This window comes from Bidens hawaiensis, unplaced genomic scaffold, assembly GCF_021521415.1.
Source record: "Bidens hawaiensis isolate Kalapana, Puna unplaced genomic scaffold, B.hawaiensis_p1.1 tig00011271_1, whole genome shotgun sequence".
In the NCBI taxonomy this organism is placed as follows: Eukaryota; Viridiplantae; Streptophyta; class Magnoliopsida; order Asterales; family Asteraceae; genus Bidens; species Bidens hawaiensis.
This window is the reverse complement of record NW_027491878.1, coordinates 203,448-275,536: the sequence shown is the minus strand read 5'-3', so window position 1 is coordinate 275,536 and position 72,089 is coordinate 203,448. Positions and strand designations below refer to the sequence as shown.

The window sequence follows — 72,089 nt, the reverse complement described above, 5'->3', positions numbered from 1 at the left end:
AGCTGCGCAGACAACCTTAGGCGGGAAGGAACAAAGGACAAGCAAAGAGTTAGAAGAAAAAGAGGGAAACAAGGCTTAAGGGCGGGACGGCGACAAGAGGGAAAAGAAGGCGGAAAGAGAGAAGGAGAGGGACGGGACGGCGGAAAGAAAGAGAGAGAAAGAGGCGGGAAGAAAAACATTATTATTAAAAATAAAGTATAAGTATAAATAAATATTAAATCACAAAAGAAAGAGATCGGATAAGGGAAACGGGTACCTGGGTCGGGTCGGATCGGGGCAGATGTTACAGTCTCCCCTACTTTAAGAAATTTCGTCCCGAAATTTATCTCGAAGTAGGTTGCGCAGAGAACAGGTGCGGGTACTTGATCTTCATTTGATCTTCCCTTTCCCATGTAAACTCGGCTCCGCGCTTGGACTCCCAGCGAACTTTCACGATAGGGATACGACTGCGCTTGGTTTGCTTAACCTCGCGATCCATAATCTCAACAGGCTTCTCAACGAAATGCATAGTTTCATCAACTTGAACTCCATCAAGTGGAATGTGAAGGTTCTCGTCAGCTAAACACTTCTTGAGATTGGATACATGGAACGTTGGATGCACATTACTGAGCGCGGGCGGCAGGTCAAGTCTGTAGGCAACTTTTCCCACACGCGCGAGAATCTTGAATGGACCAACATAACGAGGAGCAAGCTTACCTTTCTTCCCAAAGCGGACAACACCTTTCCAGGGCGACACTTTGAGGAGAACAAGATCACCAACTTGAAATTCGAGAGGCTTCCGCCTACGATCTGCGTAACTCTTCTGTCGGCTTCGGGCAGTCAGCAGATGATCACGGATCTTGGCGATTTTATCGGTTGTCTCTTGAACCAGTTCGGGTCCTGTGATTTGAGTTTCACCCACTTCGCTCCAACAGATCGGGGAGCGGCACTTACGACCGTAAAGTGCTTCAAATGGGGCCATACCGATACTGGAATGATAGCTGTTATTATAAGAGAACTCGATCAAAGGCAGGTGCGAATCCCAATTACCTCCAAAATCAAGAACACAAGATCGGAGCATATCCTCAAGAGTTTGAATAGTTCGCTCAGACTGACCGTCAGTCTGGGGATGATATGCCGTACTCATGTCCAAGCGAGTTCCTAGCGCAGATTGGAGAGATTTCCAAAAGCGGGATATAAAACGGCCATCGCGATCGGATATGATGCTCAAAGGAGTACCATGGCGGCAGACAATTTCCTTGACATAAAGCTGCGCGAGTTGCTCAACACGGTAGTTTTCACGAATGGGCAGAAAGTGAGCAGACTTAGTCAAACGATCCACTATTACCCAAATGCTATCATGTTTGCTTGCTGTCAAAGGTAACTTGGTAATAAAGTCCATCGCTATACCTTCCCATTTCCACGTAGGAATTTCTGGTTGTTCGAGCAAACCAGATGGGCGTTGATGTTCAGCTTTCACTTTAGAACAAGTCAGACATTTAGCTACGAACACAGCAATGTCCTTTTTCATACCGGGCCACCAATAAGTAATGCGCAAATCCTTGTACATCTTATCAGCGCCGGGATGAATAGAATACCGAGATTTGTGCGCCTCACTCAGGATATCAGCGCGAAGATTCTCATCAAAGGGAATCCAGATGCGATTAAGATAGCAGAGAATTCCACTCAGATTAGGGACAAAGTGCGCTTCCGCGCCACACGCTAACTCGGCGCGAAGATTACCATTACTGATGGATGCGCGCTGCGCGTCACGAATGCGCGATTCAAGGTTGCTTTGGATCGGCGCGAAGTGAAGCTGGGTGCGCGGCAAGATACAGTTAAGCTGGCAGGGTTTTCGGCTGAGCGCATCGGCTACCACATTAGCCTTACCAGGATGATACCGGATCTCACAATCGTAATCGCTGATGAGTTCGTTCCATCGGCGTTGCCTCATGTTGAGTTCCTTCTGATCAAAGATATGCTGAAGGCTTTTATGGTCAGTGTAAAGGATACACTTAGTACCATAAAGGTAGTGTCTCCAGATCTTCAAGGCAAAAACAACTGCACCAAGTTCGAGGTCGTGAGTTGTATAATTCTTTTCATGAACCTTAAGTTGCCTTGATGCGTAAGCGATAACCTTGCCTCATTGCATAAGAACACAACCGAGACCTTGGTTGGATGCATCGCAATACACGACAAAATCTTCATTACCCTCAGGTAGCGCAAGGACAGGAGCTTCACACAACAAACGCTTGAGCGTCAGAAAGGCTTCTTCTTGCTTCGAGCCCCAAATATACGGTTTACCTTTGTGCGTTAGAGCTGTTAAAGGCAAAGCGATCTTCGAGAAGTTCGAAATGAAGCGCCGGTAATAACCAGCTAAGCCCAGAAAGGAACGGATCTCAGAAGGAGAGGATGGCGTAATCCAGTTCTTGATTGCTTCAATTTTGGATGGGTCGACATGAATGCCCATCTTGTTTACAACATGACCAAGAAACTGTACTTCATCAGACCAAAATTCACACTTGGAAAGCTTAGCATAGAGTTGCTCAGTTCTAAGCTTTTGCAACACCAATCGGAGATGTTGCTCATGCTCGGCCTTGGTCTTAGAATACACCAGAACATCATCGATAAACACAATCACGAATTTATCCAAGAAAGGCCTACACACCCGATTCATTAGATCCATGAAAACGGCGGGTGCGTTGGTTAAACCGAAGGACATGACCAAGAATTCAAAATGGCCATAACGAGTTCGAAAAGCAGTCTTCGGAACGTCTTCATCGCGGATGCGCAACTGGTGATAGCCAGAGCGGAGATCAATCTTGGAGAAACAAGAGGCACCTTGGAGTTGATCAAAGAGGTCGTCAATACGCGGTAAGGGATACCGGTTCTTAATGGTGAGTTTGTTCAACTCGCGGTAATCAATACACATGCGAAACGATCCATCTTTCTTTTTAACGAACAACACCGGAGCACCCCAGGGCGAAGAGCTAGGGCGAATGAATCCATTGGCAGTCAACTCTTGAAGTTGGCTTGCCAATTCTTGCATCTCAGCGGGTGCAAGACGGTAAGGAGATTTAGCTACGGGGGAAGCACCAGGGACAAGATCAATACGGAACTCGACTTCACGAGCGGGAGGGATACCAGGAAGATCATCAGGAAAAACTTCAGGAAAATCACGCACAACAGGGATATCGCGAAGCTTCTTCTCTTTAGCAGGTTTAACCACATAGGCTAAGAATGCAATACACTTCTTCCGCATGAGTCTTCGGGCTTCGGCGCAAGACATAAGCTTAAGACCGCGGGAGGGTTTTTCGCCGTAGATGTGAAGATCACCATTTTCTCGAGGTATGCGAATCATCTTCTTGGCGCAAATAACTTCGGCGCGATTATGCGTAAGCCAGTCCATACCAATGATAACATCAAAGCTTCCAAGAGGCATGGGGATGAGGTCGATCAGAAAATCGTTTTCGTTAAGGTTAAGCGTGCAATCTTTAATCACTGAGTTTATTAAAATAATTTCACCATTAGCCAATTCAACTGAAAAATCTTCTTTTAAGTTATCGCGCGGTCGCGCAGGCTTCTGCTCGAGGGCGCGAGAGATAAAACTTCGATCGGCGCCAGTATCAAAAAGTACAGAAGCATAAAATCCGTTAAGCAAAAATGTACCATTAACTACGTCATTATTTGCTTGCGCTTGGTGCGCGGTTATATTAAAAGCTCGTCCACGCGTCACTTGGTTTGAAATCTGGTTCACCGGATTCGCTTGTGTGATTTGCACTTGTAGTCTCGGGCACGCGTTCCGGAAATGACTGGGATCGCCGCAGTTAAAGCACGATCTGGGTCGTGGGTTTTGGTAGGTTGGTTGTGGGTTCTGCGGGTAGACTGGTGGTGTTGGCGCAATTTGATTGGCGGGAAGGACTCTACAGTTCTCAGCAGTGTGACCAGCGCGGCCACATCGGTTACAAAGTCGACATGGGACTTGAGGTGGGTGGTGGAGTCTACAGGTTGGGCAAAAGGGGTGGTTTCCTGTGTAAGGTTTCTTAGTTGGCGGGGCAGGGAGTGCTGGATTGGTTAAGGCATAGTTGTGGGCTACAGGAGGTGTTGGGTAAGCTGACAGAGGGTTAGGCGCGTAAACTGGGGGTTGGTAGATGGGTTGCTGGACAATGGGCGGGTTGGTAAGCGCATAGGCCTTGCGCCTGCGCTTGAGGTTGTTACGGTTTGAGGGTTCAGGTTTGGTTTCTGTTGGTTCAGGGGCAGTCTTGGTGAGTTTGGTCTTCTCAGTTCCCCGCAGGAATAGGGTTCCTGCTCTGACATGGTTGTCGCTGAGCACAGCGGCCAACTCGATGGCGTCAGAGAGGGTAACTGGGTTTCTGGCCCATACAGAATCTTGAATTTCCATGGGGAGACCCCCAAGGAATTTCTCTATGGCTCGGCGGGAAGGGGTAACAAGGTGAGGGACAAGCAGGCTTAGTTCATGGAAGCGCGTCGCGTACTCGCGCGCTTCACCGCTGTATTGCTTCAAGTTCCAGAATTCTTCCTCCAGGCGCTTAACTTCGTTGGGAGGGCAGAATTCTCGCGTCAGAATTTCCTTAAATTCCTCCCAGAGCATGCTGGAAGCAGCTTCTGCGCCACGCGCATGAGCTACTCCATTCCACCATGTAAGCGCTCTAGATTCCAGGACACTGGAAGCATATAGGGTTCGTCTGTCTGAGGGGCATTGGGTGTGGAGGAAAGCGTTTTCTATTTTCTCAAGCCATTGGAGCATCACGGTGGCTCCTTCAAGACCTGTGAACTTTGGAGGGTTACCCGCGTTAAAGGACTTAATGTTGTAACCAGAGGTGTTGGTATTGTTTTGGCTCAAAGCTTGGGCTATTGCGGCGGCCATTTCCTGGGAACGTTGCTGTCTACGCATGCGCGAGGCTTCTCTTCTCTGAAATCGGCGAGATAGCGGAGGCATTCTATAAAATTTTTAATTTTAGTTAATATCTTGGTTTTATCGCAAAGTATAACTTTATAAAGCTTGGTTTCGCAGAGTTAGATACTATCAAAAGTTAAAGTAGATTAAATGACTTTAAATGCAGACTTAATAAAGGTAACAAATTCGAATCAAGAATCGACAATTCATGTATCACCATGACTATCCGAATTCCCAATTTAAAATATACGAGCAAACGAGTGTTGGAGATTGACGATTCATGTATCACCATGACTTTTCAATCTTCAATATAAAACATACAAGAAAATGAGTATTGGAGGTTGACAATTCATGTATCACCATGACTTTTCAAGTCTCCAACCTCAGAACATAATCGTAAATGGAAATTGAAAATCAACTAGTCATGTATCACCATGACTTTTCGGATTTTCAAACCCAACAAACGAATATGTAAGAAAAATCAATAAAAATCGAAATTCAACAAAAATCGAAATATCGCGAAATAAAACATAAAATCATATACTGCGCAAGCGCGAGCATATTCATAAATAACGAGTAATTAACAATAAGCGCGCAAACATGAGATTCCTCTCATGCGCGAGAAGGGACTCTTAGGTATTCTAGGCCGTTACGTCTAACCACCTATCCTAAAGTCAACGAGCTCTGATACCAATCTGTAACACCCCGACCAAAGGCGGATTATACATCGGGGCGCCACATATTGTTTCATTACTCGTGACACTATTGGGTGTCAATATTTAATAAATACATTCATTCGCGCACGCGCAAAGTAGACATAAGATAACATAAATCATCATAAATCAATATATTAAAAATCATAATATTCGAACAGCAAAAACTTGTCTTGATACATTTTAATCTAGGTCCAAAATAAAGAAAACTTCCTATGTGTCCACAAGCTCCAAAAACAGCTACTGCAAACCTGAACATGTGTTAAAATAAACGTCAAACACTTGCGTGTTGGTGAGAAATCAAGTTTAATACAATACATAGATAACCATAAATCTGCGCGCAACATGTGTATGTCTGGTTTTCAACAAGGGTGTAATCTGATCGGGACCAACTCTAAGATTCATAAGACTGCCAGTGCTCACAATTGAGCTCACAAACAAGACAAACTGTGCATGTGTAATCAAAAGAGAAAATCATAAACGATAGTTCTCCCGTGTTCATCTAATGGTACCATGAGAACTGCGGAATAGACCGACAAGACGGTTAATGATCCACACATACAAATAAACAGCCAAGTCTACGTCCTCAACACATGGGATACTGCGCGACTAAAGTTCATAAACAAGTTTAAGACTCTAAGTTTGTATGAACACATGAACATCCCAAAACATTAAAAGCAAAAAGGGATTAGGTACGAGATTACTCACTTGATAAACGATGCGGTGTAAGATAAAGCAAGAACCAACTTTAAACAAGCACAAGTTAACCTATAAATAAGATTATTGTTTTAATGATTTGTTTTAAGTCTTGATTATAAGTTAGCATAATTAATAAGTAAATTATTATATATAATATATATATATATTACCGGAAAAGCAGGGCAGAACAGGGAGGAAGACGGAAGCAGAGAGGAAGACGGCAGAGAGAGCAAGGAGCAAGAGAACAGGAGAGATTAAGTGTTTTGTGTGTGTAGTGTTAAAACATTATTATTATTTATAGGAAAACCCTAGGAGACATAATCCCTAGAAAAGGGGAAAAGATCTTTAACAGGATCAAGCAAAAGATATCAAAAAGCATAAGAATCCAAAAGCAAAAGATATGGAAAGATATGGCAGCTGCAGAGGCAAGATAAAGCTGACAGGGAACAGTAAAAAGCATGGGCGGGTCAGATAAAGGTACTGTTCAAGCATGGAAAAAGCAGATCTCCAAAGATAATGTCAGTCACTTTTTCTGCCAACCAATGGGGTTGGTGCGCATGCTGCGCCGAAAGTAACTTTTCAGACATAAAGCAGATTAGGTCAACAGCACAAAAGATAAGACAACACAAAAGCAAACGGCTAGATTAGACAGAAGAAAACTCAAAGGGTTTAGCGCGAGAAGGCTGACACAAAAGGTCAAGAGAGCGCGAGCGCGAAGGCAGACAGAACTAACCTTAACGCGTCGCGGAAAGAACTATATTTCTAAGCGCGCCGCGGGAAGAATCACATTTCTTAGCGCGCCGCGGGAGGAACTAAAATTCCTAGCGCGCCGCGGGAAGAACTATAATTCTTCGCGCGTCGAGGGATGAACTACGATTCTTAGCGCGCTGCGAGAAGAACTACAATCCTTAGCGCGTCGCGGGGAGAGCTACCGTTCTTAGCGCGCTGCGAGAAGAATTAAAATTCTTAGCGCGCTGCGAGAAGAGTTCGTCTCGCGTATCGCTGAAACAGGTGGTCTTCACGCAGGATTCCTTGTAAGGGGTCTGGCGCGTGGAGCTGCGCAGACAACCTTAGGCGGGAAGGAACAAAGGACAAGCAAAGAGTTAGAAGAAAAAGAGGGAAACAAGGCTTAAGGGCGGGACGGCGACAAGAGGGAAAAGAAGGCGGAAAGAGAGAAGGAGAGGGACGGGACGGCGGAAAGAAAGAGAGAGAAAGAGGCGGGAAGAAAAACATTATTATTAAAAATAAAGTATAAGTATAAATAAATATTAAATCACAAAAGAAAGAGATCGGATAAGGGAAACGGGTACCTGGGTCGGGTCGGATCGGGGCAGATGTTACAGCAAATGCGGGAACATCCAAATTTGCAAGGGACATTGCGGAAGCAATCGCCCCAAAAAGTGCCAAACAAATGTCAAGCATAGGCACATATGATGGTATCTCTGACCCCGATGATCATTTGAACAGATTCATAGCGGGGGCAACCGTCAGTAGTTGGACGGAACCTACGTGGTGTTACATGTTCCAAATGACGCTTGTGGGGGCTGCTAGAGCATGGTTCGATCGTCTACCGGTCAACCACATCTACGACTGGGCTGACTTCCAACAGAAGTTTAGCCAACACTTCAGCCAGCAAAGAAAGTATACTGAGGAGCAATGGACAATCCTCAAGTGCATTCGAGAAAAAGACGAATCTTTGCTAGACTTCATCACTCGCTTCAACTCGAAGAAGCTAAGTCTGGGTAACATTAGCGAAGATCTTGTTCGCGCTGCCTTTATCCAGGGCGCGAACGACCCAGAGCTCATCCGCACCTTAACAGGTAAAGATGGCATGCCATCCACATGGGATGCCATCATGACAGCAGCTAAACGCTTTGCGGAAACGGAGAAGCAACTGGGTAGAGATCTCCCACAGAGCACAAACCTCTACACCCAGAAAACAAGAGAAGACAACGTTCTCACCGCCCGATTAAACAAAAAGCGGAAGCTAGGCATTTGGCAGTCAAGGGTAAACTTTGACACCTCGTCCGGCTTGCAGCATCGGTTAGGCGGAAGGGATAATGTACATACAAACAAGAACTCCAGATGGACGCCGCTCACCAAAAGCGTCACCGATATATTCGCCACCGAGGAGCTCCCATGGCCAAAGCCTCAAATAATCCGACATCGCCACAATGCTGATCGGAGCAAATACTGTGACTTTCACAGGACAAAAGGCCACAACACCGAAGAATGCATAGACGTAAAGGACATGGTCGAAGCATTCGTCAGAGATGGGACGCTCGCGCACCTCGTGGCGCAATGAACGCTGAGCAGGCTGATGCGTGTAGAACCCCAGCTGGGGAAAACACGAATAAAAGTCCAGCTTCAATATGGAGACTACATGCTGCGTAATCCCGAACCAGGTGCGTATCGGCTCGATGGCACTCCCATCCCAACAACATGGAAGGGAGCTCATTTACACAGTTTGCATGTAAATCAATTCCAAATTTGTAAAGAAAAGGCCAAGAGCCACTTCTAATGGAAACGATTCTCCTTAAGACATTGACGCTGATGATTTTACATTTTTATGAACTATCAACACGGATATGCCGGCTTTCACCGCATAATCACGTGAAGTCGTTGCGTGGGGAAGGCGGCAAAACCCGCATAAACCCAAAAAACGACAAACCTTCACGCAGGTCAGTTGAAGGGGAAAAGTTCAGTTATCCCATTAAATGAAAGTGCCGGTCTATCCGCATGAATCATGAGAGGAAACTGAACACTAACCTATCAACAACCGCGCGTCGAACGGTTAATTTATTCAACACTAATATGCCGGTTTTCACCGCATAATTACGTGAAAAGACGTTGGCTGGGGAAGGCGGCAAAACCCGCATAAACCCAAAAAAACGACAAACCTTCACGCAGGTCAGTTGAAGGGGAAAAGTTCAGTTATCCCATTAAATGAAAGTGCCGGTCTATCCGCATGAATCATGAAAGGGAACTGAACACTAACCTATCGACAACCGCGCGTCGAACGGTCCAAAACAAAATTTCTAACAAAAAGATGAGGAAAACCTACACGCAGGTCAGATGGTAAAGTTTAGCCATCCTACTACGTGCAAGTGACGGTCCTACCCGCACAATCACGGAAGAGGAAGCAACTTCACACCTATCTACCACGTTCAAAGGTTAACTTATTCTAAACACTTGGAAAATTGCTAATTTAAACTGAAGTATGCAAGTCATACAACGTTTACAAAGCAAGGAATCCAATAAAAGAAGCGGTCTTACCCGCACAAAGATTTATATTTCACAATGATTCATTACAAGAATGGCCGGGTAACTACCCGCCTACAAGAAAGTAAATCTATACAAACTAAATCTATCCTAGCAGCGGGAAGGGATCTTCAGGATCAGGCTTCAGGGCCACTTCCACTTGGACCAGCCCCATCAGTAGAGCGTGGCAATTCAAGGAAAGCCTTAAGGATAGCAAGCCCATCATCAGCAGCAGCAACTTCATTCACCTTCTCCACCACCGGATGCGGGAAGGCAGCATACTGGTTCACTGCTTGGTCGTAAATAGCTTCAGTATCCACATTGTACAAAGGGAAGTTGGAAGGCGGGACGCCTTTCTCAACGAACCCTAGACCAAGCAGGAAGCCGGCCCGTTCCCCATCCTCGTGAGAAGCGTTGAGGGCTGCGCTCATAGCATCGTCGTAAGATGTCTCTGAGAAGACCCGATGCACAACCTACAAAAGAAAATATACAAGTGTCAACACCTTTTCTATTTGCAAAGAAAAGCGTAAAGACATGAAAACATACCTGAGACAACGCTTCTCGAAGAAGCCATTCCTTGGCAACCAGAGCTTCTTGGAGGGCAGCTTGAGCTTCGTTACGGGCGCGTTCGGCTTCATTCTTGTTGAGGTTGGCAAGCAACACTTCTTTAGCCGCAGCCTCTTCGACGCCCTTTAGCTTCCGCTCAGTATGGTCAAGCACCCCCCTCTGGTCCAAGATCTCCTGGAGCTTTTTGGCGTCTTCCATCGCCAAGGCATCATGAGCCTGCTGGAGAGCCTCTAATTTGGCTTTAAGTTCTTCATTCTCCACGCGCAGAGGCTCAGCAACAGCTTCAGCCTTGGTGGCCCTCTCGGTTGCGTTCCTCGCAGTCTCCTTAGCCAGCCGAAGCTGTTCATTAACAGCTTGGGCAGCCTTGGAACGGGCCTCGAGTCGAGCTTGAACTTCAACCTCGAGGGCCTTGAAGGCCTTCTCCTTCTCCGCAGCCACTGCGGTAAGTTTTTGGTTCTCCTCCCGGACAGCCCGCGCCTGAGCTTGTTCTTTAGCGCGAGCTGCTTTTAACTTGTCGTTTTCACAACAAAGCAGCTCGACGCGCGGCTGCATCCGGGCCAGGAGAACCCGAAGCTCATTGCTTAGCCTACCCTCCTGGTAGCTAGCCATGGCTTCCCCCAACGCACCACTGGGAGCAGCGTGACGAGCCCATTCCACGCACTCCACAGGGGTGCGAAGGGTTGTTCCTCGGCGAATGTTCCATCGTGGAACATACACTTCATTGGAATCCGACACTGCAAAAAAAAAAAAAACACAAAGCAGTTAGGAAAAGATGATAAAATATATATATAATGGGCCAGAAGAACCCTACGCACCTGTAGGGTCAATAACAGGCCGATAGCCGCCGAACCCATCACCTGAACCCAAAAGAAATCCATCCAAGAGGTCAGGCAGATGGGAAGGTGGCAAAGATTGGCGGGAAGCCCCATGCGTACCTGATGGACCGGCCGCCGTTGCCGATGGCGGGGGCATGGTAGCAGCCGCCGTGGTCGCCGCCGCGGTCGCTGCCGCGGAATCCGCAGCAATAGTAACCGCCGGCTCGGTGAAGGATGCTGTAAAAATCGCACTCACAGCCGGCGGTGACGTCATCTCGGCTGGAACAGTCGGCTCAAAGGAGTGAGCAACTGAACCAGCGGAAGCAGGCGCAGGCGCCTGGGTCGACGCCTCAGGTAGGCTGACCAAGCCTACCGTCATTGGCGGAGAGGTCCTACTCGGCGCCTCACCCTGGAATGCGTCAACATCCACGCCTGCGTGAAGAAGAAAAGTGTTAAAAGGATTAAACTATGAAGATAAAAGCTAAAGGAAATTTGTACTTACGGGTTTTCTTGAGCCTGAAAGTACGGACGGGCGCGGATGAACCCGATGGAGCCGGCCTCTTCACGCCGGTCACCGTTGTCATCCTGGGCTCTTCGGTGACAGTTGTCACAGCCTCCGGAATGGTGATCTTGTCACCACCGGGATTCCCCGCCACCTCTTCGCTCTCGGTCTCCGAGTCAGACCGAGGCGCTGGATCGGCTGTGGATGCCACCTTCTCCTTCCCCTTCCCGCCGGCAGCCTTCTTCTTCCGCACCAACGGAGGACCATCTGCGGATTCCTCATCAGAACATACGATTAGAGGAATTCCAGCAGAGGTTTCAACATTGAGGGGTCGAGGGTCGAAGAGCGCCTTACCTGGCCGACGGGCGCTAAGGATTTCATGGCCTAGCGGATAGACCTCCACGAACCGATCCGCAGTTTGTTCGAGGATGGGCAACTCGTTCTCGTCTAAAGCGCGAGTACCCATCCGAGCAGGACCGTCAGCCTCCCGCGGGTTAAGGAGCGACTGCAGGTCGTTCCCCTCTGAAATAAACAGGAAAAAAGTTAGAAGAAATCCAAAATCAACAAAAGGGAAAAAGGCATACCGTAAGGAACAGAGTTCGAACCGTATTCGAGGACGATCGGAATCTTGCGCGCATCAGCCTCCTTCCACACTCGGCTCATTCCCAGCATCACCATCCCGGACTCCGCAAACCGGTAAACCGGAGATTGGACCCGAGATATCTTCGCAAACCATTCCGCCTCCTGGTAGCTGGAGGCGTGAAGGCTGGGAAGTGCTTGCCCGTTCTTGAATTTCATGGCAATGGGGATGGCGCGAGCGGATATGAAAAAGAACTCCCGCTTCCACGAGCGAAGACTGCGCTCGGTCGCGCAGATCTTTAAACCCTTGATTCGGGTTGTCAGGGTATACCACCCCTGGATGCACCTCCAAGTGTAGAAGGTCATCAGGCGGTCAACATAGGGCTCAACGCCCAAAATCCGGCACACCCACTCGAAATGGCGAATATTGGCGATCGCCATGGGGTGCAACTCGGTCAAATGAACACCGTGCCTCTCAAGGACACGGTAAACAAACTTTGTCAATGGGAACCTAAGATTCCCATAAACAAAGAATGCTGCATAAACCCCGATCTTGCCTCTGGGGGCATCGTACACGGTCTGATGGGGTTCAGGAAACTCAGGCTCGAGAGACTCGAGCATGAACTTCCTGACAACATACCGGTACAGATCGCCGGGCAGAGCACACTGGCACTCGCCAGCAGTACTCTTGTCATCGGCTGTGGATTCAACATCACGAGACATCTTGTGAAGGAAAGAAGAAAACGATTTCGGGAGAATGCTTGCCTGAAAAGGGGAGTATTCGCCAGAAATCGCTTAAAAGATGAAGAGAAGAGTGAAAGTGTGGATTACAAAGAACCCTCTCCCCCTTTATATACTAATCGCAATTAATGCGATGAATTTAATGCGGAGGAGAGAGAAATCGAAGGTGCAATGAAACTATGACACGTGGCAAAAAGAAAGCTGGCAACAGCTGTTGACAGGACGCGTACCATTAATTTCGCGGCCACGCGCCCGAAAAATAGCGCCCACGCGCCTGAAAAAGCGTCTGGAATGACCATGTACTGTCACGTCACCATAACTTCCTGCACGTCCTGACACAGTCAGAAGAAACCGTCGCACGACGTTTCAGAGTTTTGGACTGTTCTTATCTTTCCACCAACTCTTCGAATTTCAAAATTCAAAATTCAAAAAGATTAAAAAGTAAGCGGGAAAATACCCCTTACCTTGGCGAACAAGTAACCGTAAGACGGATGCGGGTACAGTGTTAAGGCAAAACCCTTCACATACCTAGCACCCGCAGGGAATTGAAGCCAAGAAAACCTTGGCGAACAAGTAACCGTAAGATGGACGCGGGTACAGTGTTAAGGCAAAACCCTTCACATACCTAGCACCCGCAGGGAATTGAAGCCAAGTATACCTCGGCAACCAAATAACTATAAGACGGGTGCGGGTACAGTGTCAAGGCAAAACCCTTCACATACCTAGCACCCGCAAGGAATTGACGCCAGGAATACCTTGGAAGTAAAGTAACCGTAAGACGAGCGCGGGTACAGTGTTAAGGCAAAACCCTTCACATACCTAGCGCTCCGCTGGGAATTGAAACCAAGAAGGATCTTCTGGGCAATGCTTGCGGAAACGGAAATAACATCCCCGCATAGCGGGAACGTCGAGAACTACGTTGTTTGAAGCTCCAGGATGGAATTGGTGGTTTTAACATAATTCATCACTATGTTCAAAACAACCAAAACCTCATGGAGAATCCACACAAGTGGGACTCAACGCTCCTGACTTGCGAGGAGGTTACAGCCTATCCGCATCATACCCAAAGACCAAGCAGGAAACTCGGGCATTTCTGCAAGTGACAAGGACTTCCGCGGGAGGAATCCCCATGGAAAACCTTAAAAAACCCCTTTTCAAAAACCCTTTGCTCAAGTCCAAAAGTTCACCTCACTTTATTAAACACTCATGAGAAGAACATTGGACTGGGGGGGACTTGAAGAGGTAGGTCCCAGCAGAGCCCAGTTGGACCCGCAAGACCCACCTTGAAGAGGAACGTCTGCGCAGAAACCAACTGGATCCGCAGGACCAACCATGCTCAGAGACGTGACGTCCTTAAGCGCAGTACGCAAGCTGGTCCCGCAGGAAATGCCTCCCAATGGTGAAGGACTCCGCCTGTCCCCGCAGCCTCGGATACAAGCCATTAGGGAAGGCCACCCGCGCAGCAAGGCTACACGCATAAGGCACTTAGCTCTCAATCACTCTGTCACCTGAAGGAATGAGCGAAGCCGGGAACAATCCCGCACAAGGGCGGGAGGGGGAATACTCCCGCCCAAGTAAGCCAGTCCGTACGATACGGGAAGATCTCCTGTACTGTACCTGACGAGGTATGGGAAAAAGATCTGACTAAAGATACGACAGCTTATTGACCACAGTATGGCGAGCAGCATGCTCCTGTACTGTGTCACTATTAGCCGCTGCCTACTCACCAACTACTGCCATACCACGTGCGTAGCCGGCAGTTGGTGGAAAAGGAATAGTACACAGCAGGCCTGGTCACTATCAGCCGCTGCCTACCCACCAACTACCAGCAGGGCACGTGCGTAGGCCACTGTTGGTGGAACAGGAACACTGTTGCAGCCGGCCACACCTCCTTGGAAACCTACATTCGGCTATAAATACCACAAATGGTATGATCATCTCATCTTATCTCATATCATCATATTATACCTGATATCTGCTCTAGCAATCTCTTAATATACATTTATATTTAAAGAGCAATCTAGTCTGATTCTCACGCCGGAGGGTGGTCACAAGGAGGAACCCCCCCCCCCCCCTTCTCAGTGACAAGCTCACGGTGTCTGTTTTGCAGGTTATCAGAAGAACCATCTTCTCAGGGTCTAACCCCTCGTGGGAAACATCTAACCCCCAGGTTACTTGTAATCTGCCCGGGGTCCGGTTAGTGTTTCTTCACTTTCCATTTGTAAAGACCCCTCCAATCCTCATGGACAGAATAAAGGTTTACCGATCTCGTGGCATATGTCTTAAGATACTAATTTGAGAAATATATATTACAGCACTGGGAGCATATAGAACATCTTTAGGCAAAGATTATTGATTAAATTTGTAAGTACATATATTCTCTTATATAAAAACTCACATACACAACATCATTGTTTTCGAATTATTACGTTCAAAATATTCTCTTTATTTTTTTAGTCATGAATTGTAAACGATTGGTCACTACGTGTATCTTTCAAAATCATTGTTAGAATTATTGATGTCCAAATGCTACCTTAATTTTTATATTTCGCATCGCAAACATATACTCTTCTTTACTCTCAAATTCAAACATAGATAAAGTTTTACGTTGAGATAGAGGGTAAGAAAGCAACGTGATCCGTGTGACCCAACCCATGTGACCAAGACACCCGTGATGCGGTGTTCATGTGGCCTCACGGGTGCCAGTTCAACACCCTCCGTGGTGTTGCCTTATGCATACTGCATTTTTTTATAAACAATTTTTATACTTTAAACGTAGAAATAAGTTAGCCTACAATTCATAAATATAAAATATTTCAAGATTTCAACCATGTGTAATACATAAGAGCATTCTCATCCTATCTTTTCAAAAGCGAGAGAAATTTGCAAATTATAAGGTGGAGTTTTGAGTAGTTGTGAATGCGAATTATAGAGTGTAAAGAGAAAATGTAGTGATGTTTTTGTAAATTTGAGAAAACAAAGTTGTGTGAGTAGAAAAAGAAAGAGAAATGTAATGATAAAAGTATAAAAAAATATTATTTAAATAATCAGAAAAAAATAATGTAGTATCTTTTTGTGTAATTATAAAGATAAAGATGAATGATAGATTGAATATGCTTTAAAGATTTCATATTTCTTAGTGATTTAACACGTTGGTCAAAGTTGTCCCTAATTTTGTGAAAGTATGGTACAGACTACAAAGTTCCAAGGAAATCTTTTATAATTAAAACAAGAGTAAAATTTTAAAGTAATTTAAATAGAGAGAGATTCTAAATATGATCTTCATGTTTGAAAGATCTCAAAATAGCTCGTCTCAATTCCATTTTCATGATGAAATTCAACGTCGGATGAAAAACTGGCACGTGGTATCAAAATCTCATCGTCATGATAAAATTGAGCTCAAATCTAATCATCACGATGGAGTTGATCTCAAAACTTCATCGTGACGATTTGAGCTCAGTTTCATCTTGACGATGAGATTTGAAGCCATGTGTTAATTTCTCTTTCGACGTTGAATCTTATCGTGAAGATGGAATTGAGACGGATCATCCTTAGAAATTGACAAAAGGGGGGGTGTTAACGGAATCTCTCTACTAATTTGGATTATTTTGATAATTTTCTCTTTAAACAATTGTGCATGAACCTAAAGTTCCAGATGAATTAAATTATAACTAGTCTTAATTAAGATTTCCATGTATTAGGCTCATGAGCTCTCTATTCAGGAGGTATAACCCGAGTAAGTTGCCTTTATGTTTAATAGCCCATAAAAATATATACGGATGTCTACAATTGTCTTGACAAAGTGATGCATGATTTAACGTGAAATAACCCTTTAATTATCAACAAGGAAACTTTGTCTCAACCTTTAAGCTAAAAAAAAAGTCAGTTTATTTTAGTCATCCCACACTATGGAAATGAAATTCTAATAGTCATATAGTAATGGAGCACATTTATAGCAGGAGGGTATTAGGGTATCGACGGACTCCAATCCAACACCCCGATAGGCCCGAATTTATTTAAAAAAAAATTATATATATTTTTATGTAAAACAATATGTATATTTAACGTGTAAAGTCAATATATTAGACAAACATTAACTAGGTCTAGTGGCAAATGAGTATAACTCTTAAATTAAATTAAAGGTTGTGGGTTCTAGTCTCACTTGACATTTTGAGACATGTTTAAGCCTATTTTTATACAAAAAGTTTTTTAAACAACCCAAATCATAACCAAATTAGTTCAATTAAAAATAAAATTGTTTAAACCCAACAAAAAAACTTCTTTAACTTAAGACCCAATTTCTTTTGCTTTCGTGTCAAAAGATTTTAACAATTTTCGAAGACGGCCATGTTATTTTCTTATTTGAGATGTAGAATCATAGCTTTCATGCTATCACCCTTTTATATATACTGAAACTTATAGTCTTTAAGGTTTAAATATTGAATATTAGAGCTGAAGAGGTAGGTCCCAGCAGAGCCCAGTTGGACCCGCAAGACTCACCTTAAACAGGGAAGTCTGCGCAGAGACCAACTGGATCCGCAGAACCAACCATGCTCAGAGACGTGACGTCCTTACGCGCAGTACGCAAGCTGGTCCCGCAGGAAATGCCTCCCAATGGTGAAGGACTCCGCCTGTCCCCGCAGCCTCGGATACAAGCCATTAGGGAAGGCCACCCGCGCAGCATGGCTACACGCACAAGGCACTTAGCTCTCGATCATTCAGTGTCACCTGAAGGAATGAGCCAAGCCGGGAGCAATCCCGCACAGAGGCGGGAGGGGGAATACTCCCGCCCAAATAAGCCAGTCCGTATACTGAAGGATCTTTTACTGTACCTGACGAGGTATGGGCGAAAGATCTGATCAGAGATACGACAGCTCACTGATACAGTATGGCGAGCAGCATGCTCCTGTACTGTATCACTATTAGCCGCTGCCTACTCACCAACTACTGTCATACCACGTGCATAGCCGGCAGTTGGTGGAAAGGGAATAGTACACAGCAGGCCTGGTCACTATCAGCCGCTGCCTACCCACCAACTACCAGCAGGGCACGTGCGTAGGCTACTGTTGATGAACAGGAACACTGTAGCAGCCGGCCATACCTCCTTGGAAACCTACCTTCGGCTATAAATACCCCAAATGGTATGATCATCTCAACACATTACATTATCACATTATCATCATAATATACCTGATATCTGCTCTAGCAATCTCTTGATATATTTTTATATTTAAAGAGCAATCTAGTCTGATTCTCACGCCGGAGGGTGGTCACAAGGAGGAACCCCCCCCCCTTCTCAGTGACGAGCTCACGGTGTCTGTTTTGCAGGTTATCAGAAGAACCATCTTCCAAGGGTCTAACCCCTCGTGGGAAACAGCTATCCAACCCCCAGGTTACCAGTAACCTGTCCGGGGTCCGGTTAGTGTTTCTTCAAGAGCCCGATTGTAATAACATGTAAGACGATAAATGACTAACTGAATACATATTAATAAACGATTACAATATATATAGAGATAAACCATATTGTGAGCTTAATATTAAAACCCTTACTATAGGTACGTTCTAATATATATATATATATATATATATATATATATATATATATATATCTTTTTTACTTTTCTGTGTTGATCGGTTATACTTGCCCAGTTGCCCCTCAGAAAAAGAAATTGTATCATGGTATACATATAGAGATTTTGTAAACTTAATCATACATAGAGAGAGAACATCAATTTCGTTTGTAGACTGAATTGATACGATAAATAAATGCGTAAACTCACAAGCCAAATGCAAAGTAGGTTTAGAAATCCATTTATTTATTGTCTTTTAAGTTATATATTCTTCAAGATATTAAAGGTTTGTAGTAAAATATGAGAAAGAAAAGAAACACATGCACATGGTATCATAACATATGTACTATGTGGCAAGATCCATGTCTTGCGACAAAGGTAGGGAACCCGGCTGTAAAGCATCATGAATTCATGATCAACTAGGTTTAAGCAACGATCATAGCTCTCCATAATATATGGAGTTTTGTTCTTTGTTTATAAATTAAAAGCCAATAAGTTCTAATATAAACTTGAGTGCGTTAATATAAATTAGCTTTACAGGCATTTATGGGATTGAGTTTGAAAATGATTTATTGACGAATTGGCTTTTGATAAATAAAATGTTTAACAATCACAAAAGTTATTTTTATTTTAGTTTACTAAAAATGTTGAAAAAGTTGTTTTTTAGCAGCTAAAAATCATGGCTTTCTGAGAAAGCCAACAAGTCAATAAGTTGTTATCAAACTCAATCTCAAACATGCTTATTGATGTGTGGGGTGAAACAACGTACTTTTAGTGTTTAATATAGCGTCTTAGTTGTTTATTTTTATCGAACGTGATTACTTTAATTGGTTTAATGATTACAGATACTCGGAGCTTAAATGAACTAATTTAGAGCATTCAAGATGATGAGGAATCAAGAGTAATACCCCTCAATACGTAGCGTATAGTACTATAAGCCGCGTATTAAGGGGTGTCCCTAGTTTTTGTATAACCGTTGAAGGGATGAATATATATGAAAGTTGGTACAAGATCCAACAAGTTAAATAACCAAGACAGTAGCATTTTGTTTTCCTTTTAGGGGGTGTTTGGTAGAGGGAATTGAGGGGTGAGAAATGGAATTGGAAAGAATTCTCTTGTTTGTTTATGAAAGAAAGAGGTGAGAAATGGAAATAAACCATTTCCATTTCTCTTATTTCTTTTATCTACAAAAAGCGGAGAATTGGATTTCTAGGGTTCCATTTCTCAGTCTCATTCCAGGGTTTCCTCCATCGATCTGCTAGGTATGATTCTTCCATCCTCTCATTCTTCTTTAACAACATATCTTTGATTTTTGAAACCCTACTTTACGATTTTGCTTGCTTCTGCTCCTTCACTCTTCCGTCACATTAACATGTTCTTTATAACTACGATTTCTTCATCTTCGTATCAGTTTCTCTGTATATCTATTTGAACCAAGGATGAAAGCCATTTTATATATGGGGTTTCAGTATATTACCCATGACCCAGGTACTTTTCATTCTTACTTGATACATAAAGTTGTAACATGAGTAAATAGTCGATTACAAGGGCTGTGTGCATCCGGCGATTTAAGTTCCTATCAAGTAACACGATTTAACTTAACTTCAATCTTCATCCAATTTGGTTAGAAAAAAGTCACACGTACATAAATTTATAGTTTTGTGTAATTTGTAGCTTTAAAGGTGAGGATGAAAATGAAAACATGAGCTTTCAGGTTGTGAAATTGAAGACACAGGATAAGAATAAACTTCAGGAAGAATTAGGGCTTTCAGGTTAGTTTTATAAATGCCATTTTTGTATCTAATGTTTAGGCCTTTAAATGAATCGAATGAACACAAACGGAGCATGTTCATGTTCGTTCATTCGTTTAGCTTTAACCGAACAAGCGTTTGAACACGAACAAATAAATGAACAGGGTTTTCTTGTGTGTGTTTGTTTGTTAAGAAAATGAACGTATTCGTCTATGTTTGTTTGTTAACAGCATAAAGTATAAACGAACGGTTCAGGAACTTAAACAAACAAACATAACTGAACATAGATGAACAACATAACTGAACTAAAACCTATTAAAAGTAAATGTGAACAACAATGTTTGTGGTCTAAAAAGTTATTTAGACTAGAGTAAACTTTAATGGGCCTAAAAATTTAAATGAATATGTTAACGACCTAAAAAATTCGTAAACCAACGAACATAAAATAATTTAAATGAAAAAACGTAAACGAACGTTCATGAACATAAATGAGCGAACGGGACAAGTAATCATGTTCGTTCGTTTAACTAAATGAACAAAACTTTGTGTTCATGTTCGTACGTAAATAAACGAACATAAACGAATGGTTCACGAACTGTTCATTGAGCGTTTGGTTTGTTTACAAGTCTACTAATGTTTAGTAAAAATATCTGATGGTTTTTTGTTGCTAGATAATAATCAAGAAACTAAAGGAACATGGCAAGAAAGCCTGCAAATATGGAAAGATATTCTGAGAAGGGAGCAATTAGCCGAACAGTTAGATTCATCACGTGCTAAATATGCAATTGAATTTGACATGAAAGAGGTTGGAAAAAGTTTTCGTGAAGAAGATGCAAAGGCGAAAGCCAAAGACACACAAGGCGTTAGAGCACTTTGGATATCAAAAAGATGGTGGCGTTACCGCCCTAAACTGCCTTACACTTATTTTCTTGAAAAACTTGAACATTCTGAGGTCAGACATGTGACTTTTTCTTAGATTTCTCTTTCTGAACACCTCATTTTTCTCAATATAGAGCTTTGACAGATGGCTGCTGTTGTGTTCACTGAGGACCTGAAAACATTATATGTGTTCACTTTTTCTTAGAAGTCAAGTTTGTTCGGGTAATTTTAAATATTTTTGTATGATCAAATATTTGAAATAGGCCTGCAAATGAACTGAACGTTCAGTCATTTGTTCGGCAGGAAGTTCGTTTCATTACTAAATATTTGGTTGGAATTTATGCATCTTTTTATATGTTTTTTATTTTTTAATAAATATTTGTTATGAAAAAAATACTTGTGCTAATGATAAAGTTGATATAATTCTCTGTTTATTTCCTATGTACCAAACAAGGGAAATGATTCTCAGCTATATTTCTCTACTGAAATCTCTGTACTACCAAACACAACAGTCAATTCTCATTCTCCAGACCAATTCCATTTCTCTGCAATTCCATTTCTCTATTCCATTTCTCTATAATTCCATTCTCTGTACCAAACACCCCTTATAACAGTTCATATAATCATTAAATTCCTCTAAATGGTATTTTCGGCATGGTTCTATCATTTACTTAAAATAACCCTTTGTGCCATAAGTTCTGCTAAAACAAGAGCGGTACAGACAGCAGTGATGATTCATGATAATGATGAACACGAAGAAAACAGATGATGACAAATGGAATCCATCACAGGACTCTACTGTCATGTCAAAAACCAAAGGCTGAGCTGTTTGGTCTGATCAACCCCCATTTCCTTCCACTGCTAGAGTGCTAGTACTTATTTCATCTCTCTCACCATTCTTGTCTACTGCTACTCTCTCTCCCTTCATCTTAGGCTGAGGGGTGTGGAGCGCGAGAGGGGGCGCGTGAGCCCATCCGCTCGCGCCCCGGGGCGCGAGCACCACACCACCGAGGCGCGAGAGGGGCGCGAAAGGGGCGCGAGCACGCAGACCAAGGCGGGCGCAAGGCCAGTCACGGCAGAAAATGGGCGTAAAGAAAGCTTGGGAATGCGTGCAGAGCCGTTGGGGCTTAGAAATAGAGCCGTTGGCTCTTTAAGTTTATTAAAAAAATAAAATTTTTCCGGCAAGTGTATCTATTTGTTTGAGATATATATATAGTTGTTTTGTTTTTGTTTAGAAAGAAGAAGTGTTGGGAAGAAAAATAAACCTAGGATTTATAAAGAGAGATATATAGGAAGATGGTGGTTATAGAGAGATAGATACATATATATATATATATATGTGTGTATCTATCTATGAAAGAAAGAAATTATATATGCACCTACCTTCTCTCTCTATATAAATGTATGTATCATATCATACATGTGTGTGTGGTTTGGGTTAATGTGTTTTTTTAATTAATGTGTGTTTTTTTAAATAATTTATGAGTTTTTTTAATAATACGTTTTTTTAATACATTTATAAAAAAATTAAAAAAAAAACCGCTCGCGCCCCCTCTCGCGCCCCTCCACACCAGGGCCAGGGGCGCGAGCACCACAACCAACACCCATCTTATCAAGTTTCTCTCTCTGCCACACGTCACAATATTATTGGCTGGAGCCCCCACTCGCGCCCCCTCTCGCGCCCCCCACACCCCTCAGCCTTAAAGCCCATCAAGATTTCAAAGAACTAGCAAGTCACTGGAAACAAACAAAACAACTAACCAAATTACAAAAATAAATTACGCCAATCTTTTCACACAAAGTTTTTGACGGGAGAAGAACGAATTTTTGATTCAAAGAAAACTCCACGCTTTGATGTCCGCAATAGTAGTTCTGAACAACTTCAAAGTCAGTTTATTTTCAAAATAATATCATTCACTGTCTTTCAAATGTACCAACAACCCGAAAAAATTATATGCCAGTTTGGGTCAACTAAGTACATTATATGTCAATATGCAAGATATAAGATGAGAATTGAAGTCTCGGATCAATAATTAAACACCAACTAAACGAATAACTCTCGTTTATATTTATCAGAAAATATAACTCAAAAAACTTATTACAATCTATTAAACCCTAGCTCGGTTTGACTCTTGATCCCTAACTCGGTTACATCTCGTATGTGTCTCTAGATGAACCCTTAACTCGGTTACACCTCACACAACGATATATCTATAATGTCAAACCATACATCGGTTTATATAGACTAACACAACTTGCTAGTCAAGACATTATATACCTATTATAATTACAATACAATTAGAAAACATATATAACGTAACTACGAAACATAACTAACTATGACCGACTTGTCAATATTAGTCCCTCAAGTTCACCGACTTATGACTTAGAGTCTGAAATTACGTCCAACAATAACTATACCATCCTTAAGACAAGATGTAAGGCTCTCAATCCAGGTTACCTACATTGGTTGGATTTACTCATAATACATAATATATAGTTCTCGAACTTAGAAATTCAAAGTGTGAAAGTGAAAGTGAAAAGTACATAACATTAATCGACGGTGCACATTTTTTTGAAACATCAATAGAAAACGCCAACAAATGTGATATATTACTTTTATGTTATTTCTCTTAATTTTTTTTCTTTCAATTTATTCTCAACCCTTTAAATTTAAAATTAATGGAATTAGATTCTTTAGTACATTTCCCGCAAAAGTTATACATTCTATTTGAACCTAGTTCTATAAAAATATATTATAACACTTATTTTGAATTTTATAAAATAGCTCGTTAATTTAATTGTAAAGTTAATGTTGAAAGTGCTAGAAAAAAATGATTACTGTTATTCACTTATTCGTCTACGGATGTACAAATTTCACAAATGAATTCTTTACGTCGTCACTTTAAAATAAAAGTTTTAAGTAGACAAAACGAATTTTGAAATTAGGGAATCCATTAAATAATATATATATTTTTTCGTAGCATTTTCAGTAAAGAAAAAAGTGGCGTCACCAAATACCCCACACCTGAAATGGTCATATATAACAAAGTTAATTAATAGTAAATTAAATTCTACTTTAACTTTTTAAATGGAAAATACTAAACATAAAGCAACAAAAGCATTACTTTACTTAATTTGAAAAGATAGATTAATATTTCATAATATGTTGCAAAAAGTTACTTGTTATAGTGTTTGATCTGAAAATTTATTGATGTCCTTGAAGGCCCGGATGCCTAATTAAATATACAAAACATTCGACAATGTACTTATCTTGATTACACCTTTTATCAATATTTCAAAAATTGGTAAATAATGGCCGTTCAATCGTTTGCCGGGATATTGCCCGGTTTTTTATGGTCCGGTAAATAGGTCAACCGTTGTGAAGTTTAAACCATACGTAAAAATAATTAAACCAGTTTGAACCAACATATCAGTTTTTTTAAAGCTCAATTTAAGTTGTAAAATGCCAAAAAAAAATTGGGAGGCGCAGCTTATGGTTTTTAGCTTTTACCTTCTTATCAAACTTTTTACCTAGCTAAACTTTTTTTATAAAAGAAAAACTTGCATATACGTCATTTCAATTTCAATTTCAATTTTTAGTTTTAACTTCTTATACCATCAATTGGAAGTAGGGATGAGCTCGGTACCGGTACCGAAAATACTTATCCCAAAAATTGCAAATTCTTGGTACCGGTACCGGTATCGATATATTCGGTTCGGTATCGGTACGGTACCAGGGATAGTACCGGTATCGAAAGTAAAAATTCAGGAAATACCGGTACCGTACCGATCCCGAAATTCAAAACTTTGGTACCGAATCGATACCGACGGTACCAAATCGATACCGTTTTCGATACTTGTACCAGTATCGAATTTGCTCATCACTAATTGGAAGAGCTCTAGACATTACCATCTACCACCTATCGTAGACTTTTATATAATAAACTTTGTTGGACAGTTGGTTTTTTATTATGAATTATTTACGTTTAGATTATTTTTTTTGTGTTAAATTTGTATTTTAATGGAATTATAGTGTTAATAAGTCAACACGGTAACATAGTAACCCAGTAAGGTTAATAAACCGGTTTTTAGGACCTTGCCTTTTATTGTTCTTTTTTCTGTATTTGCTTAAGTGAAATTTGAATATTTTATTCATTTACATTATTAAAATACTATCGGTGAGGTTGCTTCCGTTTTTCTTTTATGGATGCGGAAAGCACAAATTCGTCACGAATTATATACATAAATATATATTGGGCTTCCTTTCTTTTTTTTTTCTTTTTCTTTTTTGTACTATAATACGAGTTTAAGTCCAAGTGCACAAGTATTAGAAAGATAAAATGCTTGGTGAGGTGACTTAAAATGCAAATCATTATTATTAAAGTAAATCTTAAGTTTTATTATTATAATTAAAGTATGGTATAGATGTTGTTTGCGTATGTTTATTATGATAATTTCAATGCATATCTTTTATAACAGTCACCAATTACATTTCTTAGTCACAATTAAAACTAGGAAGACATTTAAGATCTGTGTAGGCAAATTATATTATTTGTAAATATTTTATTATTTTTTAACGCTCAACAAATCCTTTAAATGAGCTAGCTACTTGCTAAATAAATCACATCAGGATACACTAGAATTTTGATCTGGTAAAAACCCACACCTAATGTCACGCCCCAACCTAAGGCAGAAATGTCAGGACGCGAACTGATTGTTCAGAGCTTTCAAGGTGCTATAATGCAATATTTAAAAGTTGCAATATATATAAATTTAAATTAAATATCCAAATAAATCCAAACAAACAAAGTACATAAACTACAAACAAAGGCAACAAGATAATTCAAGTGCAAAATACAAAATAAGTCTTGATTTAGTTCTTCTAACATAAATATCTCTAAATCTTCACCAATCTTGAAATAAGTTCAATCTAAACCTGCATATGCATATAAAATAAAGATAGATTTATCAACACGAGGTTAAGTGAGTAAAACACCAGTTAGTTAAATATAATATAATATAAAAAGAGCAAAAATTGTCCTTATGAGACATACAATTAAGCCAATGAGCAATTAATGAGTGCCGCTAAAACCATTGCTTTGCGAAGTGGGCTTTGACTACTACGACGGTCGTATGATCATACTAAAATGTGAATATGATGGACCTCTCCGAATGCGTTCAAATAAACAAATTACATGTAGCAAGTTAGGAAAATAACTGATAGCACACAAGGTTAACAACTTGCTAATGAATATACTAATAATATATAAATAATGTAAGTTACGTATATGTCCACAAAACATTTAAAAGGTTGTAAAAGAGTGGAGTGATTACTCACCATAAGTAAGCAAATAAATGAGTTTGATAAGAATGATAAATAAATAAGCGATCGTCGAGAAATATCAACGGAAAAACCCTAAGTAAAAGTAATTGGGGAAACACTATTGACTAATGAATGGATTCTTAGATTAATAATAATATATAATTTATTTAAATTCATTATTTATTTGTAAAGGTTATTTTCAACTAAAATAGTAATAATAATATATAACTATAAAAATTTATTTATAAAATATTTGTACCAATAATTATTTTATATGTTAAATAATAAGATATGTTTTAATTATGTATTTTAAATTAAAAACCTTATTATAATTTTTATTGTTAAATCATTTATTAATTAATACTTATTACTTACACACACATAAACATATATGTAATTTTTATAAAAACAACCAATTAACAAGCCGGCTATGTAAAAATATTGATTAATTATTATTTATATAATATTTATAATGTATTTTAAATGATTAAAATAACTAATATATTAATAACATAATTTCCAAAAATAAAACAACCCAAAAACGGGCCGGGGGAGACTCGAACCCGCGCCCCCAGCTCGTCCAGCCTTGAAGACACACACCCAAGCCATCCGCGCTTGGGTATCAGTTGGTTTAAACATGAGATTAATTATTTATAACCATACAGTGTTCAAACCCAACCAAACTATAAACCCTAGAAATTCAATCGGCCAAAACGTTAATCGTTTGGCCGATTAACCATAGGGTTAATGAAATTGGAATAACGACGAATCAAATGCATGTATTAATCACTTACAATGAACATGAATTGACGGATTAAATGAACGTATAAGTGACGGCATGAACAAGATCAAGAACAGTTATTAGAAGGCTACGTTAATACAACTGATTATGGGGGTTTGGTTTGCGGTGTGACAGAGAAGGTGTAGACGATATTAACTGCATTTTGGTCGTTTCTATATAGTATATTACCAATTAGGTTAGGCGGTTTACTAAATTGGTTAATAAGTATCAACGGGATCTTATTTCCAAATCAAATGTCTCGGTGTGATTCGCGATAGGTATAATAACAATATGCATAGATCAATTACAACATTAGGACGAAGATTAAGCTACAAGAAATCAAAATGGTTCATGGTTTATGGGTTTGGATATGGGTTATGGGTTGGTTAAAGGGGTTTGGTATATTACTTTTGGCCGAATTGCATCATGGTCCTTAAACTACTAGAATGGAACATATCGAGGTTAAAGTATGGTTGGGGGTGTAATTTGTATATATTTGATAGTTATTATTGAATATTTAATAAATATAATAAACAATAATAATAAAATAATAATAATGACTCGAGAGGTGCGATATTTTATTGATAAAATTAACGTAACATAGAAATGTGTCGGGTAACGGTTACAAAATATTAAACGAAAAACCCGAATTGTTACAGTATCCCATACTTTTGGGAATTTCGTCCCGAATTTGGAGAATTAGTGGTAACAAAGAGATAAGGGTACTTCAGTTTCATCTGACCTTCACGCTCCCAAGTAAACTCTGCGCCTTGTTTAGAATTACAATGGACCTTAACCAAGGGTATGTGGCTTCGTTGGTTAGTTTGAGAGTTTGACATGAAGTTTCAGTCTATAAGCAACAAGACTAACTCTATCGAGGATTTAAAAGGACCAACGAATCGAGGAGCTAATTTTCCTTTCTTTTCGAATTGAACTACTCCCTTCCATGGGGATGCTTTGAGTAGAACACGATCACCAACATTGAATTCAATAGGTTTCCGTCTCTTATCAGCATAACTCTTTTAACGGCTACGATCGGTCGTTTCTTGCACTAATTCTGGACTTGTGATTTTGAGATTCCCAAACTTCGTTCCAACAAATCGGGGAATGACATTTACGATCATAGAGGGCTTTAAACGATGCCATACCAGTGCTAGAATGAAAACTGTTGTTATACGAGAATTCAATGAGCGGTAAATGAGTTTCCCAATTGCCCCCAAAGTCAAGAACACAAAAGCGGAGCATGTCTTATAGAGTTTGAATCATATGCTTAGACTGACCATTGGATTGCGGATGATAGGCAGTATTGAGATCCAAACGAGTTCCGAAAGCAGATTGGTGAGACTCCCAAAAGCGAGAAGTAAAACGATCGTCTCGATCAGAAATAATAGTTAACGGGGTTCCATGATGACAAACAATCTTCTCCACATAAATACGCACCAATTGATCAACATAATACGTTTCTTTGATGGGTATGAAATGAGCAAACTTAGTCAAACGATTGACGATTACCCAAATACTATCATGTTGCTTACGAGTAGGAGGAAACTTAGTAATGAAATCCATATCAATACATTCCCACTTCTATTCGGGAACAGGAGGTTGCTCGAGTAAACCCAAGGGTCGATGATGCTCGACATTTACTTTGGAGCACGTGAGACATTTTGAAACATAGAGAGCAATGTCTTTTTTCATTCCGGGCCACCAATAGATGGAACGAAGATCAACGTACATCTTATCCGCACTGGGATATATGGAATATCGTGACCTATGAGCTTCGTCCATAATAAATGTGCGAATATCATCACGATCGGGAATCCATAAACGGTTAAGAAAGTGAAGCATACCATTAGGTTTGGTTTCCAATTGAGTTTCATCACCACATGACATCTCATCATACATATATTTTACTAAATAATATACTAAAAATGCATAGAAATAGTAAGATACACGTGTGAAAAGTTCATCTTATAACTATAATAATAGAGTAAAGTGTCATTTTCATCATTGTGGTTTGGCAAATGATGCGAATTTAATTAGTCCAAAAAATTTATTTATTTATATGGACCATCCACGTTTCTCAGTTCTTGCCAATTACATTCAAATCACTAACCCCGTTAAATTTAATCGTTAAGTCAGGGGTAGACAAGTCTTTCCACTCTTTTTTTTATTATAATACTTATTTTAGCGAACTGCGCTTTTCGTCATTGTGGTTTGTCCAAATCTACGGTTTTAGTCCAATAGTTTCAAGTTTGCAATTTTCATCATTATAGTTTCATTTAACTTGAAATTAAACCCAAATTTATTAAATTCGTTAAGTCTGGTGGTTAAACTATATGTGTGCCCCTCACGTGACGACTCGTTTTGTCGTTTTTCTCCCCAAATAAACCTCGGTCCTAATTCGCAAGCCCCCTCACGTGAGAGGCAGTGGGTTTAATGACTAGACTTAATGAAATTAGTGAATTCGGGTTTAATTGCAAGTGAATGAAACCATATGATAGAAAATTGCAAATTTGAAACTATTAGACGAAAACCGCATATTTGGATAAACAACATGGACGAAAACCGCAGTTCACTGAAATAAGTATTATCATAAAGAAAAAAGTGAAAAGACATGTCTACCCCTGACTTAACAATTAAATTTAACGGGGTTAGTGATTTGGATGTAATTGATAAGAACTGAGAAACGTGGATGATCTATGTGCAAAAAGTAAACTTTTTGGACTAAATTCACATTATTAGCCAAACTACAAAGATACAAATGACAATTTACTTATAATAATAAGAAGATATAAACAAATATAAATGGAAAAGAAAGGCCTATAAACGTGAATATTATACATGTATACACACATTTATTCACCACATCATACTCATGGGAACTAGATATATGGGTTCTGGTTTGCCTGAACACAATCTATTAACGACTATATATATGTATGTATACCACCGTTTTAAAGAATAAATTTATTCTTTTTCGACGAGTGAACCTCATTGTTAGAATAAATATTTTAACCCATATATAAATGTTTCAGTTAAATTATGTTGGTAAATAAGATTTTTTTTATAAAATCTTTATGTAAACTATATAAATTACTAAATAATAAATACCAAAACTCAATTAAATTGGACAATCGGCCAGTCATTATATTAAAGAGAAGTCCAGGATTTTAATTAAGTGGGTAATGCCCACTTAATCGATTAATCGATTTCACACCCAAATGATTTCACCAATTCAAGTGATTGCTTCTCATCTTCTGTTTAGAATTCTGTGCCAAACCTCACAAGTTAGTAAGTTATACAGCGACCGACATACAATTGAAACTTCGTTTGTTGTTGTCTTCGAACATCAACCAGATGGTTGGTTTGGATTTTGGGCTTAATGTTGGGGTTTGTTTAAATTTTATTTGGACTTGGGCTTTGTTATATGGAATTTTATTTCTTAGTCATTCTTTATCTTTACGCTTATTTTCTTGTTCTTCGGCTTTGAACAAATTTTATTTAAAAAAAATTAAAGGCTGTCCAGAGTTAAATAATATGGATGGGCGGTCTCAATATGTGTGTTTATACAAACACACACACACATGGGTGAGATCAAATGAAAACTCATCTTAAAGAAAAAACTTAAAAACTTTGAAAGAATTATTATTATTATTGTAGTTTCTTTTTTTTCCCCGTTATTCTTATATGTTGATAGTGTTTCAAAAAAAAAAAAACCTCATTGGTGTAGTGCATAGAATACAACATTATTACACATATTTGATAAACTATTCTATATATGCAATATAAGACTAATGCACACATCGAATACAAATTAGTGTGTATGTGTAATACAACATCAATGCACATGTGCAGTGGCGGATCCATGAATTTTCGTTACGGTGGGCACAAAATGGATCAGGTCAAAGAGAACCGGGCGGGAAAACAATTCTGAAGGCCCAAAAGCGGAATAAACTCCCGACGCACATGAGTGGCAAAATTTATCCTTTTACACACCACCTTTTAAAAGTTAAAATATATATTAATAAAAATATTTCATTCATTAATATACATCAAATACATGACGTAAGTTAATCGATCCATTCGTTAATTATTGTCTCCTTACGCCTTTTCAATATACAAAAATAAATTTGTTGTCTTCTTACACGCTCTCGAAAATTTAATTAAATAAGAGTTAATTTATTTAAATACATGATTATTGGTATTTCGTTTTAAAACTTGAATAAATGACTCTCTATTATGTAGAAAATAAAATTCATATCCAGTGTTAAGTTTTAGCTAATATAGTATAGAGTAAACAAAAATAAAATCATATGTTAAAAAAGAAAGAAAAAAGAAAGTAATCTATAAACTTGTTCTAGATGGTAGGTTGAATGTTGTACTTCACTCATAGCCTATTTATCTTTAATCAACTTAAAAAAAACATACTATAAAATACATTTATGTGTTACATATCCCAATAAAGCTATATCCTTCCTCTTCCTTTGTTCTATTATTTGAAGTTCATGGCATGGAGTTTTCACATATGGCCGGAAAACCCATAAAGATTATGTGTTCACTTTCTTTTTAACTTTAGATGCCAAAAAAGCATAATATAGACGGTGGGCATTGACCAATGTTTACCTCATCATATACGTATATGTACCTATAAGCACGACACTACGATGGACGGACGGTGGGCACCAACCCACCGTAGATAACCCCTAAATCCTCCCCTGCACATGTGCAATACATCGACTTTTATTTATATTTATATATTTTTTGCATATGATACAACACTACTGCACATAAACAATACACAAATATATATTGAATATATGCAATTAAACATTGTTGAACATAAAAATACATAGTAATACACATGTGTAATACATCAGTATCGCACAGTAATACGTATGTGCATTACAACGTCTTTTTTTATTAATTTATTGTTTATTTTATTTATTTCTAAAGAAGAGTAATAAAATATAAGGATAATAGAAAAAACAGAATTTTGAAAATATTTTTTTATTTTAATTCTTAATAATTATTTAGGAGTTTTTAAATTTTCTTTTTAAGGTTGAGTTTTCTTTTAATCATCTCCCTCTCTCTCTCTCTCTCTCTCTCTCTATATATATATATATATATATATATATATACACACACACTACCTAGCGAAAAGCGTGGTGGGGTGACAACCTGATTTGGCCCATTATATATAAGATCCGCCATTGGAGCAAATTGCCCAATTTAGTTGGATTTATAGTATTTTGTAAATTTTAAAGGTTTTTTTTGAAGATTTTATATAGAAAAAAGGTGGGTTCGATTATATTTTTTAAAATGCTAGTGGGTTCGCTCGTCAAAAAAGAACGAGTTCGTTTCTTAATACGATACTATACGTATATATATAACTAAAAATATATGGGTTCCGGGTTCGAGAGAACCTGAACCATTCACACGAACAACCAATATCATTCTAAAAAAATGCACATACATCCAAAGTAACAAAGTTCAAAGATAATTAATTTCATGACTACAATCCTTAATTTCTCGATGATCATGCAGAAGAGATCTTCCTATATGCCATTGCAATCGTGTTATTGATGACTAGCATTGCATCTATCAGGTCTCAAATTGATCTGAAAATATAACATGCATGCATGATAATAATGTTTTTTCTTTATAGGTTAACGAATGATCGGAAGCTTACCTAGCTAGATTACGAGGTTTTATGTTGCGACCCGTATTCGTTAACAATTGTGCAAATAAGGAGGCTGGCTCCTTCATCAATTTCGTGGGCTTGTCATATTCTACCACCTTTCAGAGTGATTAGCAGTTTAGATCACTTAAGTTTTAGGGCATTGTCATGAAATCAATGATTCACTTGTAGTATAAAAAACCAAGTAGAATGATTCAAAAGTATGTTTCCTAATGTTTTTAAACCAGACCGGTTACTAAATTGGCAGCCGCCAGTCGGTTTCAATTTTAACACAACTCCATTAATTTTGGCCGGAGCTCGTTTTGACCGAAACCAAATTGATACATTTTAAAACACTTAAAAAATTTAATGTGTGTACATATATGAAGCCTTAAATCAACGAAATTAATTTGAAACCTGAATTAGTTAATAAATGACCAAGAATGAGATTTTGTAACAAAATTATAATTTCTTTTTAGATGCAGCCCGACCAACTGAAATGAACTGATCTAGTTTTCCAATTCAACCGGGTTAAATGGACTCAATCATGTCGGTTATGTACGACCCAGTTTCCGGTCAGTCCGGGTATGGTTGTTCTAGAACTCATTTTGCTTAGAGGTTGTTCTAACCCGCCACCGAACACACCCGGCCCTCCCAGTTAGCCAGAAGTAGTATAAAGATAAGAAAGAACTTGGACCTACCATCCTTCATAACAAGCACCATTGTGCAGTCTACAACAGTTGGTATCCTGTGGGCAACTGTTATCACAGTGCAATCTTTAAACTCTTCCCGGATTGTTTTCTGTATAATGGTGTCAGTTGCATTATCGATTGACGCTGTGGCTTCATCGAGCACCAATATCTTTCGTCTCTTCAAAAGGGCTCTTCCTAAGCAAAACAGTTGTCTTTGTCCAAGACTCCAGTTTGAACCATCTTGCACAACTTTATTAATATTGTCATCATCATCATCATCATCGTACTCAGTATATCCCACCAATAGCAAAGCTATAGTAGGGTCTGAGGAGGGTAAGATGTAGACAGCCTTACCTCTACCCCATAGGGATAGAGAGGCTGCTTCCGGTGAGACCCTCGGCTCGATAGTAGTTTTGCATCAAGCCTTGGACATAAGACACATAACACTCAACCATCGGGACACCGACCGATTGGTGCGTGTACCCTTGTCTTTCGGCTATCAACGCCACCACATGATGCCTGATTAACCTTCCGCCACTTTTAACGTTATTTTCACGATATTGGTAAAATAACGTCAAAATTAGTGCAATTTCGCTTTTGCCCACCCGAGGGTTCACACAAAATTAGTGCAACTTTATTAATATTGTTATATACTTATAATATGTCATGTAAGCTTGTAATATCATAAGTCAACAATACAAATTTCATACCCAATGAGTCCAGTCCCTCCATTTTATCATCAATGGCCTCTTTAAGTTGGCATTTTTCAAGAACCTGATAAAAATGGAAGTTAGCATTCGTTTAGGTTTTGGTCGGTCTATATTATATAATGTGTAAAACTTCACCTTCCAAATTTCTTGATTACTATGCTCAGATAAGGGATCGAGGTTGTATCGAATGGAGCCACTGAATAATGTTGGTTCTTGCGGGATTATTCCAAAACTTGATCTAAGGTCATGAAGTCCAACTGAAATGATATCTAAATCATCTATAACTATCTTTCCATCAGTAGGTTCAACTAACCGAAATAAAGCACCGATCAAAGTCGTCTTCCCACTGCCCGTTCTACCCACGATTCCAATCTTGTGCCCTCCTTCAAACACACAACTGATTCCATGAAGAACCAAGGGGGATTTTGGTTGATATCTGATCTGCAACACACACACAACCAAATGGTCTATAACTGAAAGTTGAAATCTTCTAACTTATGCATGTAAATACAGTTGGAAACTTTACTTACTTTCAGGTTTTCAATGATAACTTTACCAACACTTGGCCAGTTTGTTGGCGGCCGATTATTTTCTATAATTTCAGGGGCCTCACTACGAATATGCATATATTGATTCAATCTTTCAACTGAAACTATCATATTTGATATCTGACATTGTGATTGAACGGAGACAACAAGAAAAATATTCAGTGAGAGTCCGTACGAGAGAGCCATTCCAATGTATCCTGTCATTACATTATGTGTTAGAAAAACATGTATGTGTTCTTGTACCAACCAGACGCTAAAGCATTATATACAGGAATATATTTAATGTCACTAACCTGAGGCTGAAGCATCAAAGGAAGCAAACTTATGGCTAAGGCAGAGCTAGAAACGACAACTGCGCGTAACTTTCTAGGCGTTGGATCAACCAGTCGTTTTCTGAAAAGCTATGAAAGAATGGACTCGCATTGCCATCAATAAGGTTCAAATGCTCTGAAAAGAAACGGTCTTCTTCTCCAAAAGCTCTTATGGTAACAACTCCAGCAATCGATTGTGCTAGATGACTTGCAACTAACGACTTACTCGTGCCATCTAATCTCATCAACTCCTTTGCAGATGCATAGTAGAATGTCTGAAGAAAATAAAATGAGATGAGGATCACATATTATATTAGCAAACAACACAGCTTTCCATGCATGTAACAGTGGTAACACTATAATAATCTATATTTTAAAACATGTGTTATGTTTGAAACCTTCAGAGGGGTGGTGCTAAGCACCTGATTCCCCTTTTTCAAGAGTTCATAGTTTCAAATTCAGCTTTTGCTAGTTTTCTACCTTAGAAGTTAAACCTCTTGGAGGCCACATGCCAGTGCAAGAGTAAGCTACACTTTACATGATCCCACTTGTTGGGTATGGTGGTCCCATGAACTTTATGAGACGGGTTTGTCAAAGTTATAGAAAACGATATCACATGGTTAAAAGTTTAGCAGTACAGTTTCTTACTTGTAGAAGTATCGTTACATAAACCGTTGGAATTATCACAAACAAGATAGGCCAAGTTAGGAATGCCAAGAATATCGCGAAGCCGAAGTATGTGTTCATCGCTGTGCCTATTCCAACCGTGAACTTCATTGCCAATTCAATGTCTACAACACTCAGATCAGACGAAACCTACAAAAATTATAGATTCATTAGTTTCTTGTACATCATTCGAGCATTAGTATATGTAACAAGACATACCCGACTGATTATCCTTCCTACGGGCGTGGAGTCATAGAACGACATTGGTGCTCTGAAAAGAGAAGTTAGTAACTTTGAGAAAATTGCTATAGATGCATTAGTTCCAAGTTTAACCACATAATAAGATCGACAAAATTAAAAGAACATCATCACAAAAGCCATAACCATGTATACAAGTAACATGGTTGACTCGTTGGCCTTAGAACCCTGCACTTCACTAGCTAGCCACAGATTTTGCAAGAGCATTCCTATTATGTACAACAAATGTGACAAAATCGACAGAGAGAAGTAGAAGTAGCCGCTCCTCTGACCGCTAATTTGGCTAAGATATTGTTTGTATGGCTTGAGGGCCGTATCCCCTGCTTCTCGTTCTTCTTGCTTTATGAGTTGTTCTCCTACAATCTGTTCTCTCGTGTAGACAGTTTCTTTTTCTTGCTTTATAGATCGTTGTTGAGAACCATCGGCCGATAGATTATCTGAACCAGAAGTATTACTAAGTGCAATAACTAGGCTTTGGAACTCTTTACATGACTCAAGCAATTGAGCATAGGTTCCTGTTTGCGCAATCTTTCCTTCTGTCATTAACTGTGAACGTAATCAATTAATAACGAGCATTCAAACGGTTTCGTATGAAAATAATGCAAAATGACTAGTTTGTGAATACTGAATAGCTTATTAGCTCACCAAGATGTCATCAAAAGCAGGCAAAAAATCGACTTGGTGAGTTACAAGTAACACTGTCTTGCTTGATAGTGCTTCCATGATGTAATCCTACAGATAAAACATGTTAAGGGTAGTATTCATATTATACAAGAAATCAGTCATACGAATGATGATTACTTTGAACAAACTGGCTGCGGTATGGGCATCAACCGCGCTAAATGGGTCATCCAGAAGGTATATATCTGCATCTTGATATAGCGCGCGTGCAAGCTGAACTCGTTGCTTCTGTCCACCACTCAGATTCACACCTCTTTCTCCTATAATAGTTAGATCTCCAAATGGAAACATCTCAATATCTTTCACAAGTGAGCATTTCTTAACTACTTCTTCATACTTTTCATCATCCATTACCGACACGAACAGAATATTATCTTGAACAGTCCCTGTTTGGATCCATGCGGTTTGTGAAACATATGCCAATTTTCCATTAACTTCAATCTGAAAACAACAAAATAAGATTACTCTAAATGATAAAATTAAAAGTTAAAACTGATTTGTAGCAGACTTACTGTGCCTTTAATGTTTGGAACCTCTCATAGAATAGCAGATATAAGAGTCGATTTACCGGACCCCACCTCCCCGCATATAGCCACTTTTTTACCAGCCGAAATATCAAGATTTACATAAGTTAGAGTTGGTTTTGTACAGTCCTCATTCCATGAAACCACATCGGCTTTGATCATTACCAATCCGTGTCCTACGCTTACATTATTCTTTCGTTCCTTCTGCAGCTCGGGTGCCTCCAAAAAGTTAAGAATGCGTGTTATTGCAACCCTCGCTTCAATAAACACTGCTGCCACATCAGCAATCTCCCGAATCGGCTTTTGAATGATCCGAATATTTGCAAGACTCATGAACACGTTACTCGCATCAAGCGGGATTCTTATACAATAACACGTATAAAATGTCACAGTCGCTACTATCGCGGGTAAAGACCAAAACAGAATCAAGTATAGTCCTCTTTGCATGATAACTGCAGATAACCACCTCATCTCTTCATTTCTCAACTTTTCAACTGCCTTTTGAAAATGTTTCTCCCAAGCATATAACTTCAAAACCTTCATATTTGTAACCGCCTCGGTTATCGCCTTCAACCTTCGGTCCTGAGCCGCCATTAGCTTTGTAAGAATCTTGTGCTGCAACTTACCCAATGGAATGTTCCCTAAAACGGTTAAGATTATAACTAACAAAGCCGCAAACGCAGCCACTCCGACTGCAAAATACATTATAAATATCCCAAGACATATATGCAGACCAATGGTCCAAATCTGGTGAAACCAAAATGGAAACTCGCCGATTCGGTTAGCATCAACTGTGGCTTAATTCATGATCTGACCAGGTGAGTAACTCATTCTGGCATCATTTGACAAACGTAGTTGCCTCTGATAAATCGCGGCACATAACATGGATTTCACCTGCAGCCCAATCACTCGGCTTCGAAAGTTTAGCTGTCTCTCGGACACGGATTCCAAACACTTAGCAACAAACAAGGCTAATGTGAGATAATAACCTTCATGATCAAATGTTTGTTTCCCCTGACAAACTTTTATAAAAGCCCCAAGAATTAGCGGACCCGAAGCCAATGAAAGCACCTTCACCAGAGCGAAATCCCCGTGATCACCAGTGGCTTCGCTTGCCAGATGAACAAAGTCGACAGCACCGAAGGATCACCAACGACACCGTTTCGTTCTCTCTCCACCTTCCGTTTATCCAATATGTTGATGAATGTTGAGTAACACATTTGGGCTTTATTTTCATCTTGCAATTTCGGGATATCGTCCGCATCAAGAACTTTACGTTTTCCGGTTACCAGCAACGGATTAAGCCACCAGAACGTCAAGTTGCTTAGAATTCCTGCTTTTGCAGTTTTGGCATCCGTTTGTTTCCTTTCCATAAAAACACATAAAACTAATAAAACCACACCCGGGAATAATAAGATCAAAGAGAACAGAGCTTCGGTAATTGACTAGAGTGTCAAGAATTATACAAGTTAGCACCCATAATACAACTGTCATTGTAGTACCAGTGACAGGCTCGTTAATTTTGTCACTCGAGTTTCCGACAACTGTCGATCTACCGACAGTTAAATATACCAAATTTAAACAGCCATTAATAATATATACATTCACATAACGTCGAGTACCATAATATTAAGTTCACTAGCTTGCATGTGGGATGTGGAGTCTGTATCTATACGGAGCATCAAGCAGCATCTCTCCAGAAACTTTGCCCCTCAAACAAAACAAAAAACACAGTACTTTATGATAGGTTATTATATACAAGGGGGTACTTTAGCATATAATATAGTTCCTTTTCTTTGACGACAAAAATATATACATGTTGTGTTTACTTTATAATAGTTTATATCTATCTACCTATTCTAATAAAGTAAAATAATTGTGTGACACATGTCAGCTTATGGTTAATCCTTACAATTTTTTTCTCTCTAAAACTAATATATATCGTATATCAATAATTATTCGATTTCCTTTTACACTTCATTTATATTATTTCTATAACATGATAAAATTATTCATTTTTCTTTAAACTCTATTATATTATATCTATACATTTTTATAAAAAAAATCATTTACATGTTATACTTCTATACATTGATAGAATATATTTCACAGTATAATGGGTGAAATCCAAAAATCAACAACAAACTGTGTTTGTTAAATATTGAAAAAATATATATTTTTAAATGTTATTATTAACATATTATACTATGTTTATTGTAGAAGATTTAAAATAAAAAAAATTCTAATATGTTTTTACTTTACGAAGTAATTTTTTAATTATCATTTAATTATAAATATATGTTTAAAAGTTGATCCATTTTTTAAAAATAAATCCATTTATCTATTGGTTTTTTTGTACATTGTCATATAAATTTATAAATTATAAATATATAATTTAAATCTGTCTATTTATTTTTTTCGGTTAATTTAGTAAACTATGCATATATGTGTTAAATTGTAAAGATAGTATATACCAATCACTTTCAAATATAATAAAATATGTGTTAAATTGTAAGGATATTATATATCAATCACTTTCAAATATAATAAAGTTTATCATATTTAGTTTCTTAGGTTTGTTTATTAAGGATTGCTTAGGGTTTTTTGTGAAACTTAAATTTGATGTTGCGGGTTAAAAGTTGGTAAAAAAATTGTTTGCATTTGGCTCAAATTTGTTACAGGTAAAATAGGGGTAAAATATGGGTAATCTGAATATTTTTAAAAATTTGAGAGTGCAAATAGATTTATCGTCAAACTTTTTATGGGTTCAAAGTTTTGACATGAAAATGTAAAACAATTGAAAGTTAGAATTTTAATTGCGATTGGGTTTCGAATTTATTTTTAATGATATTTTTGGAAATAGTCAAAAGATTCGGGCTTTTGCACGTTGAGTATTTTTCTAATGACTACCAAAATTTTAAGAAAAAATGACAAACACTTCCGACATGCCACCTCTAGACCTATCAATATCTCTAACTTTTATCAAATTAGAAACATTTGTGTAATCATTGACTTTTTCTTAAATAGTAATCAGGATGTTGTTTGTGAAACATGTCATACAAAATTATGCTCAAGTGAAGTAAAACATTTACAAAATTAAACGGGTTAACCTGTTATATTTTTTTTTTTGTCAATTGGCAAAGTCGAGAAACCCCTTAAACTTATCAAAATCTTTTTCATAGTGTAGCTCAAAAATATTATTATATGAGATGTATTCTCCGAAATTGGTTCGTAACTAAATTTCTTTCAATTATACATATATGTCATTGAGAATAAATTTTCAATAAATGGAGTGTTATTGGGTATGTCTTTGCAGGTGCAGTTTTATTACAGGCATAGATGATACACATTTTTCCATATACATTATGTATTGTTTTATTTGTAACTTACTTATTTCGATCATCCCGTGTGCTACACGGGCTCTAAAACTAGTATAATAATATTAGTTTTTATCTCCGTATTACGGGGTTGTTTTACATTATTCGCTTCCAATAATTAAATATTTTTTTGAATTATAATTTTATTTATTGTAAGGAAGTTAATAATTTAATTAAGATTTGATGATAAAAGAGTTTCAAAAATAAATAAGATATTATAATCCGTTTTAAAATATGTCTAGTTTTGGTGAGACCCATGACCCACTTATTTTTTTTACTATGAAATTGTTTCTTAATTATAAATATGTTTTTAAAATATATGGATATTAATTTTTTTATATCCATATTTTATAGAAATTTTCATATCAAATATATTTTATAGGAATTTTCATATCAAATATTTGATGAGATTAACTTTTAATTTAATGAGATGTTATAACCTGTTTAAGGGCTATATGGGTTTGACATACCCATGAATTCAGATGAAATGTATGAGAAACATTTATTTACAAATAAAACAATTTGATGACTTTAGAAAAAATAGGGAGCATCTAAAGAGCTTTTAAAGGTTTTATTTATATATATTATAGATTTAAAATGTAATCTTATATAGGTATACTATTTTTAAAATATGTTATGAAACTTGTACTTTACTTTTGTGCTTGGGTCTATTGTGTTTGGTGCAACTTTGTTGTACATTTTCTATTGACTTAAGGGTGCTTCACATGTTCATGCTCGGGGTTTTTCTCGTTTGAGTTATGTAAAAACCTAACTAACCTGTAGATAAGAGGTATTGTATTCACAAGGATCATGTGGTCAACAGGATACATTATGTTTGATTGTCTTACCTAATTATATATTAACTAATTAAATAACTTTTAATTGAAACTGTGAAATCAAAGACTTTAATTTAGTGTTGAAAACATAAATGTGAAAAAGTAATCATCTCCATGTTTCGGGTTCGTTAAACATTATTAATCAAGTTGATCTAGTGGAAAACCATTAAGGGTAGCTACATGTATGATTAATCTAGTTGTAATTTAACGACAAAACTTAATACGTAGAACGTAATTAGATAGAATGTAACTTAAGAGATTACAAATCTAATCCCAATTGTAACACCGTGAAAATTTCGAGTTCAAAGTATCAACTTTCTAAAGTCTAGGGACTGAAATTGCCAAATTCCAAACTTGAGGGTTAAAATGAAAATTCTGATTTTTCTACCCATCGCGCTACGCGATAGGTCATCAGAGAGACCCATCGCGTACCGCAATGGGGCGTCTGACAATGAGACACGTGGTATGCCACGTGTCCACACATGGCACATCGGTCGCCACGTGTCGCCAGGTGGCAGTCGTTGTGCCACGTCCGACACGTGGCAGACCTATGTTGTGACTCACCTAGGCTACATCGCGGTACGCGATGGGTGCCCAGAAGCCCATCGCGTACCGTGATGGGATCCAAAATATTGCCTATAAATAGCGGCCATGGGATCTCACTCTAGGCATCCCAAACACAGCTCTCACATCTCTCTAACATCTCTCTAGAATACCTCGTAAAACGTGCCACGATTTCCTCGATAAACGTGACTCGAATCTTTCGTTTGTGTAATCAACGTTTCCTCGAAGTTGTGCCACCCTCCACCCACATACCAAAGAGGTATTTGAGTAATGGCAATGAGTCTTGAAGTTCGTGCCAACAAGTATTGAAGATTTGGCATATCTCGATTAACGTGTCGAGAAAAGAGAAGCGGCATCGAAGTGCTGCTCAAAGTCCCTAGGATTTCGGTACGCCACTAAGGTTAGGCGTAATATCAAATTCAATATAATTTAATATTATATTCAAGGCTTAAGCTTTAAGTCGAGGTTATACTCGATGCCTCGATAAAAGAAAACATAACAAAGAAATGAATGAAAATATGATTGATGAATATAGTGATAACATATATATGTGTGTAAGTATATATGATTATATTCTTTGTTATGAAAATATTATTTAAAGAATAAAGAGTATTCTTAAATAATAAAAGAAAATGATTACGTTTCTTGAAGAAGAAGAAACGTCGGGTTTTGAATATAAACTAAAGGTTTATAATTTACTTTTAAACAAGAGGTTTTCAAGTAAATAATAATTGAACTAAAGGTTCAATCGAGGATTGAGATATAAGACTAAAGGTCTTAAGCCGGATCGTGTATCCGACTAACAAATATTTATACTCGTAACTATAGGTTCGAGATAAAGAAAGGGAAAGACCCTTGGACGGTGAGTGAAGCCGATCCTAAAGAGATAAGGTGAATACGTCCCCAAACTTTTAAACTTGTTTTCAAAATGAGTCAACTTGTTATATGAAATTGTTTACAAGGAACTATGTGTTCCTAAAACCGTTATAACTATGGGTATGAACCTAGCCCTCAGGCTGTGGTATACATATGTCTGGATCCCTACATAGGTGGTACTATGCGATGTATGGGCATGATCGCACCACCCTTGGTCGTAAGACGCTCTCCTGCAGGGAGTACGACCGTTGTGTATATTTACGGGTACTTAACTAAAGTCAAACGCTGCGGTGTTTGTGAGGTGACCTAGTGTAGAGGCTCTAGTTTATAATGTGTTATTTGACTTTGTTATTCCTAAGCCACGTTGGGCCGAGGCAGACGTAGTCTCGAGGGGTAATAAAGTAAAAGAGTTATTTTTGCGTCAGCGTGTTCACCAGCATTCGTTGCTGACGTATTTTCTTACATTTTGCAGGTGAACAAGTTTAGCGCTTGGATTATCAAAGTGCTACTTATATAAATCCGATGGCTCGGATTTTCTTTTGTAAACTTAAACATATGGTGGTTTGTAAATTATAAACACATAAATATTTTGTTAACCGTTGGGTGTTTTAATCCCGACTTTTGATATATGTAAATATTACATTTTCGATCCTTAAAGTTTATAAGTCTTCATCAATTAAACGTAACTCTGATTTATTTACAGTCATGATACCAACTTATGGGTCATGCTCCTAGGCCTTAGACGAGGGTGTGACACCAATAATCTAGAATAGCTATACAAACAAGTGTTCAAATCACAAACCCTAAACTTGGAGAAGATCATGGGTTGCTTAACCAATCATAACATTGAAGAAAACTAAATCAAAACGAAATCCCAATATAGGTAATATTAATGTTCATGAAGTAATAGGTTCATAAGCAAACCCTACACCTGAAGTGGTCACAGATGGTTTAACATTGCCTCTACGTACATGACGAATAGCTTGCTTATAGGTTAACGGTTGAAACCGTTGAAGCTTTAACGATCCGAGAACTCTGCAATGATGCAAAATAGACTTCTTGGTCTTTAGCAGCTGCTATAATGAGTGTTCTATCGAATGGGGCGCTGAAAAATGATTAAAATATCAACCAGGGTTATTTTGTTTATTTTTAGGCCGTGTGTCAGGAGGGATCTCCTTCTGGTCCTCCGCGTGTCCCAAAGGACAAAATAGCTGGGTGCACATTTTGGGTTCCCTAGCATGTCGCGAAGGACTTGTCTTCTATGGCTTGTGTGTCGAAAGAAAAGGAAGTTCAAGAATTTTATTTTCTTTTTACTCGTTTAAGCTCTGAAACGCATGCGTAAGCTCATACATGTCCCAATAAGCGTCTATTATATTCATTACCATGAAATACAAAAGCATGCATTAAGTATCATAGTTCACACAATAAATTAACTAATTAAAAAAAGTGAAATAATACCAAAAACTAAATGATTTATACCCGCCCATCAAGAAGAGGGAATGATTATAATGCATTTATGTATGCTTAACAATATCGTTCAATGTGACTGTGATGATTACCTGAGTCTGAATCTGTTTGATAAAGGTTATGATGTTGATGCTAGCATTATTTGAACCTATCTTTCAGCTATTTTTTACTCTTGAAAGTCAACATGTTGCGTTTTTTAGAATCTTGAAGTTGTTGCGTTTTATTAAGTGAGCTATTTTTTCCTTTTTTACTTTGGATGTATATTCTTCTTTTCATTTGTATTTTCTTTGTCAAATACCCGACGCAACACGTAAGGTTCTAACTCATCATTTAATAAATAACATAAAAGTTACCGTGTTAATATATATAATATGCTCGAGTAGTTTTGCAAGCCTATCATGCTTAGTATCGGTAGTTCAGAGTCGAGGCCTTTAATTAATTTAGCTCTAACTTTGGCTTGGGCTCATTTAAGCTCGACTTATGACAAGCTTTGAGCGATCAATCTCTGGTAGTTCATGGATCAACTTGTTTAGACACTGATAGGTACTGATATATAGAAAAGATGATATCAAAAGGATAAACTATATTGAATAGAAAAGATGATCTCACAGATCTACAAATCGATAACTACCCACCGAGGTGGTCCAGGGCTATGCCCTACTCATGCTAATACAATGTGCCCTAACAAACTATGTAATATCTCTCCTCCCCTCTAATTACCCTTATTTATAGAAATAGAACTTACACTTACCCCCTCCCACAATTACAAAAGACTATTAAGTAACAAACTCGAGTAAGATCTCTATCAATACTTCCCCCATAACATAAGACTTGTCCTCAAGGCTTGATAAAAGACCCCACAGTTGGAAGAGTGAAACCATCCGTGTGGGAATTGTCCATATGCTCCAACTGAAAATTCATCCCCTCAAGTCCATCAGATTCATCATCCCCGAGCAACAACACACGAAGTTTACCCTCCGGGCACCTATGAGCTGGACTATAGTGTCGTCCACACTTGTAGCAAAGTCCTTTCTTCCTGCGTTCCTCCCACTTAGTGCGAGATAAGGAACGAACACCTAGATCACGACAGCCTATATTCCCATTAGCAAGTCCGTACATCCCAACCTATTTGGACATCGTATTGCCCAACGAGCGGTGCCCAATCCCGGAGTCCAATGATGGTAGCCCTGCACGTGGAGAGTACTGAAAATGAGACATCAACATGCTTGAATCCAATGGCCGAAGCATCAACTCGACATCCTTAGCCAAAGACATCGCATCAATACAAGAAGATGGACGATGTAAACGTACCCTCTCTTTGACATCATCCTTTAATCCCGCGATAAAATACCCGATAGTTTGGGACTCCGGTAAGTGAGGAACCAATGACAATAAATACTCGAAATCATCTATGTAATCAAAGATGGAATTCGATTGCTGAATAGTAGCTAAGTGTTCATAAGGATTCTGAATTTCGAGACCACTGAAGCGTTGTATCAATTCAGACTGAAATTCGATCCAGGTCAAAGAAGGACGAACCTGGGGATGATCGTAAACCAGTGTTGGGCAACACCGACCATACTTAATTGAGCAAGATGCAAATGAGAAACATCGGAAGGGTGGTTGAGATCGAAAAACAAGTTAGCCTTCTGTATCCAGCCTTGAGGATCAAAACCAAAAAACTCAGGCAACTTCACCTTCTTAACAGCCCGCGATAAACCGAACGGTGCACTATTATCAACGTTGGAATTAAACGACGGTTGTGAAGAAACCCCCTGTTTCCGGAAAGACCAGATCCAGACGATAGAGAATCAATCGGTCATTTATCCTGTTGCTTCATCCAAGCGAGGACGGTTTTTTTAAATTCGCTTGATTCCGATCGAGCCGCAGCTAAAGATGTCAAAATCTCAGCTACATATTGCAGTAATTGAGTGATCTGCTGGTCATGAGTATCGAGACGAGAGGTTTGATTCACCATAATCGAATCTCAAATTGAAGGAATGAAATCGGATCTGAAACTGAATCTGAAATCGGATCTGAGATTGAATTTGAAATCGGATATGAAATTGAATCGAAAATCGGATCTGAGATCCGAATGAAAACACAGATCTGGAATTGGAAAATTGAAATGAGAGTAGAGGTGAGGTAGGTTGGACCAGTGATAGGTACTGATATATAGAAAAGATGATATCAAAAGGATAAACTATATTGAATAGAAAAGATGATTTCACAGATCTACAAATCGATAACTACCTACCGAGGTGGTCCAGGGCTACTCATGCTAATGCAATGAGCCCTAACAAACTATGTAATATCTCTCCTCCCCTCTAATTAACTATTAACCCTTATTTATAGAAATAGAACTTACACTTACCCCCTCCCATAATTACAAAAGACTATTAAGTAACAAACTCGAATAAGATCTCTGTCAGACACCTACATAGAACCAGGTGATTTTAATGAATCACATTTAAGAAAAGAGTGTAGAATGTAATATAATCAATATAGGTATTGCTATCATACTTTTATTGGGATGACATAGTTAAATGATCTATGATTAATTGGGTATATATATGAGTACCTATATATTTATTCGCGTTAAAAACATCAGTTATAAGTCATTTGCATTTAAAATCATGGCAATTTTCTAGTTGATTCACTTTATATTCATTCGTGAATACGAGTAATAAGTAAAGTGACTTACTAAAAATATAAACAAATAATTAAAATCAACTAGACATTTTTGTACTAGGTTTTCTTTTGAAGAAAAAAAGTGCTAGAAATGTGGAATTAGTGAAATATTCTACATTGAAATTTAGTTTTCAGTTAGTTTTCAGTTCTATTAGTGAATTGTTTTCACTTTTTATATATTCCAGGAAATTGTTTTTTGATGTTTTATTTTCGTCCCTTTTCCTCTTGTTATAAACTAATATTCTATCCGGTTCATTGCGTCGGGCAGGTCGGTTAACCTAGACGATGGAAAAACCCAATCGTTGAGATGGTACGTTGATGCGAATTCAGTCGGTTTGGAATACAATGAGAATGACATTAGTTACGCTCATTACGGTATAAACAATGTTGGAGCGTTAAGGCCCCAAAAAAAATCATTAAATTAACATATAAAAAGATTAACATATAAGAAAATAAATTATTTAAAAAGACGTTTTTTTCGGCCAGCAAAACCCGGGCATTGGTAAAGCTAGAATGTTGTTGGATCCGAGTGTTGCAGCGTTTAGTCGGTAAAACATGGGCGTTGGTAAAACCCGAGCGTTTTCGGTCTCAAGCGTTGCGACGGTTAGTTGACTCGAATTCAATTGGTTTTTGTTACATTCGTTACAGTACCATAACTAAAACAAAAGGGCCAATAGAACCCAAACGTTGGTAAAACACAAACGTTGTTGGTCCCGTACGTTGCGGCGATGAGTCGGTAGAACCCGGGTGTTGGTAAAACCCGATGTTGAGGCGGTGAGTCGACGCGAATTCGGTCATTTTTGGTTACGTTCGTTGCGGTACCGGAGCTAAAACAAAAGAGTCAGTAAACCCGTGCGTTGGTAAAACCCGCGTGCTATCGTTCCTAGGCGGCGAGTCGACGCGAATTCGGTTGGTATTCTTTACATTTGTTACAACAAAACAAAAAGAATAAAAATGGTGTGAACCAGTGACGTTTCGCCACTTGGCCCAATCAAAACTAATACGGCACCAAACTTGTAATTTATACTATATAGATAATAACACATATTTTAAACTCATTTATTTATCATTCAGTTTGATTTTTCTTTATTGACTTATGTTTTTAACATTTAAAAGAAAATAATAATAAGTAGTTGTGTTTAATTTTCTCTTAACATTCGGTATAAATTTTGATTTGAAAACGAAGTTGTTTATAAAAAAGAGTATCTTTTGGGTATTGATAGTCCGTTAGCCTGACAAACTTAACCAATCCTGACCAAACAACATCGGTGACGCGTGACGGTATAGTTATTATCAAAATGATATCGGTATTTATTTTATACGCTTTCGTAACTGTGCTTAAGTTTTTTTTTTCTCAACATTCCGATTATAAAATTTGTTGAAACCGAAATTGTATTCAAATTAAATAGATTATGTTTTTGGTATAGTTACTTATAGAAGTGTGGTACCGTGATGATTTAAACCGATTCAAAACCACGTTAGTTCCACCGTCTCAACGCGCGGATTCAGGTAAATGCAATTCTCAGCCGACGAAAAAAACGGATGAGAATACAGTCTCCTCGGGTCCAGATTTTTATTTTTTTGCTTCAATTCAGTGACAATACTGGTTTTCACCGTGTGTGAATTGATGATTTTGCTGTTCTTGATTGACGTTGTGTCGGGACAACTCATGATGCCCATGTTATTTAGCATGTACCCGTGAAGTGCTGTGACAGTGACTCGATAAAGGTAAGGTGAATTTATTGCAAATCTAATAATACTTTTAAGTTTGCTGATGGAACAATCCACCTACTTGTTTGTTTGAACATCTGGAGTTAACATTTTTTTATTGTCTACACTCTATAGTTCATTATCATATTCGCTTTGAACAACCTTTTTAGCTCTTTAATCAAGCACGCTATTGAAAAAATAATGACTCAAAACTTCTGTTTTTTAATATAGGAGTGTACAATCTGGACCGAACCTGAAATTTCAGAATCGACACTGAGGAGTGAGGACAGTTAGACGTTAGGGTTTTAATCACATTTTGTATCCTATATTTGTTTTCTCTCTGATTTGGTTTTGATAACATATTGTGTAAAACTTGGAGCAATACCAACTTTAAGGACACGAATGGATAATACGAAAAGTATAAGGGTGGTACGGAAGATCTCAAGGGGCGGTCTGGTGGAGATCGAAAGTTCAGGGACCAAGTTGAATAACTTGGTATCATAGTTATATTTTATTTATTATTAAATAAATTAGAAGTCGAGTATGATTAGGTTTCCTAGTTTGAGTAGGATTAGAACTGCGGGTGCTATATAAACCCATAATTAGTTTTCTTTAGTTGTTAGTAGAGAAAAGTAGAGAGAGTAGAAAAGTATTTTGTTCTTGTTTTTTATTAATGAAGAGTCGCATAAACGATTTATGCAAAATCGTGTTTGGTGCTCTTGATTCACTTGTCTAAGGTTTAACATATTGTTCATAATCTATATGTGTAATCTATCTCAGGTTGTATTGAATCTTCTTGTTGTAGTTGTGTGTTGTAATGAATTTGAGGGAGAGATTTTGGATTCAAATTGTAACAAGTCTGTATGTTTTGTGATGATTTTCATAATTAATGATAAATAAAACCAATTGTTTTCTTAGATTTTATCATGGTGTCAGAGCTTATGCTATAAGCTTCGATAGATTGAAAGATTAGGGTTTCTTAGTGTTGATATGTGTCATAAATGTTCAGGGGGTATTTGTGTAACTTTTCTATAGTTACAAGTATTTGGGTATAATCTGTCAAGTATGAAAGACTTCAGGGTCTAGTTTTGTTAATCAAGTGGGTTAGTTTGTTAATAGCCGTTAGGGGTTAATAAAAGGGGGATAATCAATTAGTTAGGGTTACTTTTCATTTTTCAATTCTTTCTTTTTAATTCATACGAGTCTGTAATCATCAATTCGTGTTAATAGTAATCGATTTCGTTTGTTCTTGATCTTGATTCTTGATCCAATTTCTCAACACTTAGAAATCGTTTTTTTCAATCAAATTAGGATTGTCAAAGCGCGATTCATGTTATAATCTTGTACGTTTTGTGATAACTGGAATCTTGTTGTTTGTGTTTAGATTCGCATTTGGTTGATTGTTTGCAACTGTTCTCGTTTTGATCTTCTGTGTAATAACGGGTTGACCCGTTAACTAGTTTAAATATGTAAAAACTGGTTGACCCGCACCTCTAGATATAACTTACACGCTACCAAAATGATCTATACTATAACTTGGTATGAAGGAAAAAGCATCTTGTTTATCACACGAACAACCAATATCATTTCAAATAATGCACATACATCCAAAGGTTTATAGAGTTCATAGATAGTTAATTTCATGACTACAATCCTCAATTTTGAAATGAACATGCAGAAGTAATCTTTCAACCGTGTTATCTAGGATTGCGTCTATGAGGCCTCAAATTGATGTCGAAATATAAAATGATCATAATATTTTTGCTATGCAGGCTAATGGATTATCAGAAGCTTACCGCTTACCTAGTTAGATTACGAGGTTTTATGTTGCAACCAATATTCGTTAACAAGTTGTGTGAATAATGAAGCTGGCTCATTCATCAATTTCATTGGCTTGTCATATTCCATCACCTTTCCTGTAAAGTACAAGATTTATTTCAGAGTGATTAATTAACCACGTTTGAATCGGCTGAGTTTTAGTGCATTTTTATAAAAGCAATGGTTCACTTGTTATGATTCAAAGAGTATGGTCCCTAATGTTTTCAAACAGGATTGGTTATTAAATCAGCAGCCTTGCTGGTTATCAGTTTCAATTTTAACCTGACTCCATTAGGGTCGTCCCAGAAAATCGTTAAAATTTTTTTGGTTGAATGCTAGTAAAAAATAGGCCTTAAGGGGTTTTTTATAGAGTTTAATCTTATGGTTTGGGTTGTGCAAAATTCTCTTTTAAAAATATGGGCTTAAATGAAATGAAATGGTTAATTAAGTTTAAACATTAAGAACACATAATTTATTTCAATAACCCAAACCAAAATTGATACTTTATTAGACAACCTATTTTGACAAGAACTCAGTTTGCTCAGAAGTTGTTCTAACCTATCACATTACCCACCCAGCCCTCCCAGTTTGCCGGAATTAATACTAATATATGAAAGGACATGAACCTACCATCCTTCATAACAAGCACCATTGTGCAGTTTACAACAGTTGGTATCCTGTGGGCAACTGTTATGACAGTACAATCTTTAAACTCCTCCGCAATCGTTTTTTGTATAAAGGTGTCCGTTGCATTGTCGATTGATGCGGTGGCTTTATCAAGCACCAATATCTTTCGTCTCTTCAAAAGGGCTCTTGCTAAGCAAAACAGTTGTGTTTGTCCAAGGCTCCAGTTTGAACCATCTTGCACAACTTTATTAATATTGTAATATACTTATAATATGCCATGTAACGCTTATAATATCATAAGTCATCAAGTCAAATTTCTTACCCAACGAGTCCAGTCCCACCTTTTTATCTTGAATAGCCTCTCTAAGTTGGCATTTCTCAAGAACCTGATAAATAGTGAAAGATAGCATTCGTTCAAGGTTTTCGTCAATCTATATAATATAACTAGTAAAACTTCACCTTCCAAATTTCTTGATCACTATGCTCGGATAGGGGATCGAGATTGTAACGAATTGAACCATTGAATAACGTTGGTTCTTGAGGGATGATTCCAAAACTTGATCTTAGATTATGAAGTCCAATTGAAGTGATATCTATATCGTCTATAACTATCTTTCGTATGTAGGTTCAACTAATCGAAACAAGGCACTGATCAAAGTCGTTTTCCCACTGCCCGTTCTACCCACGATTCCAATCTTGTGCCCTCCTTCAAACACACAACTGATTCCATGAAGAACCAAGGGAGAATTCAGTTGATATCTTATCTGCAACACACACATATCCAAATGATCTGTAACTCTTGAAAGTTGAAATCTTATGCATGTAAATAAAGTTGAAAACTTTACTTACTTTCAGGTTTTCAATGACAACTTTACCAATACTTGGCCAGTTTGTTGGTGGGCGGCTATTTTCCATTACTTCCGGTGCTTCACAATGAATATGCATGTATTGATCCAATCTTTCAACTGAAACTATCTGATTTGATAGTTGACATTGGATTTGAACCGAAACAGCAAGGAATACGTTCAGCGAGAGACCGTATGAAAGAGCCATTCCAATGTATCCTGCCATTAGGTACATGTTAGAAAAGCATATATTTATTTTGTACTGCTAGAGATTGGATAGTTAAGTGTCACTAACCCGAGGCTGAAGTATCAAAAGGAAGCAAAGTTATGGCTAAGGCAGAGCTAGAAACGACAACTGCACATAGCATTTCTAGACGCTGAATCAACCACTCGTTTGCTGAAAAGCTATGAAAGATTGGACTCGCATTGCCATCAATAAGGTTCAAATGCTCTAAAAAGAAACGGTCTTCTTCTCCAAAAGCTCTTATGGTAACAACTCCAGCAATCGATTGTGCTAGATGACTTGCAACTAACGACTTACTCGTGCCATCTAATCTCATCAACTCCTTTGCAGATGCATAGTAGAATTTCTGAGCGGAAAAATAATAAGGTGAGAATTACATATTGTAAGGAGTAACTAGTAACGCAACTTATCATGCATGTAACAGTGGAAACACTAATAATTGACATATATTTTAGAGTTAAGCTCAGTTTTCATCCTTAAGGATTGGCCATTAAATACTTCGTTGCCAAGTCCATTTTGTCATAGATAGATTTTAATTTTTAAACCCTTTTCGTCTATGGCACTAACTCTGTTAGATTTTTCCGTTAAGTTAAAGAAAGTTTTAGTCAATTTAGCACATGTTATGGTTGAAACTTGTAAAGGGTGGCGGTAGGCGCCGATCCCCTATTCAAGAGGTCTCAGGTAAATTTCAGCTTCCACTGGTTTTTTACCTTAGAAGTTAAACCTCCTGAAGGCCACATGCCCATGGTAGGGTAAGCTAAGCTACACATTATGCGGTCTCATTTGTTAGCAAGGTATTAATGGCGTCTCATGAGTTCTATCCAATGGATTCTCATGGTTATTAAAAAAGGAAACACACATGGTTAAAAGTTTAGGAGTACATTTTCTTACTTGTAGAAGCATTGTTACATAAACCGTTGGAATGATGACAAACAAGACAGGCCAAGTTAGGAATGCCAAGATCCCGAAGCTAAAGTATGTGTTCATCATTGTACCTACTCCAATCACGAGCTTCATTGCCAATTCAAGGTCCACAACACTCAGATCAGATGAAACCTACAACAATTATAGATTCATAAGTTTCATGTAGTTCATTCGAACATTAGCTTATGTTACAAGACTTACCCGACTGGTTATCCTTCCTACGGGCGTTGAGTCATAAAACGAAATTGGTGCTCTAAAAAGACAAGTTATTAATGTGGAGAAAACTGCCATAGATGCATTAGTTCCAAGTTTAACCAAATAATAAGATCTAGCAAATAAAAAAAACATCATCACAAAAGCCATGACCATGTATACTTGTAACATATTTGACCGGTTGACCTTAGAACCCTGCACTTCACTAGCCAACCACAGATTTTGCAAGAACATTCCTACTATGAACAAGAAATGTGACAAAACCGACAGAGATAAGTAGAAGTAGCCGCTCCTATGACCGCTACTCTGGCTAAGATACTGTTTGTATGGCTTGAGGCCCGTATCCCCTGCTTTTCTTTCTTCTTGCTTTATTAGTTGTTCTCCTACAATCTGTTCTCTCGTGTAAACATTTTCTATTTCTTGATTTGGGGATATAGATCGTTGTTGAGAACCATCGGCTGATAGATTATCTGAACCAGAAGTATTACTAAGTTCAATAACTAGGCTTTGGAATTCTTTACATGACTCAAGCAATTGAGCATAGGTTCCTGTTTGCACAATCTTTCCTTCTGCCATTAACTGTGAACGTAATTAATTAATCATGAGCATTCAAACAGTTTCGTATGAAGATAATGCAAAATGACTAGTTTGTGAATACTGAATAGCTTATTAGCTCACCAAGATGTCATCAAAAGCAGGCAAAAAATCGACTTGGTGAGTTACAAGTAACACTGTCTTGCTTGATAGTGCTTCCATGATGTAATCCTACAGATAAAACATGTTAAGGGTAATATTCATATTATACAAGAAATGAGTCATACGAATGATGATTACTTTGAACAAACTGGCTGCGGTATGGGCATCAACCGCGCTAAATGGGTCATCCAGAAGGTATATATCTGCATCCTGATATAACGCCAGTGCAAGCTGAACGCGCTGCTTCTGTCCACCACTCAGATTCACACCTCTTTCTCCTATAATTGTTTGATCCCCGAATGGAAACATCTCAATATCCTTCACAAGTGAGCATTTCTTAACCACTTCTTCATACTTTTCATCATCCATTACCGACCCGAACAGAATATTATCTCGAACCGTCCCTGTTTGGATCCACGCAGTTTGTGAAACATATGCAACTTTTCCATTAACTTCAATCTGAACACACAAAACAAGATTACAATAAACATTAACATTTTTGTTTTTAAAATTTAAAACTTAAAACTGACTTGGATCAAAGACTTACTGTGCCTTTAATGTTTGAAACCTCTCCTAGAATAGCTGATATAAGAGTCGATTTACCCGATCCAACCTCCCCACATACAGCCACCTTGTCACCAGCCGAAATTTCAAGATTTATATCGGTTAGAGTTGGTTTTGAACCGCAATCATTCCATGAAACCACATCCGCTTTAATCATTAAACCTACGTGTCCTACGCTTACATCAATCTTTCGTTCTTTCTGCAACTCGGGTGCCTCCAAAAACTTAAGAATGCGCGTTAACACAACCCTCGCTTCAATAAACACAGCTGCCACATCAGCAATGAGCCGAATAGGCTCTTGAATTATGCGTATCGTTGCCAGAAACATGAACACATTACTAGCATCAAGCGGGATTCCTATAAAATAACACGTATAAAACGTCACAGTAGCTACAATCGAGGGTGATGACCAGAACAGAATTAAGTAGAGTCCTCTTTGCATTATAACCTCTAATAACCACCTCATCTCTTCATTTCTCAACTTTTCAGCTACCTTTTGAAAATGTTTCTCCCAAGCATATAACTTCAAAACCTTCATATTTGTAACTGCCTCGGTTATTGCCTTCAACCTCTGGTCCTGTGCCGCCATGAGCTTTGTTAAAATCTTGTGCTGCAACTTACCCAACGGAATGTTCCCTAAAAAGATTAAAATTATAACCAACAAAGCCGCAAACGTGGCCACTCCAACTGCAAAATAAATTATAAATATCCCAAGACATATTTGCAGACCAATGGTCCAAATCTGGTGAAACCTAAACGGAAACTCGCCGATTCGGTTAGCATCAACTGTGGCATAATTCATTATTTGGCCAGGCGAGTAACTCATTCTCGCGTCACTCGACAACCGCAGCTGCTTCTGATAAATCGCAGCACGTAACATCGATTTCACTTGTAACCCAATTACTCGGCTTTTAAAGTTTAACTGTCTTTCACATGCGGATTCCAAACATTTGGAAACAAACAGGGCTAATGTGAGATAATAAACTTCATGATCAAATGTTTGTTTTCCCTGGACAACTTTTATAAAAGCCCGAAGAATTAACGGACCCGAAGCCAATGAAAGCACCTTTACCAGTGCAAAAAACCCCGTGACCATCAATTGCTTCGCTTGCCACATAAACAAAGTCGACAACACCGACGGATCACCAACTACCCCCTTTCGTTCTCTCTCCGCCTTTCACTTATCCAATATTTTCATGAATGTTGAATAACACATTTGGGCTTTATCTTCATCTTGCAGTTTAGGGATATCGTCGGCATCGAGAACTTTACTTTTCCCGGTTACCAGCAACGGATTAAGCCACCAGAATGTGAAGTTACTAAGAATTCCTGCTTTCGCCTTCAGAGTGACAACATCTTCGGTTACCAAAGGCGCGTAAAGCACACCAGTTTTGGAACCCGTTTGTTTTCTTTCCATGAAACTAATAAAACCACACCTGGTGATGAAAGTTTTTTTCTTCATGAACATAGAAAACAATATATCTTCGGTAAAACCCGACGAATTTCAAGAATTAATTATGTTAGCACCCATATGATATGCACTTTGGGTCCATACGTAGAAAATTAAATATACCAAACTTACACAGTCATTAATAACACATTCATGAAACCTAGTACCATTGCTCACTATATAGCTGGTGACATTAACCTGAGCTTGCATGTGGGGGATGTGGAGTCTGTATCTATACACAGCATCAAGCTGTGTGATGGGACCCAAAACAGATGGCTTTAAAAGTGGTCTAAAACTCCACACACATATCCAATCAATGGAAATCAGTACAATGATTGATCATTGATTTTAGTATTGGCGAACAGATAAACACGATGAACCGGAACTGGGTTTTAACCTGAACTGAAACATATTATGAAACTGGTTTGGTGAAACAGAACCAAAATGAACCAGTTAATATTTCTTTTGATCATCTTTGACCCAAACCGAACCGCGTTGGCCCCTGATATTGATTTCTGCACCCCCTAGATTTAGGAACTATATGTCCGAATATGATCAGGACTTTACACGCGTATACAAGAGGCACATGCTCGTATATATGTCTGTATACAGGTGTATATAAGCCACTATATTAGACGAAATGAAAACGGGGTCTCTGTGATTGTGTCCATATATACAACTCCATATAATGCTACCCATAAAAATCTGGTTTAACTGTGAAAAGCTAGCTACATTTGTTTATACCAGAAAAATGTGGGGAAGAAAAAAATGGTTGGCAAATACAAGTAATAAAAAGAGATATATTGCACCAAGGACAAGGCAATTTGGTCTTCTATGAAAACTTAAAAAGAAGAGTATTTGTAGGATATTGACTGTTCTAATACTTTTGACTTTTACTGGTCAAAATTGAATTTTGGAATGGATGTACTTTTCTAGTCAGCACTCAGGCACTAACATAAATATGTCAAACAAATTATAGGCTTACGGGAAACTGTTGTGATTTGGGGCATCTTTGAGGTCTAGGAAACAAATGTTGGTATGAGTAGCTTTGTGTATTCTATTTGGTATTTTTCTATTACAAGTTTTGAATTGATATGGTACCACCATAATCGGCATTTCATTCGGTTTGTGCTATTACTCATTTTCAGTTTCAGTACCGATCTCATATCTATTACATGGTTGATCTTCTGCAATACTTTAATCATGAGTTTAAAGAAATAATCTTCTATGAAGGAATAGGGATCTTATTAATCACACGAACAACCAATATCATCCCAAAATAATGCACATACAACCAAGAGGTTTACAGAGTTCAAAGATAATTAACTTCATGAGTACAATCCTCAATTTCTTGACGATCACGCAGAAGTAATTCTCCTATATGTTATTGCAACCGTGCTTTTCCTGCCTAGCAATGCATCTATGAGGCCTCAAAATATTGATCGGGAAATATAACATGATCACAATATTTTTTTCTATGTAGGTTAATGAAACCTAGTTAGATTATGAAGTTTTATGTGTTGGCCCAGATCACAAAATAATACAAGAAATTATTAATGAACATGAGATATGAACAAAGTTTGTTCGACACTTTCTATTAATCAAAAAGAAACTTGCAGATTCATACTAAAACATCAACCATATAATTAGACTTTTTTTTTCTCAACCCTAACTATCAAATACCACACCATACCATAAACCAAAAACGATACTAAATTAAAGCTTGACACATTAACTCCTTCAACTTTCTCTATCACCCATGTCAAGATTAACTTCCAATATTCCCCCTTAATCCTGAAACCGACCCATTCATTCTCACCAAAAAGTCGGATTGAGATCTTCTTGAACAAGGTTCGCTTCTTCATTTTTGTCCTCTTTCTTGTCAAATTTCTTTTCCTCCTACTTGGTGCACTCATATCTAAACTGATCAAATTCACCACATTCAACACACCTAAACTCACATTTGTGATGTAGGAGCATCCGGTCCATTAAGTTGGCCCGGCCCGGCCCGACCCAAATGTTTATTTTTATTTATAAATAAAGTTGTTATAGGTCTTTAGTTTCAATTAGTTTTTGATTGAGTTTTATATTAAAGAACTTTGTTCTTGGAACCTATGGTTCGGTTATCGGTCTTTGATTAACTAAAGTGTTATGAGCCATTTGAATGCTTCCGTTTCCGCATCATTTGGTATCAAAGCTTTTGGTTCTCAAATAGCTCGACATGAAGATGAATACTTTCTTGCTCGTAGAATCGCCGACAGAGGCAACGAAAGGAGGGTTTTCTATTTATGTGCTCATGGAGAAGATCGACGCCCTATTCGCATATTCGCCGACCGAGGCAGCGGTGGAGTCTGTTCCAACCCACATGATCTTAATATTAAAAGACTCCAAAAACGAGTACGCGACCTCGAGTTACGACACAAGATTCGGCGACTCAAGAAACGGATCCAAGATCTTAAGGCATCATCGACTTGGAAGGAAACGAAACCGGAAGAACTTGTCGGGGATGAGTTAACCGATCCTCCCAATGGTGATACTATCTATAATTCTTCGCCCGTGTATGACGATTACCGGGACGAGGATTGGTATTCTTGGATGTATGGTGAATCTTTGGATCAGAAGATGACGGAATACGCGAAAACATCTGCCCTTTTTTTATGAAATACTAAGGGGTGCATCGGCCGATAATGGTGTTGTAATTAATATTGTAGACGATGTGGTTGCTACGTGTGGTTCTCGGGTGGCTGCGGGTGGCGTAGGATCGGTTGTGGTTGATGGTCGAAACCCGAGGAACAAGGAAGGTCAGTCAGGTATTTTGGTAAGTCAAAACAATTTGAATTTTAAATATAGTGTTATTCACATTGAAGATATGGATGAAGGTGATCAAACTTTTGCGTATGATGATGGTGGTGGAAGTCCAATTAATTCAGAAACTGACGAATTTAACGGGTCAATTGAACTTAACAGTTTGAATAATGATATGAAAGGTGAAAAAATCTTAAAAATAAACCATGTTAGTGGGGAGGTTGTAGGTCCCATTAATTGTGGAATCAAATTCAATACTCTAGATATGCATAGTGATATAAGTTTAAGGCATTTGAACAGTTTCAATGCATTAAAAGAAGATGGAACAGTATCTGTGGCGGGTCGTGATGCCGTTGAATAAGAATCGGGTTGATTTTCCTTTTGAATTTGGTGGCTTTCCTTTGAAGTTTTCAAGTTTGTTTTTAAAGATTTTCAAGTTGCCTAGTAACAAGAACAAAGTAGCCGGTCTTTTATCTCGGGTTTTCAATGATTTTTTCGACATTCTCAAGACTCGAGGACGAGCCTTTTTCGAAGATAGGGAGAGGGATGTGAAGAGACCTGGTAACCCTTTCGATCCAGGTGGCTTTGTCAGGTCTTTAGTTTCAATTAGTTTTTGATTGAGTTTTATATTAAAGAACTTTGTTCTTGGAACCTATGGTTCGGTTATCGGTCTTTGATTAACTAAGGTGTCATGAGCCATTTGAATGTTTCCGTTTCCGCATCAATTTGTCTTGGGTTCCTCCGCCCACACTTCCTCCACGCCCTCTACCAAAACCTCTTCCCTTACCACCACTTTGATTACCGCCCCTTCCCTTTCCATGGTGCCGACTTTTATAACAACCCATAATAATAATAATAATAATAATAATAATAATAATAATAATAATAATAATAATAATAATAATAATAATAATATAATAAACAAAAGGAAAAGTGAAGAAAAGAAAAGAGCAAGAAAATGGAATGCCTATGTCACACCCCGAAAATCTTAATCTAGGCAGTGGAAGACTTTAACCAAGTCATTCGGGGGTGGTGACAGACAACCAATCACATTCAACAATAGATTTCTAATGAAAGTTGAACTTTATTTAACCATCAGAGTCAGATTCATTACACGTGTCGTATTACACGATTGTTATTCAAATTACAATTTCACATAAAGTCAACATTTTCATTCAAACATACGTCACTATTTTCCCGCGCTCTTCATGAAGCTTCAATACTTCATTCATTTACCTGAAAAGCATATTAAAACGTACGTTAACAAGAATGTTGGTGAGTTCTCTTTATTCGAAAATAGTTCATATATATTACACTATATATATGTTATGTTATAGTAGGGGGTCTAGAGTGTAAATATTTTTCTTATTTATATCCCTTGTATCTTGAATATCATTATACACTAATACAATATACTGATTACCAAGATTAACTTGGTATCAGAGCCTAACCCTAAACAGCCGCCATACACAACCGGCTCCTTCTTCCCCGTTTTTCTTTTTTTTTTTCTCTGATCACAATCACACAACAATGGCTCTTATTGCAGCATTCTCTCAAACCGACAAGACCACTCATAACTCCCACAAATTTGGATTCAAATTGTCTCCAACCAACTATGGCTACTGGAAGGCGTTACTAGAACCGTTTTTGGTAACAAACAATTTATTCGATTATGTTGATGGCATTATTCTGTGTCCACCACAAATTATTATATCCACATCCTTGTAACACCCTTGGCAAACACAACATCGTCCCACTCTTAGGCTATCCCACATCGGCCGTGGACAAGAGAGATCCTTGGTTCATAAGTAAATATCCTGCATCTTCAATCACCAACGCGTTTTGGGCCTAGTTGGCTGTGGAGCACATGAAAACTTCACGGTTAAGCGTGCTTAGGTGGAAGTAGTACTAGGATGGGTGACCACCTGGGAAGTCTCTACCTGCGCAACAAAAAAGAAAGCCGTGAGTTCCCGAATGGGCAACCGGGGCAAAGCGGACAATATTGGTGGTACGAGAGGACGGGGTGTTACAATCCTCCTCCGGAAAAGACAAAGAAGCAGCAACCGAGTCATCCTTACCAAACCCTAATCATGCCATTTGGGTTTCTAATGATGCTCATGTTCGTATGTTAATATTGTCTACTGTTTCTGAAGCTTCCTTCCAACACATTCGAAGAAACTACATCGTGAGATCTTTGGTTGTCTCTCGAGCGTGCCTATGCCCCTCATTCGTCTTCAAGGGAGTACACTCTGAAGACCCAGCTTATGAAAATCAAGATGGGGGGTGACGAATCAACCTTAGCCTATATAACTCGAGCCAAAGAATATTCAGATGCTCTCACCAACAGTGGCGAACCTATGAAGGAAAAGGACCTTGTAATGCTTGTTCTCTCGGGTCTTCGTGACGAGTACAATGCGCTAAAGTCTACCATTTATTGCTCGCCCAACCCAATACAGTTTGTTGATCTCCATACCTTGTTGTCCGACCACAACTATATGATTCACAACACCGCTTCTGAACTGCCACCTGCCCAAGCTTTTGCAGCCACCACTACCGGTTGTACTCCAGTTGTACCAGGTTCTGGCTCTTTATTATTGCAACCCGATGCTATTCAGGCTGTTCAACAACTCGCTGCACAACTAGGGCTGCAATTACAACCGATCATTTCTCAGCCACAGACCTTCTATACAAACCATTCGGGTGGTAACCGTGGTCGTGGTCGTGGCAATAATCACGGACGCGGGGCATACAATAACTACAACCGCAATCAGGGAGGAGGTAATCGCAACCAATTTCCTTGGGCTAGCTTCTAACAAGAATACTATTTATGGAACATGTAACAGGTGTGGAATTTCTTATATACCTTCTGAGTGCCCTAATCGTGATCTTGCTACTTTAAGGACGCGACAACAACCGTTAGCCAATTTTACTGATTGCCAGTCACAAGCCTCAAACACGGCTCCCTGATACAGGCTCAAGTCATCATGTTGCACCAGATCTCTCTAGCTTCGACAACTTTGAAGCCTATTGTGGTGAGGACAATCTTCATGTTGGCAATGATAAGGGTTTACCCATTTTACATATCGGTTCTACCCGTTTTTCCTCACCCAACAAATCTTTCAGCCTTAAAAATATTCTTCATGTTCCAGAAATTAAACACAACCTTCTTTCTGTTCAACAATTTTGCCATGAAAATAATGTCTTTTTTGAATTTAACTCTACTTTCTTTGTTGTGAAGAACACGTCTACACACACCATCCTCCAACAAAGGACCAAGTAATGGTGGTCTCTACTCTTTTAAACTTCCGTGGATACAACCCATGGATAAAGTAGCTTTTTCTGCACTTCGTGCATATGGCATCAAAGATTGGGACATCTACATCCACAACTTTTGAAGTCTATGCTATCCAAATATCATTTACCTTTACAAAACAATTGTTCTATTTCTTTTTGTAATTCTTGTGCTATTGGCAAGTCAACGAAACTTCATTTGTTACCATCAGATTATCATAGTTCGAATGTTTTGGATCTTGTTTTTTGTGATGTTTGGGGGCGGCTCCCGTAACTTCCTTTGATGGTCATAAGTATTTTATGTTGTGTGTGGATCAGTATTCTCGTTTCATATGGATATATCCTTTAAAATTAAAATTGGATGCCTATAATGTCTTTAAACAGTTTCTCGTCATGGTTGAACGACAGTTTACAACTAAACTCAAATTTGTTCAAACTGATTGGGGAGGAGAATTTCGTGGTCTTTCCACATTCTTCTCCTCTATTGGCATTAACCATCGCCTCTCGTGTCCACATATGAGTGAACAAAATGGCTATGTTGAACGCCGGCATCGTCACGTAGTTGAAACCGGTCTTACCTTACTAGCCCATGCTCACGTTCCACAACATTTTTGGCACTTTGCATTTGAAACGGCAGTTTACCTAATAAACAGGATGCCCTCACGAACCAACACTAAAATTTCACCCTTTGAACAAGTGTTCCGTTACAAACCTGATTTTTCATTTTTACGAGTTTTTGGTTCTCAATGTTATCCACAACTCCGACCATATGATCGACACAAAATGGATTTTCGATCCATTCTTTGTGTATTTCTCGGCTACAGTACCTCTCACCATGGCTACCGGTGCCTTGACACACAAACCGGACGTATTTATGTCGCCCGACATGTACGCTTCAATGAACAATGCTTTCCGTTTGATAAAACCACCCCATCCTAACCCTCTGATCCACCAACCGAACCATATTATTCGTCCAATCCCACCAGTCCCGCCCTTACTCATACCTTACCTGATGACACTCCTCCAAACTCACCTCATTCACCCATTAACACCCAACAAACACCAGCCCAATCATCTACCCTTACCGAAGCTGCCCAATTATCAACCGAAACTTCGCAAACACCACAATCTGCTTCACCTGAAGTATTCAAAACCCTCCTAACCAAACCATCGTCCCACCATCGTCCACAATATCCGCCAACCCACCTCCACCTAAAGCACGTTCTCGACCCTTCAATCTTCGCCAAAACCCCAAAATAGTTAAACCCTTTAATGCTGCCTCTTTTCATACCCATACAACCCAAACGGATACCGAACCCGCTACTTTACCATTGCTAACAAGGATCCTCAATGGCGTCAAGCCATGGATGAAGAATATTCAGCTCTTTTGAGAAACAGAACATGGACTTTAGTACCTCGTGTTCATAAATCGAATGTGGTTGATTGTAAGTGGGTATATAAATTAAAAAGAGATCAAACCAGGGCTATCAAAAGGTACAAGGCTCGCTTGGTCGCTAAAGGTTTTCGACAACAACCTGGCATCGACTATCAGGAGACATTTAGTCCGGTTGTCAAAGCAACTACCATACGTGTTGTGCTTTCGATGGTTGTTACACAAAAATGGCCCCTCCAGCAACTTGATGTACAAAATGCTTTTACATGGCAATCTAAAGGAGACTGTATACTTAAAAAAGCCTCCCGGTTTTGTTGATCCTCAAAAGCCTGACCATGTTTGTCTTTTGCACAAATCTCTATACGGTTTAAAACAGGCGCTTAGGGCATGGTTTTATCGCTTATCTGCCGCTCTTCATGAGCTCGGGATTAGGGGGTCCAAGACTGATCCCTCACTGTTTATCTACTCATCTAAGGACACACTTTTGTACATGCTTGTGTACGTTGATGATATTGTTTTTATAGGAAATAACTCACAAGCGATTGATCACGTTGTGCACCGGCTTAGTCAAACCTTTGTTGTTCAGGACTTGGGAAAATTGTCCTATTTCTTGGGTATTGAGATTGTTACTAAAGGTACTCCTTCTATCACAACAAAAGTATGTCCTTGAACTACTTGAACAGGCTAATCTATCTCATGCACACCCTGTGTCCTCACCGATAACTACTACAGCCAATCTTGCTTTCGGTGACAGCCCACCGTTCCATAACCCCGTTCAGTATCTTCAGATTGTGGGGGCTCTTCAATACGTTACATTGTCTCGCCCTGACATTACCTATGCAGTTAACAAGGTTTGCCAATTTATGCACTCGCCGACTGAAAATCAATGGTCCACGGTTAAGCGTATTCTACGATATTTGAAAGGTACTACTCATCATGGCCTTCTTTTCAAACACACTTCTGGTACCGCCCTTAATATGTACACAGATTCTACTTTCAACCATTTAAATGCCTTATCTGATGCTTACTGGGCTGGCGACCAAGATGACCGTCGATCCACCGGGGGATATGCAATCTATGTTGAATCGAATCTTATTTCTTGGTGTGCACGAAAACAGAAACCGTCTCCCGGTCATCAACTGAATCCGAATATAATGCACTTGTTGGTACGGTTACCGAACTTACTTGGCTTCGAACACTTCTACACGAGCTTCGGGTTCCTATGAAGACGACACCAACGTTATGGTGTGATAATCTGGGAGCAATATACCTGTCAAAGAATCTAGTATTTCATGCACGAAAAAAACATATTGAGGTGGATTTCCATCTTGTTCGGGAACTGGTTGCTCGATGACAACTCTCTGTTCACTTCATATCTACCGAAGATCAAATCGTGGATTTCTTTACAAAGTCGCTTCCCTCTCAACGGTTTATTGAGCTACGGTCCAAGCTACAGGTCGCTCCCCAACCTTAGCTTGCGGGGGGGGGGGGGGGGATGATATTAGACTATATATTTGTTATGTTATAGTAGAGGGTCTAGAGTGTAAATATGTTTCTTATTTATATCCCTTGTATCTTGAATATCATTATACAATAATACAATATATATTATCAAGATTAACTATATATATATATATATTATATATATATATATATATATATATATATATATATATATATATATATATATATATATATATATTGTTGAGTTATTCTACAAAGGTCAATAAAAATGAGAAGCGTGAGAAACCATATATAATTAATTGACATGTGTCAAGTAGGAATCAAATGAAAAAGGGTATAAAAGTAACAGTACAAATTTCTCTCTCCACATGCATGTCACATGTTAATTATCCCATTATTTTTAAACGTCTATAACTTTTTCATCTGATATTTTTTAAAAAATAAAATTTACCATAATAACAAGCGTATTTTTATCTTTAATATGAATATGACTTTGTTATATAAAAATAAAAAAATATTTACGTCATTGTGTCTTTTTGTTTGTCAATGTATTTTTTTCGCCATTGTGTCTATCAATTGATCATTGTGTTTTTTTAAATACTAATAACACCGTTGTGTAATAATATCAAAATATAATGAAAAATACCAACCACTTATCTAATACATAAAACACAATGATTAATACATATTACACAATAACCTGAAGCGTAAAACACAATAATGAATACATATAACAAAATGACCTAAAACGTAAGACACAATGGTAAATTCATAAAACACAATGACCTGAAACGTAAAACACAATGGAATCTACATATTACACAATGGCTTGAACGTAATACACAATGAACATAATACTATTTTTCTCATCTAAAGTGAAAGTTGAGCACAATGACTAAAACACAATGATTATAAGTAAAAGACAAATGTTGAGCACAAAGACATAATGAGGAACAAAAAGACACAATGATGTAATCTTTGTTTTAATTTTTATATTTAATATGAGTATCAATTGAAAAACACAATGATAACGCAATGCATAGAAAAACTCAATTAAAAAACACAATCAACAACTAAATAACACAATATAAAAAAAACTTACTAACTTTTTTTTATTTTTATATAACAATATGATATTCATATTAAAGATAAAAAAATTATTGTTATTATGGTAAAAAAAATTCTAAAAAAATATCGTATGAAAAAGTTATATACGTTTTAAAATGATGGAGAACTTGACATGTGTTTTGCATGTGGAGAGAGAAAGTTATATAAGTGGGTTATTACTTTCATGTCATTTTCATCCATTTTTATTCTTAAATTAATCTCCACCATCCAAATCTAAGATCAACAGATTAGATTCATTATCACTCTTCTCATTTTTGTTGTACTTTGTATTCTAACTTTACCCTACATATATATATATCTAACTGTCTATATAATTATCTACCATAAAATCTTATGTGTCGTTCTCATGTCGCTCCCTACCCCTTCTAGAGCCACCAGATTGCTTAATTTCTTAATAAAGGTCTCTTATTGATTTAACCCGCTTTAACCCGTTTAACCCTTACATGGGTCATAACATCTCAGAGACGAGTACTATACCTACAAAGGATAACCCATCGTCACCTTCATCTCTTTCCTTCAATCCTGAATTTCTAACCCTAAACATCCCTAAATAACCGATCGCGTAACTATCCTTCACTCCACAAACCCTAGCAACACTTTAGCCTCCATCGTTTCTCTCTTCAGAGTTCCAAAGATTCATCAAACCGTAAACCTTGATCAGCCCCTTCCTCATTATACGATCTTTTCTTTGTGTTTCAATATTAGGCCCACGTTGACATAGTTTTGGGGTTTGAGAGAAGACGGTGTAATCGGATCTGTTGTCTTAATTCGATTTGAAGAGGTATGTTACAGATTAAATCGTTATTATGTGTAGTTTTCCTTCATGAGTTTGTTGTTTTAACGATTTTAGAATAATTGATTATTGAACCTAAATACATAACAAAAGTCATGTTTTTTTTATTTGTTAAATACCATCTATACAACACTTTGTTTTTGAATAGATATGCTTGAATGAAAGGCTTTGTGATGCATGTAGGTTTGCTTCATACTTTGGAAAACAAGGTTTGAAGCTGGTACACAAATAAGCAAATAAATGCCTGTGTGAGATTATAAATTTATATTACTTCAAAATAAAGCTTTTCAAAAGTTGCTTTTGATTTTTAAAAATCAAATAAGCATAAAAGCAATTTAAAAAGCTTCTCCAAACACCCCCCTAAATTTAACATGTATGCAGAAAAAGGTGATTTAGCTACTTAGCTACTTGGTGTGCTTTGAGAGAAGACGGTGTAATCGGATCTGTTGTCTTAATTCGATTTGAAGAGGTATGTTACAGATTAAATCGTTATTATGTGTAGTTTTCCTTCATGAGTTTGTTGTTTTAACGATTTTAGAATAATTGATTATTGAACCTAAATACATAACAAAAGTCATGTTTTTGTTATTTGTTAAATACCATCTATACAACACTTTGTTTTTGAATAGATATGCTTGAATGAAAGGCTTTGTGATGCATGTAGGTTTGCTTCATACTTTGGAAAACAAGGTTTGAAGCTGGTACACAAATAAGCAAATAAATGCCTGTGCGAGATTATAAATTTATATTACTTCAAAATAAAGCTTTTCAAAAGTTGCTTTTGATTTTTAAAAATCAAATAAGCATAAAAGCAATTTAAAAAGCTTCTCCAAACACCCCCTAAATTTAACATGTATGCGGAAAAAGGTGATTTAGCTACTTGGTGTGCTTTGGTTAAACTATAACTTGCGATTTATTTTTTAAACTGTTAGTTCTAATTTTTATTTGGTCAACTTAAGATTGAAGTTTGATTGTATAGTTTTAACAAAATGTCAAGTTTTCGTTGAAGAGTTTTTTTATTACCAAATTACCCTTGGGTTTTTAAAATTAATGTTTTCAGGTTATGAGTTGGGCAGGTTACGGTTACGGGTCTTGGGGTTATGGTTCAAATGGTTTCGGGACGAGTGGGTTACATGTAGGTTTGCTTCATACTTTGGAAAAAAATGTTTGAAGCTGGTACACAAAATTGTTCGGCTTTATACAGGGCGTCACCCCAATAGATCTACCAATATTTCTGTGTCCTTATTAATTCTAAATTAACAATTATTTAGCCAATTGTTGACTCATCCCACTATTTACATGGTTTGTGATGTGTTGTAAAACACATTTACTTTCCGTATCATTTTTATCATGTTTTAATTACTTTTTAGTATAATTATTAAGTTTTATGGTTTGTTTATGCTTAATATTACAAAGATGATTGTTTTCTTGTAGGTTATGAAGTTTGGTAGAAAAAAGAGTAAATTTGAAGAGTTTAGGGGCTTAATTGTTCAACTTTCAAACTTATAAGTCAAGGCCCGATCCAAGCCCACATCTTAAAAGCCTTATATAATATTATATTAAGTTAATAACAAAGAAATCCAGCCATTATTCAAGCCATAATCCCGAAATCACAAAACCCTAACCCAAAAACCCTAGTTCCGATCGGAACTATTGCAGCCGGCCGGAAAAAGAAGAAAGAAAAAAAGAAAGAAAGAGGCGGCTGAGGCTGTTGGCGGCTGGAAAAGAAAGAGGAACATCGGGGCAGCAGCTACATCGTTTGTTTCAGCCATATAACTTAAGTAATTCACTCATAAACTTTATTTATTTTTCAAGAACCCTAACTTTATTGATTTGGTCTTTTGCTTTGAATTGTTTTGCAATTGATTGATAGTTTGTCTTGTGATTGATATTGTTTGGATCTTGAATGAGTTTAATCATGTTTAAGTTGATGTTTATGATGTTTTTCTTAAGTATACATGGCTGTCCAAAATCAATGTTAGGCTAAATTTGTTTGTTCTACCTAGGATAGATGATTGTTGAATAGTATAAACTTGTATAATGGATTGTTAATGTTCAAGACTTGAATTATTGATGTAAAGTTTAACTACCCATAAATTAGATTGTGTGTGATGGCTGTGTTTTATTTATTATTACTTATAATCCTCTTGCATTAGTTAATTGAATTGGTTTTGATTAATTGATTGCTTGTTAGACTCTTAACTTGGTGTTTCGGGTTTATTTGCGGGGTGTACAACCGTAGGGATAAGTGGGTAATATAATCATTTAAAATCAGTTAAAATACACCTTCTTTGAGACCGAGAGGTGATAAGAAGTAATATGGGCTTTTACTTGTTAGAATTAAGACCGCGCGAGAGCGGGTTTTTGTCTTGTCAAGTTTGAATGTTTATGTGCAATTAGTTGGTTTAATTTGGGTTAAGTTAAATTGTTCCTCTATCCTTGGTGACATAGTATTTGTCTCCATTAGGATAGTGTGTCGGTGAGACCGAGAGGAGAGTCTTCATTTGAACACGTTAATAATTGTTTTTCCGGTTTATTCTTTAAAATCAACTAAAATAAGTTAGAGTTTGTTAGAGAGACTGAGAGGTAATTTGACTTTCTTAAACAAGTTTTAGTTGTGTCATCTTTTATAACCGGTGTCGTGAATATTTTCAATCCATTGTCTTGTTATTTCTATCAACATGATTCATTCCTAGGTAGACGTCTTTACATATTGAATTTAAACCAAAGTTTTCAAAGTTTTGTCAAAAGTTTTCATTCAGTTAAGTTAAGTAGTTAAATAAATTCTAAAATAAATCAATTAAATATTTTGGTGAGTCTTGGTTAGAGTTTAGTAATTATAAACGTTTTCACGTGTCTTCGAGTTCGATATCCGGACTTTCCTTATCTATGCTATACGCGACCGGTACACTTGCCGTTTGTGTGAACTAGGATAGATGTTTGGTTTTTAAAGCTTAGTTGCGACTTGTGTTTTATTTATATATATATTTTTGCACATCAAGTTTTTGGCGCCGTTGCCGGGGACACGGTTTGAGGCGTATTAAGAACGACTCGAGTTAAGACTTTCCTTGTTTACTACTTGTCTTTCTTAATTGTTTTGTTTGTTAGTTTAAAATAGTATAGCTTATTATAATTTCTTTTATTTATTTTAATAGTTGTATGCGACGTACTCGATCTCTAGGACCACCAGAAGTTGAAGGATTTCCCGAACCAGAGAGAGAGCTTCTTGAGAGACGTCGTACAAAGCCGTCTTCCAGTTCATCTACATCCGTCGGTAATACGTTTTCTTCTCCTACTTTTTCTGAACCCGTCATTAGGGATAGGATTATGGGCGACGCGAATCCACTACCGAGGAGGACAATTGCAGACCGGGCCCGTCCGGTCGATGCTGGCGCGAGATCCAGCATTGCTCCACCAGCTATAGGAGTTCAAACGACTTGGCAGATTCCATCTAACGTTCTGAACACGATTGCTCATTCTGCTCAGTTTCACGGGTTGCTCCACGAGAACCCGCATTCTCATCTCACTCGTATTGCACGTATCTGCGACACGTTTCATCTTGCCGGCGTATCCGAAGACGCCATAAAACTCCGAATCTTTCCGTTCTCACTCGTTGATCATGCGAGTCTATGGCTTGAGTCCCTCCCACAGGGATCCATTGCTACTTGGGCTGCCATGCAGACCCAATTTCTTGAAAAATACGATCCTCCGGCTAAGGCCGCTCGTTTGCGTAACCAGATTCATTCTTTCCAAATGGAGGACACCGAGAGCTTTTACGAGGCGTGGGAAAGGTTCAAAAATCTACTTGCGTTATGTCCAAACCACGGCCTACAAGACTGGGCGGTTGTTGAGAAGTTCTACAACGGAGTGACGTACGCAACTCAGAGTATGCTCGACACAGCTGCAGGAGGTAACCTACTAACAACGAAGGATACGGATGAGTGCATTGCCTTGTTTAACGGTTTAGCCATGAGTGGATACCAGCGACCACCAGTTAAGAGTACCAAAACCGTCGATTCCCTATCACGCGGCATGCATTCGGTCGACACGAGCACCGCACTTGCGGCACAAGTTGAAGCGTTAGCAAAGATCGTGAAGGACTTGGAGGTGAAAAGTAAGTTATGCGAGATCTATAGAGGGGGACACGATACCATTCAATGCCTCATAGGTTTACAGGAGGAGGCAGTCGACTTCGTTAATAATCTAAACCGAAATCAACATTCTTTCAATTCTTATAATTCGGGGTGGAGAGGTAACCAAAATTCCAACTGGAGGAACGAAAATCAGTCCGGCTTCCAGCAACGTCAGAGCCTATTCCGGGATTCCGGTGAGGGACCGAGTAGTGGGGAGAAGAAGCCCACGTTAGAGGAGATGATGGCACATCAGACACAGATGCTGTCGCAACTCATGACTCGAGAGGACTCCCGTCACAAAGAAACTCAAGAGAAATTCCGGGAGCACGAGTCATTCATGAGAAATCAAGGAGCGTCAATTCAAAATCTTGAGCGTCAGATGGGAGAGATAGCAAGTCGTCTAAATGAAAGGTCGCCAGGTACACTTCCAAGTAACACTGAACAAAATCCGAAGGCGTTCGCGAAGGCTGTGACGACAAGGAGCGGTGCGGGGGCACGTAGCGAGCCCGTGATTCAAGAGGCGACGAGAGGAGTCGTTAACAAGCCTGCGGTAGATGTAAAAGAGCAGGTAGACGAGGAGATTCAGTTGGAATCTCCACCGGCCAAGGTGCATCAGAGGCACATTCCCGGAAGTTCAGCACAGGCCGAGAACCAACCATTACCCAGCACACCACCGAGAGTCTACAAACCTAAACTCCCATTTCCCGGGAGAGTCCGTAGGGATAGAGACGAGGAGCAAAACTCCAAATTTCTTGATCTTCTGAAGCAACTTCATCTTAATATTCCTTTCCTTGAGGCACTTACGCAAATGCCCAAATACGCAAAGTTTCTCAAGGATATTCTTTCAAACAAAGAGAAGTAAGCCGAAGTCTCTTCCATTCCTCTGAGTGCTGGTTGCTCTGCAGTCTTGCAGAAAAAGTTACCAGAAAAGATGTCCGATCCTGGGAGTTTCACAATTCCCTGCATCTTGAGTGATAATACGGTCGTCCATGCGCTGGCAGATCTTGGTGCCAGTATTAATCTCATGTCGTA

The 72,089-nt window shown here is 38.2% G+C and overlaps 2 pseudogenes across 1 annotated transcript; both read right to left on the bottom strand.

Annotated features, from left to right (window-relative positions):
- Positions 1-32,559: 32,559 nt before the first annotated feature.
- Positions 32,560-57,005, bottom strand: LOC143537651 (ABC transporter C family member 10-like; annotated as a pseudogene). Its single transcript, XR_013136099.1, has 12 exons — positions 54,584-57,005; positions 54,175-54,495; positions 54,019-54,105; positions 53,329-53,919; positions 53,095-53,259; positions 52,255-52,549; positions 51,964-52,178; positions 51,574-51,878; positions 51,437-51,500; positions 51,118-51,357; positions 50,473-50,585; positions 32,560-32,699 (listed from the first exon to the last, which is right to left on the bottom strand). The product of XR_013136099.1 is annotated as an ABC transporter C family member 10-like (transcript).
- LOC143537641 (ABC transporter C family member 10-like) lies at positions 33,383-38,521 on the bottom strand (annotated as a pseudogene).
- Positions 57,006-72,089: the final 15,084 nt, after the last annotated feature.